The sequence below is a fragment of the Sylvia atricapilla genome, chromosome 8 (genome assembly GCF_009819655.1).
Source record: "Sylvia atricapilla isolate bSylAtr1 chromosome 8, bSylAtr1.pri, whole genome shotgun sequence".
In the NCBI taxonomy this organism is placed as follows: domain Eukaryota; kingdom Metazoa; phylum Chordata; class Aves; order Passeriformes; family Sylviidae; genus Sylvia; species Sylvia atricapilla.
The window spans coordinates 8001952-8060334 of NC_089147.1; the positions used below are offsets into that span (position 1 = coordinate 8001952).

Genomic DNA, 58383 nt, shown 5'->3' on the forward strand with positions numbered 1-58383 from the left:
ATTTTGGCCTTTATTTCAGGCTACCTCGACTTGCACTAAGTACTTCCCAGTTCTAGTATAATGAAAAATGAAAAATTCACACATTCACTTCCACCATCTCTTTCATGACTTGAAAGGTCTTAAATCATATCTTGTTCTTCCCCATCTGTTTCCTCTCAATGTGAAGAATCCTATTAATTCTTTCTGAAGCTTCCTATTTAGTTGCTCCTTGGACAGAGGCTATTTTTTGGCTTATAATCTTCATTAGGATTCTATCTTCTCCATCTATTTTTAGATTTTACAACATCCCTCTTGATATGGGGTGGCTGGTATTATACTAAGCAGTTAAAATCTGGCCATGCTCTGGTTTTATAGCATGACCTTCTGTTGTGATTTATGTCTCTTCCCAAAATTCTTAACACCCAATTTAAGTTTTGGAGCTTTTTATGAGGTGCAAATCTTGACCTCCTGGGCAAAGCTCTTGAGCCTCTTTCTGCACCTGGAGCATCATTAACAGAGCAGGGCACGGATGGTTGCAGTGTCCCTGGTCCACATCCTGACAGGTCCCTGTCCTGACTCCCTGACACTTCAGGAATTGCAAGGGAAGCTGCCTGATCTCTGATAGCTGTTCTCTTTCTCCCTGCATCCTCCATCTTCCATTGCATGGATGCTTTTAGGGGGACAAACACACAAATGACTGGGGAAAGAACAATTCTCTGCAGAAGTAGGATATCACATATCATTAGTTTTTTAATAAGTCCTTCTTCCCAGTCTGCCAAGTCTTCACACTCTTTCCAAGAGTGGCCTGCCCTAGGTGACTCCTAGCAAGGAAGTGAACAGCCAGGTGAAGACTTTTCTGCATGAGGCAGCCAGAGGAAGCACAGAGATGAAGGTTCACATGGAGTCCTGGAGTTACAGCCCAAAATGTAACAATTGCTTAAGAGCTCTGGTCTACCATATTCTCATAAGAAAGAAATCTCTCTCCTCACAGTGAAGAGGAAGGGCTGTCCAGAAACCCTGCACAGGGCAGTAGTTAGGCTTCTCAGGTTCCTCCTGCAAAAAGAGCAGTAGATGACCAACCTCCAGACAGGACCTCAATCAATAAATCTCTCCAGAGACATCCCCCACATCAGCCATCCCACACATGGGCACAAACTGGCCTTTCTCAGCCTGACTCTAAGCTGGCAGGTTTTTTCCAAGCCACCTCTTTGGTATTGTATTCCCTATAAGTATTCAATCCCTTTGGTCCTCTCTCACAGACAGACAGTTCCCGTATTCCTCTACCTGATCATTCATCCCTTACCAGCTCCTTCCTGCTCTCTGCCCATCTAAACATCTTTGCTGTGAGTGACTTGTAAACATCAGGACCTAGGATAACAAACTCAAAGCTGTGAATTTGCTATCCATTGTCCCAAGAATAGACTTGGAGCTGAGGAAGTGTCTGCTGTGTTGCCTGGCCAGAGCAGTCAGTGGTTATTCCAGCAGGTTTGGTCTGGAAGATTCCATCCTGGCATGAGGAAAGCACACTTCCTGCACCCCCTTTTATTGTGACAATCTCCCCTGAATAAGCAGAAGTAACCACGACTTAGTTACAATTAATTCAGAAGTTCAGAAGTAGCCATTGCCCAGGGGCGGGAGCAGCAAACGCATCACTAATGAGAACGCTGGGATCAATCATCGAGCAGCTCCAGGCGGTGAAGTATACTTCAAATGCATGCTACAATAGTGTGGACAGAAATTGTTCCATTTGCCATAAATTATTCAACTTCTAATTGTTTAGGCTTCAGAGTCTGTAAAGATGCTAATTGCCAACTGTAGGATTAAATTGATAATGCCTGCTTTTTATTTCCATAAAGTTACACTTTAAATTGCAGAGACAAGAAAGACTGATTTTACAGGTACCTTGTTAAAAACAAGGAGATCAAAAAGTTGATGAGTTCTGCTTTTCTATTCTGGGTTGCAATCATTAAAATTATGTTCCATATTTATCATGTCTCTGTGAACAAAGTAATAAATATTTTGACCAGAACACATACCTAAATCCATATTCCACTCACTCTAGGTTATCCCATCTCATATCTTGATCATGTACAAGGAGCACCCTGAGACTATAATTTTGCCTGTCATATCTGAGGACCAATACTTTTCTTTGAAATAGGAAAGCAAAATGGAGTCAAGTATTTCCCAGTTGTATTTCTGGCATCTCTTCCAGGTTTTCATATATTTTTATCATTCTTTTGGTGATGAAAATAGAAAATTCTTTTGATGAAAAAGAAAAATTCTTTTTCTATTTTAGCTTGCAGGATTTGTAAGGATATTGCCTAGACAGCTCACAAAGAGAAAGTTTGGGGTTTTTAGTAATCACTGTGGAGAAATGATAATGGGAGTTTATTCAGAAATAATTTTGTTTAGGAAAAACCCATTTGCTAGAATTGTAAATCTGGTAACAACTAGAAAGTCAGTCAATTTTAACTGCTTTTGTTTAATCTTAATCTCTGTTTAAACTGTTTGATGAAGGAAGGAATTGCTGTTCTGGTATCCTGATTCGCATTCCACTTCTGAAAGGAACATTAGTGCATCTAATCTCAAACATACAAAAATAAGCTAAGGAATCTTTTCCTCTGTTAGATGTTGAAAACCCCTTCCTGGAAAGCTGAAAAAAGGCCGGAGTATTTATTTTTCTTTTAGCTCAGAATTTCCCTTTGAAGCAGGATTCACTTACACAGCTGAAGAGCTCGATCCCAGGAGTGCTATCTGTTGAAGTCAGTGAGAGGTAAAGGATGCTCAAAATCATGCCCTAATTGCTAGCTTGGCTTGAAGCTACGTGCTCTGTCCTACTAAGGAGCAGCAATCACCCTGTGCAGGGTGAAATCGTGGCAGGCTGTGGTGGCTGAGCTTAACGGGGTATAAACGCAGCATTGAAAAGAGGCACTAAACAGGGCCACCATGTCAGGGCTGTTTTGACAAAAGATAATCAAGAGGGAAGTGCAAAAGATGATCTACTTGAGTTAGAGCTTCGATGAGGATACTCTGCTTGAGTATCCTTTTGCTTTAAGCCCCATCGTTCATAGGAAGGTCATTAAATTACTTTGTTTCTGGAGTATATTTATTACTTTTAAATCCAGTGCAGTCTATTTAGTCTTTCATGATGCTTCATTGTGAATCATTAATGAGAAGCTCCTGCACACAGTCATAGAATTTGTCTGATTACTCCATTCATATTTAATAAGCTTGCTGCTTACACTTCAGAGTAACAACAGAAATTAGATAGTGCAATACTTTAGTCCTGGAGTGCCCCTAAATTTGGCTCTAAATTATTCATTATACTGGCTGAAGGCAAGAGAACTGTTGTAACCCCAAATTTATCTAAATCCTACATGTCTAATCTGTGCCTCTTTGTTGTTATTCTCACTTTAAAAAATAACTAATTTTTATTGAAACTGAAAACATCTAGGTTTTGTCTGTTGCAGATTTATCATCATTCTCTGCAAAAGCACTGCAGTCAGCTAAAAGCAAAGATCATTTACTTGGACTTCAGCTATATAGATAAAATGTGTGCCCTGCAATCAAGCAGGACTGTGAAGATGTGTTTTGTTAAAGCAGGGATTGTATTTTCTAGCTAAGACAGTATTTTTTTTAAACTGTCAATTAGACAAGAGCACAGAGATCAACCAGCTGCACTCCCACATTTTTAGGGTTTTATTGTTTCATTCTATAAACTAAATGTCTCTTTTGTATGGCTTATATCTAGAAACACATTATCAATGTAATATTTTTAAGGTTTTTAAAATGAATAAACCTTCTAAGATAAAAGGTCTAATCTAAGCCTAGGTGTGCCCTCAAGCAGAGTCCAAAATCATAATGTAAATATTGATGGGCTCATAACTGATTTACCAAAACAGACAGAATCTGCCATGCTTTCAGATTTATCACTGGGAATATCCCAGCCTTTGAAGTCATATCTGAAAACTGGACCACAAAGTATGTACCCCAACTTTGTCAAAAGCAGAAATTTCAGAAGAACAGCTCACCTAAGGAGACTTGTGTCCTCTGCTCCCATCTTCTAGTAGGGATTTCCTGTTCTCATGGGAATCATTCATAAACCACTTCTAAGTTTAAACCTTTAATGGATTATGCTCAGATCAGGTACTAATGGATGGAACTGACTTTGAGGTTTGTCTCCCAGTGTTACTCAAGTCCAGCTGGCTGTCTAACACTGTGGCAAAAACAGGCCTGTGGGGAGTGGTACTGAGCATCAGAGAAATACCAGCTCCTCTCAAAACACCTCAGAGGAAAATAAGTATGAAAAATAAAGTGGGATTTAACAAAATTACGCACAACCAAGAAGCAGTGCAGCTACCCCCTACTTCTTCCTCAATGCCTGCACTGCTGAGTGAAATGGCTCCACTGTGGAAAGCCCCAGCCCTGATTAGTGGCAGAACAGAAACTAATCATTCATCTCACACCTCAGCTTGACCAAACAACCTGGTCTAATAAGCCAAAATTAGGAAATAGCATAGAAAATGTTGAAAACTATTCCTAAAATGCACTAAGTCTGCATTAAAAGGTTGGAACCTCTTTGTACTCACTGTCTGTAAAGTGACATGCATCGAAAATGTGCCATTATCATCACCTGGTCTTAAGAAATAAAGTAACACACGTAAGAATTGGAGGCATTTTATCACATCTCAAGTACTGTCTCAGTGGAACACTCACAGAGACAGATTGCATATCCTGACAGCAGTCCAAGGGGAAAAAAACAACTTTAGGAAGGCAGCACAATCTAAATTTCTTAGAGTTGAGCCAACAGACAGATGGCAGGAACTAAACGTCCTTAAAAAAATCCCACGGCCGTGGTTGTCCTGGCATCAGTCTGGTACTCTGCCAAAGTGAGAGCCCAATGAATGAACTGCAAAGAGTTTACAGTTGTTTCTGTCGAAACGAGCTTGAGGGGTGAGAGTTGGAATAGATGAACTGCTGCAAATGACAGCAGCTCAGAAAGTCAGTGTGGGAACCTGCCCATTCAATACTGCCAGTGGGAGAGAGAGACTCTAAAAGAAATCTGTGATTTGACAGTCTAATAAGTTGCTTTTCAGCAACAGTAGATCAGTTACTGTGACTGCTCCATGACCAGCAGCTCCAGCTGCTGAAAGCTTGCTTCTTGTGCAGAAAACAAGGACAAGGCTTTTCCCCACTTAAATCCTCAAAAATGAAGCTTAAATTAGATTTGTCTTGGATATAGCAGAGGTAGATTTATGGAATAACAGCCTCTCTGCTCTTTGCTCTGTCTGCACAGCACACGCTCCTGGGTGGGTACCAGCCATGCAGCTCCCCCAGCCGCCCCTGCTTCCAGTGCCATAACAGAGCTTAAAGATTTCTCTTTCAGAGAAATCCCATTAAATAATGCCTTAGCTTTCCCCTGTGTCTTGCAGAGCAGGAAATACCAGCTGGGGATGGAATGAAATCTAGAATAGCAGCTTGTATTAAACAAGGCTTTTGAGACCTTTCCCTCATTCTTTTAAGTACAGCTTAATGGTTCAGACACTAAAAGGATCTGCTTTCCTTCTCAGAAACATTCATCTGGATTTATCTTTGATGTCCAATGGTTTTACACTGAAAACTGTGAGTTTGTGAGATTCAGCAGCACAGTGCACTTGCTTTGTCCCCAGGGGTCTCTACATTGTCTGACCAGCATAAAACAAGAATGGAGCCATAGGAGATGCTCACAGGAAGATGTTTGTGTTGTCAGAGAAGCTCCATCATGTCTCCAAAATCAGCTGTGCTTTGTGCTTGGGGTTGGCAGCCAAAACAACAGCCTTGTATGAGGCGGGTAGGCCACGCTTCAGTTCATAGGCACACACTTCCAAATGTTTCTGAAAATCCTCTGAGCTCATTTCAGACACTTCATGGGGCAGGGAACAGATAGAAAAGATGACCTTCCCTTAGAAGTCCTTCCTTCAATGGGTAGACTTGGAAACATCTCCCACTCGTAATTCATATTTCCATCTGTCCTCTCACTGAAGGATGAGGGTGAAAACATGCCTGGGGGAAGGCTGGCCACAGAGCTGTCCAAGGTGAAGGAGACATCCTGGCCAGTGGCAGGCAGGCAGGCAGAAGGGGCTGCAAACACATACAAACCTCTGAGCTGATTAAACTTGCTTTGATCATCACAGTAATTCTGCATCAAAGATGCTGTGTGGCAAATCTCTGCATTGCACAGATCACTGTGCTGGAGCCATTCCTGGGTGAATGCTTTTCTCCCCAGTGCCTGAAAACGGGTTCTTTATTCCAAAGAAAAAGGGAAAGATTGAAGCAAACTATGGGCACAATGAGCGAGCTGCAGGGTCTTCTCATTTCCTCTGGGGCCAGCCTGTCCAGGATCAGGGAGCAAAGAGGACACTTAAAGTCACTTCTTCTTTCTGGTTTTGATTGCTGTGTGCTTCTTGCCTGCAGATCCAGTCCTTTGCTGTTCTGTTTACCCTTCCCAGAAGTGCACTTTGCCATTAATGGAGGATTCGAATTCAGGCATTCACTCTGGGGAAAACATAGCTTACAATAAATAATGGTCACAGGTTAAGCCATCCAGGTATTGTGTATGCTCTTAATGGGTATCTGAGAAAAAATATGACATAATGCTTGCAAATAAATTTCCCCCATCACACCACCATCCATTTTAAATTATATCTCTTGAGAGTTTTCAGCTATTTTCTTTGCTTTCAAACACAGCTTCCCTGTGTGTCTGACTCTGAGGAGAGAGCTGAATTCAAACTGCAGAGAAATCTGTTAGAAGATGCCTGGAGGTATATGTGGCACAAAGACACGGTAACTTTATCTTCTTTTCTGGCTGCTCTGAACTGATTGTGGGGATTAATGATTTATCTCTCTTTAAAGAACTCCTTGGAGCTACATAGTCTCAAATCAGATAAAGTATATACTATTCCTCAATCAGGCACCTGCCAGTTTAGGTTCAGCCTTTAATCTGGGCAGTTGTAGTTTTACAAAGATTTGACTTCAAGAAAAGTTTCCTGAGAGATATCATCAGTGTTCATCACTTTTTCAAAACCTGTATGATATTCCTTCTGTTAGGCTGGAATGATTATGAGAAGAAATAGCAGAAATCTATCTACCTTTCTGCTGAGAACAATGCACAGCTACACCTCTGTCCTGGGTAAACCCCTTGAACAGTGTGTAGGGTTTGAGCTGGCTCCTGACACAAGGACAGAAGTTGCCTTGGAGAGTGTCACAGGCACATTTCTTCCTGCCCTCAGGAGCAGGGCTGGTTACCAGCAGGGAGCTCCCTCATCCAACCAGTTCCAGTTTGCTGCACATTTACATATCTGTGCAAAAAGAGAGCAAGAGATTAGTCAGAAGCAGAAATACACAATATTGATCCATAGACAAGTGTTTAAGAGCTCAGTTTGGGTGTTTGTGGAAATGCACCCATGTGGCTCAGTGGCATTAAATCTGATTATTGACTCCCTTGTAACAGAGTCAATGGGAGTCATCTTGTTGAAAGCATGCTTGGACCAGTGAGTTGTCTGATTCATGTCCTTATTTATATGAATCCAAAGTGGGATTTGCTCTCTGTGGTAAAAAAGAAAACGAGCCGTTTATCCACATGTACAATAAAAGAGAATTCACACGCAGTCAGAGGTCTGCCAAATGCAAGACAGCACCAGAGAAAAATGGCATTGTAAACCACTTCATAGCTTAAAAGAAAATAAGCTGGGTGTACAACAAGGTAGGAACCATCTGCTTGGCTTCAGTGGGAATTTCCCCGGAGTAATCATTACAGGGGTGGATAGATCATGAAATAAAGGAATTTTTTTTCCTATCTCTCATAATTAAATTTACTGGGTTTCTGCAGAACAGTTCCTGGCGTGGAGTAAGGCATGTAGATCTCATACCTTATCGTTGTAAAGCTACATAATTACAGTGATAAACAAGCCCATTTAGTCTAGCAGTCTCACATCTTGTCTGACTGACAGACCTGAATTTTCTACACATCATAAGTCTATTTTTTGTAGTCCTGTCAGATTTCCCATTCAGCCAATGCTCCATGCCTTTCCTCCTCACAGCATCCAAGACCAATATCTGCGTGATGTAGTACCAGTTCTAGGAAGCTGAAATTTGAAGGGGTGACCCTTTTTGCTTCATTCTTCTTTATGACATTCAGACTAAGCAATTGACCTTTACACAGGTCTTCTGTAAAGTTAGGAGCAGAGAACATGAATCAAGAAGGTGGAGGTCTGCATGACCTTGTAATAAATTAATATTGTCCTTAGACTTGATGCTTTTGGACCTGCACTGTAAATTCTTGATCAGGATGTAAGTTCAGACCTACCCCTGGTTTGCTTCTGCTGTGGAATCTGGAATTAATATTGCAGGTAGTGATTCTGTTATAATGCAATTGGAATTAAATATTGCTGTCAATCCAAGTACATTTAATTAAGCAATATTTACAGAGCAGTTGTATGCTCTGAGGACTACAATATAGTGACCTGGAATTGTTCAGGTCTTCCTTTTCTTTCTTTTGTATTTCCATACTTCAGCATTTCAGCTTCTTTTGCCCTGGTAATTTAACACTGTGTCACATCCTCACAGCTGACCTTCAGAGGACAAGAAGCTGGGACCGTTGTGTTGGTTCTGTGCTTTTCCCCTAACAGTTTCATATAACACATTAGATTTGCTTTTATTTTCTATGTGGAATGAAACCTTGAAATCTTGAAAGTTATACTCTCAAGAGTCAGAAATAACATTTTGGTGAATCTTTTTAAATATGCTAAGGTTTCTTTTTCCAGCTTCTATGCTAAGTGGAAAAGGCCAAAAGAAGTAACAATTATTGTCCAGTCTTGTCTGTACTATTAATTAAAAATTAATAGATTACATGTTAAAAGAAAGATGAATAATTTATCTCCAAGCAGTGGGCCTGTCTAGAAAAATCCACATTCTGGCTGTATTTTCTCATAACACATCAAATATAGAAATTAATTAACTCCCACAAAAGAGTTTAAAATTATATTGATTATATATCTTGAATGTAGATATAGTCAGGTGAGTTTACAGAGACAGACAGGAAAAAAATAGAAATAAGGAAATATTTCTAGAATAGGTGCTTATTTTCTTGGATCTTTTGCAATGTTTATTTGACTATCTAATGTTCTGTTTAGCAATATTGCACTCTGCAATCAGAACCAGAGGAAAAATTACCAATGAGCAAGAAACCAGTTTTTCTAAAATGTTGCATACTCCATGAACAAAGTCTTTGAGCCTCAGGGCTCTGGCAGCATTTTTCCTTGCAGGAGGATTTTTTGCCTCGTGGGTTGCAGGGCTGAGAGTCACCGAGGCTGTCTGAGCTCTGAAGGGTGCAAGAGGAAGCCACAAGCCCTCAGATGAACCCAGAACTCAAGATTTTGCTCCACTTCTTTTTCTCTAGGCACAGTGATTGTTGCACATTTGGAAAACATAAATGTTAGATGAATTTGAGTTGGACCGTGAAAAACCTGCTCATTGACAGGGCAGCCCCACCACTTTGAATCCATCCACAGAGAATTCCCAAGCTGACATGTACCCTAACCCACACGGCTTGAGTGCTTTAAAGATGCTTCTGTGCACACAGTATTTGGGTCTGATGTGACTTTCAGGGTGACTTTCAGCCCACAGTCTTTAGTAATTTCCTGAGTTCTTTATCAGTCCTTTACAAACATGGTATTTTGCGCTAAGAGGCCGCTTAAGAGTCCCTCTGCCATTAGAATTCAGCAGAGCAAAGACGTTCCCACCTCCTCAGAGAGCTGGGAGCTGGGGCCGTGTGTCCTGCAGCGTGACACAGCTGTGCCGCACTGGGGCGGGATGTGGCAGCTGTACCGAGGACAGGAGCCGGCCTGGCAGCGCGGGGAGGGGAGCAGCAGATGCATCATCCCCTTCTGCCGCCTCTGCTGGGGACAGTCAGCGCGGGGGCTGCGGGGACAGAGCAGCAGGAGCCCCCAGGGAACGCTGAACCTGCGCTTTGCATCCTTAGGGCAGGGCGTCACAGATTTCTTTGGGGTTCATTCTTTTCTCTATTATGCGCCTTTTGAGATAAAATACCGGTTGCAGCGAGACGTTTTCTGTGAACCAGTGCGCTAGAAAAGGGTCGGATTCACGATGTGCCCGTGATAAGCCACGGCCGGGCAGCGGCGGCTCAGCCGTGTGGAACGCGAGCCGCCGCAATTAGCGGGGGACGCTCCGAGCGACATCGGGCCGCCTCTACCAGCACCAGAGCGGCCTGGCAGCGAGCGGGGCTGGCAGCCCCTGGCTGCTGATGAACTGGCTGGGCAAGCTTTAATTAGCCCAGCGACAAGGCAGAATTATAAGCGCTGTTTTACGAGCGCAAAGTAAATACTTGCTCTCCTGCTTTGCCCGTCCCTGGAATTTATTAGGCGCTTGGATGTGTCCGTGCCTCGGAGCCAGGGAGGCAGATGCTGGGGGAGTGAGGAAGAGGCTTTTGCAACCCGACCCCTCAGGAGCAAGAGCTGCGGCCAAGGCTTTTACGCTGGCACATTTTTCTGAAATATTTATGCCCGATCACCCGTTGTTGTTTATCTCAGCGACTCCTCTCCGTGCTCACCCCGGGCTGCCTTATCAGACAGTCTCTGCTATTTAGGGAGCGCAGGAAAAAAAAAAAAAAAAAAAAAAAAAAGTTAGGAGACCGAAATTAGAGAAAAACCTTTTTGGCACACACTGAAGCTTCCACTAAGAGAGCTGTGGGGTATTAATTGTCAGGCAGGAAAGGCTGGGAGAGGGGCTGGCTGGTGCCGCAGCAGTGTCAGGCAATCATGCGAAGGGCAGAATTCCCTCCTCTCGGCAGGCGTGACTGCTGTGGGTTTAGGCAGGAGCTGCTTTTCAGGAGCAGCTATTGTTGTTGCACCCAATCCATGCTGGATGCCTTCCCTTTGGCTGCTTGCAGAAAGGGCAGCTGCAGCCTCAGCAGCCACCCGCAGCAGGGACACGGGGAAAAGCCTCAGAGCAGGAGGCAGAAAGTAGGTTAACCTGAAAGATGAGAGTGGGAACACTACTCTATAGACATCTTTCTTACAGAATTTGATATATTCACTTTTTTAGCGTCTCGGAAGCAGAGGGCGTTGCTTTGCACCACTGTCAGTGAGGAGGGAGCTCAGCTCCCTCCCTTCGTGCTCCCCTCTGTGACCTGTCTGATTGCTGCAGGAGAAGAGAAGCCCAAAGAAAGTCAATATGGATAAAACCCTGTTGAATTCTGGTATCGGTCCGGCTGCTGGTGGAAGGGTACAGCCTCCCTCGGGTCACAGATTTAGCTGAGAATAGCAGATTTGTCCTTTTCAGCAGTTTTGCAAGACAAGGTGCTTTTGCTGTGGGATTTTGGGGTTGCTTTGATCAGTTTGGGGTTGTTTTTTCTTTGCTGTGTCTAGATCCAGGCTGCCTGAAGATAACCATGTGTTTGCCAGTGATTTTAGTGAAATAGGAATTTGACCTTGAAATATGCTGTGTTCACAGGCTATATAAACTAAAATATTTTGTATGTTTGCTCTAAATCTAGACAGCCAGAGAGCTAATGGTACATTTCCCCACTGCAAACAGATCTGCTGAAAGGTATGAACCTTGATTTAAAGGAAAGCCACCATTGCTGATTGTGTGATGTATCTTAGATGGAGAGTGGAAGGAGAATTCAGATCAAATACAGTTTATTGACTTTATTCCTTCCTTAACTTAGCAGGCGAACTTCTGAAAATGTGCACAGTAGCCTTTTTATGAATTATGAAAGTGAACACTAAATTGCAATCCTCAAATCACCAATTCAGAGCCCACAGATTTTTTTTTTTTTCCATTTCTTCATCTATAATTTCCGGGCTGGAGCTCTAGCCATTAATAGCAGCTACATCACTGCAGTGCCGACACTTCAGCAGCACCCTCATCCATTTCAGTCATTGATCCACTAATGTGCGCCGGATGAGAAAGGAAAAGGGCGGCTCATTCATCCTCCCCCTCCTTCCTCCTCCTCTCACCAGGTGGCAACCACTCACCCATTGCTTTAAATCCCTATCGCATTTCAGAGGCTCAGTGTTAATTGTCCCTGTACCAGGACTGACCCCAGACGGTGAAACTAAAATTAAAGTAATGGGGCCATGGAAGTGGGTGAAATGCTACAGGAGGGGATGGATCTGCACCTGCTTTCCTTGGCCCACAGACTGCAGATAGTGCTGGACATGATAAGAGCTGGAGCTGCTAAGCACACTTGTAGGCATTGGGTTTTTCCTGGATGACAAACAAGGAAAAGAGTAGGAGAAAGGGTAAAGAATTTAGGCAATAAGATTTAAGGTACAGCAAAGAAATGGTACTTTGAGTAGCATCAGCTGCACAAGTAATACTGTAATTCCAGTTGCATATGGAGAAAAAAAAATATTCTTCCCATGGACATCCATGGGTAATCCATATTGCAGCCCTGTTTGGGTGTTTTTCTGACTTACAGACATACTGAGCTGAAAGATACATGTCTCATACCTGTAGCTTGCTGGGATTTCCTGATCCAGAAACCTGATTTCTAATTTTTTTTTTTACTCTATCCAACTAACCTATAGGCACATTCTTGCTTTCCCTTTCCATTCTTTGCTTGGTGCATCTGCTCTTTTGTTCTCATATTCCTTATCTTTATATTGCTCATTTTGGGGATCAAAGGGCAAAGGAAATAAAAATCCTGTTAGTTTTCAAAGGACCACACAGCAATAGATAATTGGTTTCCAATCAAGCCCAGACTTCTTTGATCTCCAAAGTCCTTACAAAGAACGTTTTGCTAAGACACAAGCATGTGTTTGGTAACACTGCCAGGAGATCTAATTCTAAAAGTCTGCGATTACCTGAGCAGTGACATTTTTACAGATGAGAGGGACTGATAACAATGCTGTGTTCTCATACCACTTTCCATTACACTTGCATTAATGAGACATAGCTACACTCCTCTGAGGAAATACTTTCAGTAATATTTCTCTCATGCTGTAGTAACAGAGATGTTGGGTCATGCAGCAGGGTCAGGAACAGAAACCAGCTTCCTCCAGCTCCCCAGACATGGCTCAGCCACATAAGCACCCTTCCTTCTCAGAGACTGCTGCTCTTTCCAGCTCTGCTCCGTGGAGACAAATGGAAATGTGCTGCCCATTCCCACCCTGGTTCATGTTTCCACCTTTGCAGCAGTTTATAACCTTTGCCTGTGCTGGCTGAACTTTCTGGGCTGTCATGCAATGACCAGTGTAATGTTGTTTATATAACACAATGCCCAGCAGCTAAGGATATGAACTTTTGAAAACCAGCTTTGCCACCAGAAAAACCATGATGTGAAGCTACACCCCTGCTCATCTTTGCAAGGACTTAATCTCTTCTGTCACTGTGAATCTTCACCTCAATCTCTCTTGATCACTAAATGCCCTTCCCTCTCAGCCCACACTTAGACCCAACCAAACACGGCTGGGGTTGGTCTTTTCTCCAAGGTGACAAGAGGCAATGGAAACAAGTTGCATCCAAGGGAGGTTCAGATTGGATATCAGGAAAAAATTCTTCACTGAAAGGCTGCTCAGGCTTTGGAACAGGCTGCCAGGGAACTGCTGGAGTCGCCATCCCCTGGATGGTGGATTTAAAAGACGTGTAGATGTGGCACTGAGGGACATGGTTTAGTGGTGGCCTTGACAGTTGTCATATTCCTTATCTTTATATTAATGATTAATGGTTGGACTCAATGATCTTAGAAATCCTTTACAACCAAAATGATTCAATGATTCTGTATGAAAAAGCAAAATGTGTTAATGCTACAAAAACATGAGATATAGTTAAATGACTGATTTTGGGTTTGTAGGAATCTCTCTGATTTATTTTTTTTTCCCCTTTCTCTTTTCCTTTTTTTTCCTTTTGCTTTTTGCTTTTTCTTTCATAGTCTTCATGCCAGGGCTCCCCAGAAGCAAACATTTCTTTTTAATGTATCAAGGCAGCATTATTCTGTGCAATCTGGAGAGGCAGAGTGCACAAGATGCACAGGTGTATACTTGTGCATGCATAGCAAAATCTATAACTGACTCTGCTTCTTTAAATAAACAGAATACATTCATTTAGCTTAAAATAGGACTCCTGTCAAGCTCCTGCCCTAGAGCAACTACCAATTGCACTGTCAAAATCACTCTCTGTGGTTCTGAATAGGTTTCTTAATGAAAGAGCAACATTAGCTCTTTAGAACATTTTGTCCCTGAAGGATGCAGCAGCAACAGCCACAGAATGATTTCTGGCTCAGACATGCTTATAAACGGTGGAAAACATAATGGTTTAAATCGTGATTATCAGCTCCCTGGAAATGCTTCCCATCAGTGATTCAGGGAACCAAGAGACAAATGGGTACTAAGAATGGTACCCACTGATGAGGGCTTTGTTTCTCACGTGCACACTGACCCCCTTAAAATAAATGTGGTGTCACTGAAACAATGCAAAAATCAGGGAATGAAATTATTTGGGACCCAATCCAAAGAAAAATATGTTCTGGTGAAATGAAATTGTAATATTTTCTGGATTAAATAATGATGACCATGTGAATGAAATTCTGTGTTTCTATTTTAGCAGTCTGGTCATACTGACTGTCACAGCAGTAATTTTTTATTCTGGGTAAACCTGGAGGCAGTAGTAGAGTAGAATATGACTTGAGTAGATATGTTTATATTCAAACCAAAGAAAAAGCTTTTCTTATGAAATGCATGGTTGGAGACAGGACTTAGATGTTCTCTTGTTTCTTTAATAGGGATGGTGTAGCTGCACTCAGCTAAAGTCTTCCAGTTGGAGCTACAGCATAATTTAAATGTTGGTAAATACCAGCAGCCTCATGCATATCCCCAGTCTGGGCTCCAGACAGATATCAGATCAAATGTCACTGTTCTCAGGCAGGAAAAGCCCTCAAGCAGCTTTTCCACAGCACGGAGGGTATCAGGATCAAAACCAACAACAAAACAGATGACATTTTTCATCAGAAAATAGAAGTGTTTCTGTTTTGTCACAGTCTTCTCCCTGGCAGCAGGAAACTAAACTTTTCCTGGTGTGTTTGATCCTCTTACCTCCTATATTTGCAGTCTGTTCCAAGAGCCACTATCAGCCCAGATGTAATTATCACAGAAAGAAGCAGCTATGTCAAGGCTCAAAATTTCAATGCTAATAATAAAAGAGTTAAAAGTGCTCTTCCTATGTTCTACCCCATTTTCTGATGTTGTGGTCCCTTTCCCAGCTCCTCAGGGCTCTGTGGTCATGTTTTTGGTGGTGCTGAAGGGCACTGGTGTCTGGAGCCTTTCCCCAGGAGGACTGTGATGTTCATGGGGATGGTTTTGTCTCAGTTTAAGACACATTCTGGTTCATTTATATGTTTGCTAACCCATTTTATACCTTGCAAATTCAGCACTAAACCTGTGGCCTGTTACCAGTGATGGCAATACAATACAACAGGCATTCACAGCAGCATTATTATGCTGTTTTTAAGTTTCTCATTTGTCATCCAACTCAGACCCTGTTAACACGTTGCTCAAGGTAGGGGATCAGCAGAATACCAGGGGTTAATTTAATGAAAGCCAGCTCATTCCATACTGCACTCAGGGTTGGTGCCTCCTTGGCTGTTCATAAAATTCCATGGAGCATCTGGAATAAATGGTACTGAATTAATACAATGCTATAAATAGGTTAATCAGGTGGAATCTTCAGCTGCTGAAATAGTAGACTTACACAATTATACTGACCTTGGCTCATTACGGTGCGAGTTTTCATTATCAAATTTCAGTTCCAACCTGGAGAACTTCTCTATCAGGCATTTGGGTCAGCTTGCTCTTGGAGTCCACGCTTTTCCACTGAAGTCATAAACACTGAGGCCAATGTTGGAGCAATTTCTTAGGGGCTCCTGGTAATTGTTCACAGGCCACAGAAAGTCCCTGCAGAAAACTGAGTCAGGACTAAGAAGTCAAGCCCCTTCCACTAAACAGTTTAATAACTGAAGAGTTGGAACGATGAATTTCACCTATATAGCTTGCACTTCAAAAATGTAAATGAAGCCTATACATGTAATTCCTCTGTGGCAGTTTCCTCTATTAACAGAGTAAGTCATCCATCTGTCACAGGGAGAGAAAAACCTATTTGCCACTCAAAATCACAAACTCAACAAAATTGCTCAGAATACTCAGCATCACCTCAGTGCGTGGTTAGTAAGCAAAGTGCTTAAAAATAACTAAACAATTGGCAGCACAAGACAGTGATCAGGGCTAAAGAGTAAAATGTGCCTTGAAATGGCATCAACTGCTGCAGATGATGGCTGGGATTATTAGCATGGCATTATTTACAGTTCCCACACCTTTGCTTCTTCCTGGAATAGAATGAAATATAAAAATAATGGTTTCCAGTATATGTATATATGCCATAATCTCAAAGTATCCATCATAATGTACTTCTATTTTCCAACCCAGAAGTAAAAGGTAGAAACTTTTCATGTTGCAGCTTTCCCCTCTTAGGCAAGACCAGCCAGAACAGTCCTTGCCAGCATCTCAATTGAGAGACATAAATTGAAGAGAGAGGAAGCCGTGGGCCTGTCCCACTGGTTAATCAGATCACATTTAATCACATCAAGGCATCTATTTTTTCATTATTCTGTTTGGTTGATATTTAGAAACAAAAAGGCAACCCTATTTTAGAAATTTGGCAATTAGAATTGTATTAGTAGATCAAATTGACATTTGGAATTAATTATAAAAGGGGGAAATAGGGTTTGTGCTCACTCTTGATCTTTTAGAATGTAAAATTATGATCTGATAAGCATATTTGCCATCTTGGAAACATCAAGGCTTATTGTAATTTATGATTTATTGGCTGATATTAAACCAACTCCTTATTTAATGATCTAAGCTGAGATCATGGCTCCACAGAAGCAGACATTATACAAATATATATGTAAAATGAAACTTCTCACACAATTTTTATGCATGATTTAGCTAGTATTACTACTTTTACTAAATTTGGCAAAAAGTCAGGGAACAGCAGAGTTTTAAGCTGTTAATGAAAGTTCTTATTTACCAGAAGGCAAAGCAGCCTTCTGCTGGATGGCTCTGAGAGGGTAATACTTCAGTTATTACTGGCTGAAGTATGTATCTCATATGATCCTGCTAAGTTTTCACCAATGTAAGCAAGGGGTGACTGCACTCCTTAGTAATTTGTGTTTGGTTGTTTGAAAAAAAGAAGGAGCATAAAATAATAAAATTTTGAGCAATTAGAAACATTATAGGTCCAATACATATTTTACATCTATTATATATATTATATAAATACCCATGAAATATGTTTCTCCTCTCATTGGTTTATCTTTACTTCTGTGGAAACTCTTTAAAATGCCCTCTGAGGGTTACAAACTGTTGTATTTCCCCTGGTCCCAGACAAGTTTTCCCACACATGCCAGAGCTGATCCAGGTCCTGTCTCTGGAGCTGGCACCAACCACGGCTGTTGGGAAGCTCAGAACTGCTGCCTGCTCAGTAGAAGACATTCCTTTCGGTGTCTTTCTTTTAAACATGTCCAGGCTATCCGGTTTTCTTCAGTAACCACTGTTTTCTTAATTTTTATCTGTTTTTCCTTCTGAAAAAAACATTATCAGAAATGCCATGACAAGTTTGCAAAGCAGAGCGAAGACCGTGTGCATTCTTCCTGACAGCAAAATTTCCACAGATTTCAGCGTGTCCAGGTTTTCCCTCTGACCACTCCACGTTTTCTACGCAGATGGGATTCCCTCCTGTACAGATCCTGCAGCTGGACCTGGGTGGGCAGAAACAGCTCTGATTTTATCCATGCTGTCCATAACCCTCCTGCCTGCTGAGCTGCACAAACTGCTGACTACTGAATCCTCAAGGTGAAGGACAAGACAAAAAACGTTTTCAGGGATTTGAAAGGATGGAATTAACAAGGCAGGAGAATGCGAGTCTAAAAGCCAGGATAAACAAGACAAAGATTTTTTTTCCCTTTCAGGAAGCTGAAAAGAAATGTGCAGGGTTGATGGACAACCTGCTAACAGTAAAAATAGGAGTCTTGGAAAATGCTACGGAATTAAAATTCATGACCCAAATGAAGAAATATGAACTTGACAGGTGTTTCCTGTGGATGTGGAGATGAGGGAAGTAGACGTGGGTTTCTCAAGTAAAGGATAATGACGATGCAGAGAACAGGTAATTTGTTGCTTCTCTCCAAGGCAGCCCAGCATGGGGGGTCCTGCCCTGCTAATCAAGCCGTGCCTCGCTGTGTGCAGTGGGTGCTGCATCTGCAGAGGGGCTCTTGTGTGAGTCAGTGGGGTCAGGAAAGCTGAAAATTGCTTCCTTCAGGCTGCATCAGCTTCCCTCATTCACAGGAGATGCTCAGTTCACCTCCCTGCTTTCCAGCAGAACAAACCCAAGTCGTGCTGGAAAGGTCCATCAGCTGGGAGTCTGAGGATGTAACTGAGTGTTTGCCTCACCTCCTCACCGACACAGGCTGGTTCCTTCGTGAAACATTCCATGGGTTTTGCCCAGACTGGCTTCAAAAGTTTGAGGTTACAGGCTCCTTCCACTCCTCACCTAGTGACATTCAAGGTCAGGAAGTTTTCACTGACAAGGAGTTTCAGTTTGCCTCAACAATGTCACTTCATTCTTAATTGCATTCTCATAAATTAAGGTTTCAAACTTCTTTCAGTCTTGCTGCTTAAGTATTTCAAATCTTTTTATTGGGAACTAATGTTCCTCTAACCCTAAGCCATAATTTAACCATGCTAAACTTAGTTACCTCTGTTGCTTTCCTCTGTAAATTAAGATCTTTTGCTATTTTCTACAGAACTTCCTGTATCTTGTCTCTTGTTATATGTATTAAATATAACATTTTCACCTACTTCATCTCTCCAAACTGGAATTCGGATACTACACATCTTCAAACATACAAAACAAATAGCAGATTTCTTCCATGCTCAGGGAAAATGACTGAAGCAGGTTTATCCTCACTGTCTAGGGCTCCCTGGGGAGGATAGATACCCTCCCTCTTTTCAGAAGAGAACAATTCACTTTAGAAAATGAGTTTCAACTTCTTGAAAACTGAGGTGATAAGAGAATATGTCCCTACACCCTAGCACAGAAACGGGGTTCTCCCTTCCATGTGTTTCCTTATTTTGCAGCCTGTAAAATATTTCAGCAGAGGAAGGGGGCACCATACAAACCCCTGTTGAGTTATGATGCTGTAGAGCAGAAAGGCAAAGCTAGCAAGAAGTATCTACTTTTTTTTTTTTTTTTCGAAGTTCCAAGACACTGGCAAAGTTGTGAGTTCCACAGCACTGTCGTGGCAGATTTTCTACCAGCAGCAGCATTAATTGAAATAACCAGCAGGAATTCAATGAAGCATAGTTCAGAATGGATGTGCCATCCTAGCAAGGGCAACCAAGCAGCCCAGTGAGACACCACATTCCAAGATGCATAATTTTATCCTCACAGACCTGACTCCAAAGGCACAGATCTAATTCCAAAGGCAACCAGTCAAAAACATGTAAAATTTAAGATTTCACACTCTCTTTTTGGCATTTCCATGAAGCTTATGACACCTGAAAATTTTAATCCACCACATGCTTCACTTGATTCCTGAATTGCTCTTCAGTTCTTTCTCTCACCGTTTGAAGGGAGCCTCAGCTGATAAAGGATGCACAAGGAACACATGGTTTAGGCTGAAAGGGTTCACACAACCTGGGACAGATTCGCTTCACTGAGCATTAATCCACTTTAATCCAATTGGATCACATACCAAACCAGCAAAAGCCTTGAGGCTTTGACAGCACCAGTTCTGCTGGTATTTAAAGGTTAACAAAATCAGTAGATCTTGTGCTACATGTATCTACACTGAGAACTCGGGCTGATAATCTGACAATGAGTTAATGAATATGAAGTAGAGACCACACACTGATAGCACTCTTTTTTTTTCCCCCAATAGGATGTAGAGCCCCCAGATCTTAAATCAGAATGCAAGTGCCATAAGATAACCATGCTTCAATAACTCAGTCATTTCAAGAATATCAAAGTAAAATATAAGAAGATGCAAAACATTCCATTTTGATACAACTTCCTCACTGCTTGAGAAAGCAAAGTCTCCCTATATCTCTGGAATGCCTCATGCAGACACAGCAGATAAATGATCTGGGGTGGGAGATGACAATCTCTGAGACACAAGAGGATGGGAGAAAGATGCAGAGAGCTATAATGAAAGCTGTCAAGTGCATCATCTTGCTGTAGCACTGTTCTTATTAGAGATGTAAGAGCACTTGCAGATGTTAAATACTGAGAAGGAACAGCTTAACATACAAGTGCAGCCCTCAGAGGGGATCCTACAGAGCAACAAGGTTTTTAAAAGGCTGATGAAAACTAGAAGGAAACCAAAAATAGAAAACCCACACAACAAACACGATTTAAAAGTATAGAAAAACATATATAAAACCCTGTATATAAAAGTCTTCCTCGAAGGCCCTGAGGGAAGAAATGATGCTCACTCACCCCCATGACATTTATCTCCAACAAACCAATGTTGTGACTGACACACTCTGCACTCAAATGCAATAGAAAACCAAAGGCTTGAGCAGCTGCAGTCTTTCTGGAAGGATATCATTGCTCCCAGGAAAGAGCAGATGTTAATCTGTGCCCAGGATGGCTCCATCCTGCCCATTTCCTGATTGCCATTTTCCTGGGCAAGAGCACGCTGATTCAGTGTGAGCCCTGCACAGCACAGTACAGCAAACACGTTTGTCCCAGAAGATGCTGTAGTGACAGACTCAAAATAAATGAGGACTTCAGGATCAAAGGCATGATGTAAAATGTTAAAACATATTCTGTCTCAAGGTCACCCATACAGAAATTATTATGGATTCTGTAATAATAGAAGCAGTCGCTTCACTGAAATTAATTTATTTTGAGAATATCCCTTTTAATCCTCCATGCATTTTTTAGCACAAAAAAGTTGAGTTTTATCACAACCTCCTTCATAAAACTTAATATTGTATGTCTGGTAATGTGGCTGTTTCAACAATTCCTCATTGGAAATTCCCACATCTGTGAAACCTTGGCAACACTGTTAGTAAGTGACCTACACAAAGTTTAATAGAAAATTTTTACTGAATATCCTCTGTTTAATGTAAACAAGGCAGGAGGCAAAACAAGGAGTATATATTTTATATAATTACACTATTTTACAGGGCACAGAAAGCATTGAGGACATGGTTTGAAAACCCTGTATGATATGCAATATCAGATATGGATTTTCCATGTAGCCCCAAGTCTACTCCAGGACCCTTTAATCTTATCAAGTACTTCAGGTTAGTATTTCGTCTAGCAAGACAAAGAGCACTAATAAAATGTCACCTGTGAGATTGCACAGCAGGTAGAAATTACCATGCATTAACAAAGCCATTCCATGATTACTTGTGCCCTGTAAAATGAAGTGTGGCAATCTTTACACTAATCATAGTGTAAGCAAGCTTGGGATTCTGGTCCTTTTATATATATATATATATATGTATATATATACATAGGTGATGTATAACCAGACTTAAGCTGTGCATCAAGTCACAGCTTTTATATTGCACAGACAAATATAGAGTAAGAACATTACAGAGACAGAATCTGAATACCAGGAATATTATAGGAGAAACTAAGGACAAACTTGTTCTACCAGAGCTAGCACATGGCTTAATACAAAATGTTCTAAATCAGAGTCTAAATCAAATACATATTATAAACAAAAAAAAAAATGTAAAACAATGCTTCTATTTACACACATGTGCATCAGGATTAGAATGTGGTTTGGATCTGCTTTTTGAAATAAAAAATAATTCTACTATCCCATCTCAAGGATTTCAATCTAATACCAGTGGCCCCATTCTCATAGGTGATGAGCACTCGTCTTTCCCACTGACATCTGGAGGATCTGCACAAACCATGAACTCTTCAGGCCAAGTATTTTCTTGGGTGGCCCTCTCTGGATAATAAATAACCACATACAAACACATACAGAGAAACAAAATGGGCTCCTCAATGACATGCATAGATCAAAAAGGTGAAAAACATGGACCTGAACTAACTTCTAATCATTAAAAAAAAGTGCATGAAAAATATCACCACAAAAATAATTAAATGAGTTCCATCTCTTAAGAAAGATTAAATCACTTTTACAAAAATAAAGGTCATTGTCATCAGGTATGGTAATTAAGGGTTTGTAGGCAGCACTAACAAAAAGAGTTTAGGTTAAAGAAACTTCAAGGATTGCTTCACTTGTGTGAAGATGGAGCCATATCTTATAAATTTATTGACTAAATAACATTTGGTTTGCAAGAAAACATTACCAATGTCACTGGAGACTGAACAACTATAGCCTGAATTTAAGAGTTCTATCTACCTATTTTTCTCATGGACAATCTTAAGGAGCTGTGTGTGCAGCTCTGCTGTGTTTTGCATTACAACACCACAGAGGCTGCAGCCTTTCAGCGTAAGGAGTTCAGGTGCCAGTGAAAACAGCAAAACAAAGTGATGTTAAAGTGATGTTAATGCTTTCATTCGAAATCAGGCAACTCTTGAATGGCTTTATCAATTCTTGTATTACTCAGAATGCTCTTGCAAGTTTTGTTTGACATTTAGCTCACTTTCATTTATAGCAGTATTATCATTTCTAGTTTCCACTGAAATTGGGACATTAGAAGTATTCTGGAGCATAGGCTTTAAAAAAAAATAGATAATTTGAGGGAAAAGTAATTAAGTTCAAGCAAAACCAACGAAGACCCAAATTCAGTAAAGCATCAGCATTTCTGCTCAACTGCTTAACTTTGTTCATATAAAAGACTGTTATTTAAGCAAAAAATACTTGAAATTAAACTTATGTTTAACTGTTTTGCTGAATTGGGACCTTATAAATAACAAATGTATGTATTATGCATCACTCTGCATAGACATCAACATGTTCTAAACTATGTGTCACGTACTAAGGAAGCTCCTAATATGGACTGTCTACAATGCAGGTCACTAAAAATGATTTACTATATTTAAGGTATGTTCCTAAAGAAGAAAAACGAAGTAAGTGTAATTTGTTCAGGTTTTGTCCTACTATGCTACTTGAACCTGAAAACATTTGGAGCTAAATGCAGAAAAAAACCCCAAGAGGTGAAGAAGTAAAACATGCTTTTGTTTGCCAGAGAAATGCAACACTTTTTACAAAAAAGAAAAAAGTACAGGGAGTCACTGAATACAGGTTTTACATGCCAAAATGCTTCCCCAGTTCCAGAACTACTTTCTCCAGCTGAACCTGTACTGGAAGCTTTTACAGCAGGATGCTCTTCACTGGTGACAAGAATAAATTTAGCCCATTAACTGTGACACTGCTCTAATTAACCTGCTAACTCAAAAGGCCTCTTAACATCCAGCTTCCATAAATATTAAAAAACAAGACCTCAAAGGCATGGATAGAGAGCAGAATCTGATTCTAAGTACAGTCATGTAAATCCAGAAGAATTCTAGTGACTGAATAAATTAGTCCATGTTTGCATATGAGCCATGACATCTGAAATGGGCATTAGCTGAGCAAACAGGGGGGCAGCAAAGACAAACGAGGACAGACAATGTACACAGAAGGAGCTGAGCCCTACCTGGCCTTGTTCCAAGGAGGGGAAGGAGGTCCTACCCACGAGTGTGGAGAGCAGGACAGGTGTGACTGCAGGGTCCAGCACAGCCACCTGCCAGTGCACAGGGTGCTGGCAGTGAGGACCCTCTGGAGGGCAGAAGCAAAGCACCCTGTGGTGGCCTCTGCTGGCACTGCCAGTGCCTGCCCTGGCTGATGGCATTCACACAGAAAAGGAGTCACTGAGAGGCATTCCTGCATCCCAGCACTGTGAAAAGCAGGTGCAAGTTTTGGTCCTAAATAAGTTATCAATGCTTTAACTGAGTTGGCATCACTGTGATGGTAAGGTAAGCAATAAAAATGTCTCTCAAAATAACAGAATGTTTATGCTGCCGATTTTCAAGGCACAAAAGATTTTTAAACCAATTCAGACTAATACCAATTTAAAAGAAATTAAAAATACTGTTTCAGCAACAACTACTGATGACCTATAATTAACCTATAATGTAAAGGTGACATGAGTCAAACAACTAGAATTCCCATGTAAAAAGCTCCAGCAAATCTAGCTACATGGATGACCTGGAGATCAGTCACTTGGAACAACAGATACAAACATGCTACAAACATGTACACTTCAGATATATTTGCTATGCATATGATGCCGAATCAGGATTAATTTCTTTAGCATTGATTTTAGACTGATAGACTTCTTAGAGTAAACCACTGAGGAATCAAGCTCAGAGTTATACTTAAGATCTACCAAAAGCAAAATGATCCCTCATTAACATATCCTATTGTATATGGATTGGTGGATTTTTTGAATTTCTTCATTTTTAATAACATACATTGCAACTATAGGTGTGTTTTTCTTTCATCTATCTGACTGAAAAGAAAAAGAATAAAGACATAAAAATGTTATAAAATTAATTTGGTTTTTTTAAAACTAATATGGTCAGAAAGAGCAAATTGGTGCATGTGAGCCCCAGGACATACAAGAGCCCAAACAGTCTCAACATTGTCATCAAGGTCCGATGTCTGTAGTTCTTCACGCAGCTTTTGCAGCTCTTCACACAGTGGCTAGAAATGTTGTGTATTGGTTTGTCCCCAAACGCCTTCGCTCATGTTCCAAGTCCATCTGCAATCTCAACGTGTGGTGAAAGGAACTTGTCTTCCAAACGTGCCGTGGCACTTTTCCAGGAGGCACCACCTCGTCTCTGGGCGCTGCCGGTGGCTGCTCAGGGCGTGGCTGAGGTGTGGTACTTCACAAAGGCGATGGCCGCCAGCTCCTTGCAGAACTCCTCCAGCACAATCACGCCCTCTAGTAACGTCATGTGGTCAATGCTGGGACGGGAAGAAAAGCGCAGGGAATCAGGACCGGCACACACAAACCCAGCCACGCGTCCCGGAGAAGGTGCAATGTGTTTACTCACATGGGCCCTTCTGGCTCCAAGCCCAGCAGGCGTTTTCTGACCAGCAGAAGTTTGGGAGTGAAATCTGGGATGCGCTGGATTCTAACCATGAGGTCCCCGACGACCTGTAAAGGCCAGGCCATCAACACACAAAGTTACCACCTCTGTGGAGTGCCTGACAGCAAGGTTCAATGGCAGCTCCAGTGCCCACTTCAGCATCCTCACAGGCTCACAGAACAACCTGCAGAGAGGCTGCTCTGCCCAAAAAGAGAGTGAATGAGTGCAGAAAATAAAGAAATACAAAAGCCTTACTTGCTCTTGTCACAAATGGCATTACTTATTTTAATTATATCAATGATTAACTTCTCTTTTTAAATGTTGACACAGACAATCAACCAGTGAATTCCTGGGCCTAGGGAAAGCACAAGAGGAGAGAGTGAAGGCTGTATTTTGGAACAGGGAGGGCTGCTGGGAGAAAGGGAGCCAAGCCCTCTGTTACTATTGGGCAAGCATCATCAACAGGCTCCTGACCAGCTTAGCAACAGCTGGTGCGTGGGGTGAGCGGGGGATTCTGACTGAGGACACTGCAGCGTGACAGGCACCCAGCCAGCACTTCTAGGATGCAAGTCTGGCAGGAAGAGATGGAACTGGAGAAGAAGGGCACTTTTGATAAATCCAGGACTTAATTGTCAAAAACAGCCTTCATCCGAAAAAAAAAAATAAAAGAGTATGAGCAGAGATACCCATCTAGGTTCAATCTTGATTTGAAATCAGCTTTCAAAGACAAACATTTACCAACTCAAACTACTCAGCAACTACTACCAGTAATGACAAAGTTATTAAATATATTACTGCCATACAGCCATGTGTCATTATTGCTGTGTTTACTCACCCTGACAATCACAGAGAAGAGAGACTTGCAGCCAGAGGCGAGGTTGACGTAAGGATCCAAAAGGTATTCGTGTATATGAGGATGGGGAAACAGGGACAGTTTGGACAACACTGATGTAACTTGTAAATTTACATCATAGGGCTGCAAAAAGAGGGAAACACAGTGCTTAGTTATTTTCATGCTGGCTTCTTTTCATCCACCTCATGTTTATTTAACTACTAGAACTTTATACACAGGGTTATGAATAAATAAAGATAAAAAGTTAGATTAGAAGACAGGCCCAACCTCTGCTTTTCACAACAGCAGTGCTGTGAATATGACAGTTGGGCATTAGATTTATTATCTGTATTGCTGCTACAACCACTGGAAGCTTTTGCAGACTTGTTTATTGCATGGCAAGCCCTCTTCCTGTGAAACATTTCTTCAGCTAAAGAAATAGCATGGAATCAGCCTAGATTAAACATCTGCTTGCTTCTCCTGGGAAATTGTAAAGTATATGAGCTCAGGAAATTGCCAGAGAGAAATCCATGTTTACAGCTAATACGTTATTTCTCTTTATTTTTTTGCAGAAGGCCTGGCCATCTTGTGGCAGCAGCCTATGGGAGATGGGACCAGTCCTGGGCTGAGAAAGCAGCAGGAAATTCTGAGTTTCTTGTCTACCTCCCTTCCCCAAATCAATCAAATGGAAGAGGCAACACTGTCAGATGGTGGAAAATGCTTATCAGTCATAAGGAATACAATAATATCTAATTTTCCAGGGGAAAAAAAGTGCCTAGTTTAAAGGATTTGACCATTCTAGTAAGAAACTTATTTCCATAAAAGCAAGCATTTTCATCATGGCTTCTTTATGTTTTAAAATTTTAGTTTCATCTTTGTCATCCAGTGAAAACAAGGTGACATTTTAATTCAGCCCAGAACTTACAAACAAGTAATGGCAGAACACACTAGGTTGACAAGAGAGGGACAGACATTCCCTTGGTACACCTCTGTGTCAATCAACCTTGTTGATCTAAGTGGATTACAGAGCCCTCATTTAATCTTTGACTGCATATTGGCAGTAATACCTTCACTGGCATCATCACCCCTAGAAGAGGAGGATTTAATGACATCAATTTCCCACCTTTATGCTCTCAAGTTAGCATCCCACTGAATAGTAAAAGAACAGATTCTTCTCCTTTTCAGATCTGGGAGATTTGGATGAATTCAGCCTCAGATTAAGACAGATACATTTAGCCATGTCTACATGTCTAAGCTCTCATTAGCTGACTCAACAGAGATCTGACACTTCATATACCTCCCCACACACAAACATCTCCTGCCATCTCAGATGCTCCCAAGTACCTGCTGGTCTCTTGATGGTTCCACAGAGGGTGGAACCTGCAAGATCTGTGTTGCAACCACAAACTTCTGGGAATATCCTGGACACCACAAAAATGGCAACAGATACCTGAGCTCAGGCACCTGAGTGGAGCTTTCAGACTATAGAGTTGAGGAAGCTGAGCTGGTGATTCACTTTGCACTGAAAGAAACACCTACTTGTCTTTCAGCCTAAGAGCCCCAGGGACTACTGGGGCTGCTCTGACAAAATTTCCACTGACTACATGTGTCCACATAAGTAATATTTAGGTATCTTATTCTTGAATTTGTTACCACACACTGTTGCATTGCAAAGTTGCCTCATAAATCTTCTGAAATGAAAGCATTTATTTCTTCCAGTCAGTGGCAGTTATTTCTGTACTTGGCACTCCAGCAATAGATTCATCCCAATCTCCTAACAAATGAAGCTTTCAGCCCCTGGACCATAGATGTTACAGGTAAAAAGAGATCTCTACATTTTGAGTTATTATAGCAGAGTTACTCTGCAGAGAGACAAAAATTCCCTCCATAAATCCATTCACTGCCTACCTAGCTGAACTGTAGGAGAAGGTCTTTAGAGCTGTTTGAGTCAGCCAATTCATTAGGAAGCTTTGAAGGCATGAGCATTATCTGGTGCTCACAAGAGGAGAAGGAAACAAAGGAGTAACACGTGCTGCATTGTTCTGACAGATTGCTGTTGTGATTCCAACTAATTGAGAGCATTAAAGAAAGCTGCTTCTTCACACAGAGCTTTTATTTCTGTCCATATGTCAGCAGACTCAGTAAAATGGCCCCATATCAGATAAATCCAAAAAAAATTCCGTGTAGCTAAAAAGATTAAACCCAGCAAATTTCGAAGTTCAGAAAATTTAAAAAAAATTCTTAGGGTACAGTCAGTTCTACAGAAATTTGTAGTAGCAGCAGGAGGAAGAAGGCAGTGTCTAGTACATGAGGCATTTGAAACAAGTTACTTCACTTGTGTGCTTGAGCTCTCTTCTGTCAGAAAAGAGGTTAGTGAGAGCTACCACCTCTGCAATGCTTTCTGATATCTCAAATTTGTATCAGTGTTCCCATGAATACTCACAGAGCTGACCTAGAGGCTACTCCTGGCTTCCTGCACAGGTTCCCTGTCCATTTATATGTGCAAATGGCTCTGGTCCAGCTTATGACCAGGAAATGGCACATTACACAATGATATAACACTATAATAGAGTGATGGGAATCCACAGGACCTGATGGAGATCAGCTCTTTAAAGTGATGAAAGTATCAGAAATTGTATATTTAACTTGTTTTTTCTTACCTGATCAAGAATCCTGCCCATTCTTTCAAACAGGACTTTCAAGAAGTGTCCTTCAAAAAATGACGCTTCTAAATTGCACTTTTCCAAAGATCTGGGAGATCCAGGCCACTCCCATCGTAAGCAAATAACACAATAATCCCGGAACTACAAACAAAGCAGTGCGGAAAACAGACTTAAATCTCCATGGAAACGATTTCATTTCTTTTGATGGTCCATACACCTTAAAACCATAATTTGTAGCTAAATGATAAACCTAAGCTCAAAAAGATCAGTAATTATAAAGTAAACACTATCTGTAAAACCACTATCAGCAGGCACCTCATTTTCCTGGGGATATTCCTGCTGCCAGGGTAGTTTGAGAAGCAGTGAGTGGAGAACAGAGCTCCCAAAAGGCAGCTGCGGTCAAAACACAAAGCAACACCAACAATACACAACCTAATCAGGGTTCTTCTGAAGCAGGAATTGCATTCTTAACCATCTTCTTAAAACATTATCACATTATCACTGCATTATGTGTAGCTGATCTTGCTACACAAACCAATCTGCTCCCTCATTCCCAGGAAAGGAAAGACACGTGTACAGGCAGAACATACAAACTAAAAGTATTTCAGGGCTTCCCCTTCCCCCTCTTTGTTTCCTAACACCCCTGGCAGTCTTTCTCTACCTTGCCCCATATTTGCTGTGTGTTGCCTGATGCCTCACTTGCAAGGAATTACACCTTGAAAGCAGCACAAGCTGAAGTAGAGAAAATAAGGAACACAGGAAGAAACAGAAGCAAAGGAGTCAGAAAACACACTCAAAAATTCTGCACTGATTGTAGCTTACCTACTTGTGCAGGCTTCCAGAAATAGCAGTAAGGAAGCAGAACAGCTATTTGGATGTAATAACAGCAACAGGCAGGGCTACTCTTAGGGGGGAAATATTTTACCAGTAGCCATATCATTGTCAGGAAGTGACAGAAACCAATTCTGCTCCCTAATAACTCCCAGTACACTCTTTTTCCCAAGGCACAAAAGAAAGACGAAGATGATAAGTGGTTTCTAGCATTCCAGAATAGAACATAGGGGAATTTTACATCAACCTTTGTTTCCTTATTCTCTATTTTCTATTCCCTTTCTTTTCAGGAGGGACTACAGATGAAGCAATATAAATAGAGAAATCCAAACTTCCCATCTTTAGCAGCTGATAACGCAATTCCAAGGTTGTGGAATTTCTGAATTACCTACTAAATATAGCTCTCAGTTACTCTGTTCCTTTGCATAAACTTTTCTATTCTAGAAGATTCACAGGGTTCCAGTAAGAAAGCTGCAAACAAACAGTGGCTGTCCTCTGACCAAGGAAACTTTATGTTTGTAAAAGCAAAACTTGCCTTTATTTCTAAACAGTATATCATAAAGCTTTCCCTGCCTACCCAACCTCCCAACTTCAAACCTGAATGCCTTAGGCTGTGCATTCCCTGTGATGAGCCTTTATTTGCAAAGTCCCAGATTGCATAACTCCTATGCAGCATTTTAATTTCTCTTTAGTTCTTTCAAACAGCTTGGCAGGCAATTCTCCAAGAGAATGCAGATAAATGCAGAAGCAAATTAAGAATCTATCTGCGGTTCAGGTTTTCTCTCACTGTATTTGTTACATGAATATTAATGCATTTAATGTCATCCATTATTCCCACTAGTGCAATACAAGGTGAATTCATCATCGACAGATCTCCAAAGGTAAGTTTTCATTAAAAATGAAAATTGAATTTTCTCATCTTCCATTACCAAAAGATGCATTTAATAGGACTATTTACAGAAGCATTTGTATATTCTCACCAGCATTTCAAGTTCTCAAGGACTAAGGAAGAGTTCACTGACTTACTTGTCTGTGGGCATCTCTGAGGTAAGTATCATAACCTGTACCCTCCACATGGTATGATGACTTTGCTTCATCAGGTACAAGACAGAGAAAACTGAAGAGAAAAAAAAGTACATTAATGACTATATTTCACAGAGCACCAGATCAATACTTTCTCATCATCTGTAGCAGTGTACACACAATGCTGAACTGTCTGGCCAATTAATCCACAGACTCTACCATAATTTTATGTGAAGAACAGAGAACACAAAATCTATTTAAGCCTATCTATTCCAACTACTGTTTGTAATAACAAGGTTTATACTTGAGAACTTTTGTATCTGGCACTAGAGGTAAAGTCATCAGTAGAAGCATTTTCTGAGAATCAGCAGACAGAATGGAGATTAGAGGGAATACTCATAAATAGGTCAAGTATTTGCTAAAGGTCAGACTCCATCTTACTAGAGGCTAAAACAAAATAGACTTGGGAATAAATGAGCCAAAAGAGAAGAAGAATTACAGTTAAAATTCTTCTTAACCTACTTCATAGATAGTTTTATTTACCAGTTTGTTGTGGCAAAAAATGAATATCTAAGACACACAGGACTATTTGCATACAAATGTCCTTGTTACAACTGTACTTGCTTTTGCCAGGTGTGTAGTCAAACACTCTGTCCTTATTACTTTGCCAGTATCTGACCCAACATGCATCAGAAAATTCTGAAATAACATTAGTAACCTTAAAAAAGTAAATTATACCCATTGAAATTTCTGGTCTGCAAAATAAAACCCAGTCTTTGGACCCTGATTCCAAATTTCAGCCTTCAACATACCCCAATTCTACACGAGTGCTGGACATTGTTGTAGAATTTATATGCAGAAATATGTAGTAGCTGACTTTTCAAGTGGAGCTCATCTTATCTCAAAAAAACACAAATTTTCAGAACACTGCAAATCAGAAAGCATTTCTATTCCCTTGTGGAGGTTACATGAGGTGAATTTAGGAGAGTGTTCTTTGCGTCTTTGCTCCAAACCATGTCCACCATGGACTATAAAAAGCGATACTGAGGGAAAGAGGGCAAGAAGTGATGATGTCACCCTGTCCTGTCTGTCCCTGGGCTGTTTGCTTCCTTTGGCTAACACCTTTGATTATTTCTGGGCAGGCAGACAGGTCAGCACTGACACACCAGTGCTGCTCTGCTACCAAGTATTGACAGAGCAAACAGCCCTCATCCCAATATTAGCTCCTAAGAGAATTACCATCACTAAGTTGCTTAGAGCAGAGCTTGTACTCTTTGTGATATCCAATTTGCAGTGAGTCTAACAGGCACTGAGGTATGTCACAGGTGACACAGGTGCCTCTGACTTTCAGGGAACAGAAGGTTATCTCTAGCATGGCAATTATTTCCTTTTATGTATGTGCCTTAAGGAACTTCTAAGTTCTAAAGTTTGAGGTTTTTTTTTTTTCTCCTGAAAGGTTCATGGCAAGACTCCCCAGACTTGTCCAGGAAGGTCAAGTCCAATAACAGCATTTGAAGTACAGCAAATATTTCTGCAAAAAGCAACTTTTATAATCAATGAGGCTTTCAGCATGAATTCTGAGTATTCAACCATTAGCTGCAAAGTTCTTCTACTTTCTCATTTATGTTAAATTAATGCAAGCTCTAATCTTTCAGAAGTAGCTTTCTGATAAAATGCCACATAATTTTGTTCTGTGGAGTCATTTTCCCAGCTGGCACAGAATAACATCCATTACAGAGTACACATTTAATTTGCACAGTGTGTGCAGACACCCACACATTCAGACATTTCCTCAAGTCTTTGTTTCAACTCACCTATTTACAATTTTATGAACTTCAGTCTTCCCATCATTTTTTGGATGCTCTGGACTGACAGGTGGAGAAGCACTGAGCCACTCCTGTGCTGACAATGTGTTATCTGGAGACAGATCAGTAAATAATGGATCTTCCTCCAGATCTCTGTGAAATTACATTAGACAAAAACTTAATCATCCACAGAATGTTATGAAAGGCAGGACAATCTCTGGGTCACAAGGCAGGCTGCTTTTCCTCTCTGAACAACATGGATGTTTTCCAGAACATAACAATATCCTTTGTATTACCTAATTAATATGCAGAAACACCAACCTTTGCAAATACCCAAAAATCTGAACAACAGATGAGACGTCTTTGACTTGTACAAAATTACTGCATCAAGTCACTTAAAACTTCTTAGCCCCATTTTTCACATGAGAGGATTCTACTCCAGGACATATTTAAATTATTCTAGATTACTAAAATAGTTTGTGTAGCCAGTCCTCACCTGTCCTCCACTAAAACATTGAGTTACTACCATATGCTAGATAACATATACATTTTATGTAGTATTTAATTTATTTATTCTATGTAAGGCCTCAGAAGTGTTCTTTCATCAAAAATTATTAGGAACATAAATGTAAGCAAGACACTGAAGTTACTGACTGCAAGAATATTCTTCTCCCTGATTGCAATAAATATGCATAGATTTAAGCTTGGGAGATGCATAAATAAATTGAGACCTCTGAATGTGTATTGTTCTGCAAAGAGGCTTGTGGTAATTTTAGATTTTCTGTTCCTGTTCTAAGAGTTTCCATGAGTTGCTGATGTAGGAATTTCTCTATCACTGTACAGATATGGATTAATACGTACAGCACTCAAGTGCTCTCCAGGCTCACTTTTCTTTCAATTACTGGAAAAAAAAAAACCATTTTGTTCTAAAAATAGGGGTCCAAGTTACTTGTTGTGAACACTTTTCTTAATGAAACTTACACTGCTCCAGCAATCTGTCCATTCTCTACCACATCTTTATCTTCTTGAGAGGGAGGCTTGTATTCCATGTAGTTTCTTTCCTCCAAATTTCTCAGAACCAAATTATAAAGAATGTGCTCGTTGGGTTTTTGCAAAAGGTGCTCAAACATTCGTAATGTCATTATGCTGATCTGCAACAGAAAGAGTAAAAACTCAATAAACTGATGCACTGCTGCCCTGTGCTTTTTGCCTTTTATCTGCTTTGTCCATCCTAAAACATTGCAAACACTAATTGACATTATGGAAGGAAACCAAAATCATAAGAAAAAATAGGAAAATATGATGCTACATGTGGTATAAACATGGAGGAAGAGTTCACATATATCTGAAAATCAATATGAGAATGCATTTTTTCTGAAAAAAAAAACAAACAAAAAAAAAACCAAACAAAAAAAAACCTGCTCTGAAATTTTGTGAAAATAACTAAACAAAGAACATATAGAGAACTCAGAATTCAGCTTTATGTTCTACAGTCATATCCATGCTGAAGATGGTTATCATTGTGCAAATGAGACCCACAACAGGACTTAAAGTTAGTAATAAATACCCAGAAAAAAAAGAAAGTAATACAGGGATATTGTGATTAGACCTATAGGCTAAGATTTTTACATGCAGATGCTATGTAGGCTTTTTAAAGGAACACTGACTTTAAGCAATACAAAGACACTTTTTCAAGACTGCTTGAGAGTGCTTAGCTTTGCAAAGATAGCTAATTTACAGAGATAACTCATTCTGACAGGGTGAGCAGGTAGGCATATTGAAAAAATGGATATGAGAAAACACAGATTTATATTTCAGCAAGCTTGGTTTTTATTTAAAAAAGTAGAGAGCTGAGGTTGTTTCATGGAAAAAATGAAACAAACAGCTTCTGAGGAGGGATTTTACTGAAGTAAATTATTTCAGTGATGCTTACTGTATGTAAAGAGCTTAAAGTTATCACATCCTCTTTTAATTGGCATTACATATATTCTCCAACCACACTTCACATGTTTTTATCTGGATCTTATATGATAACAAGAAAAAATTGACACAACATGGAAAATAACAGCAACAAATTAAAATGCAATTACAAAAACTCAGTTTATCTTACAGACAAGCAAGTCTAATTGGATATGCATAGTGGGCAGGCAAAGTCATGAAAATTTTTTTTAGGAAAAAAAGAGAAACATGCTAGGTGGAGAAAACAGCTTAACTTCATTTTCTAAAGGGAATTTGTAGGGCTGAGAGCCAGAATCCTTTTTTGGCAAAAACCATTACTTGACACAAATATGAAAAGTGCTCCCAGCAGTGTCTTTACAGACTCCCCACAGTCCCAAAGCAGCCAGCAGACACCCCTGTGTCAGATCACCCTCACCTCATCAGAAATGTGATCACAGTGCTCGATCAGCCTGTGTCGCAATGGATGCCTGTTGATGTCTGTCAGTGTTTCTGGCTCCCTGTGCTCTCCAAGTATAAAATACACCAGCTCCTGCAGCAGCACATCTGAAGTCACCTGACGGACAATGCGGTGCAATAGTGCAGTTGATGTGAGGATTCCAATCTCTGAACTGAATGAAACATTTTCATATCAGATATGGAGTGGATTTCCAGCCCCCAAAAATCAGCTTGATTCAGATTTTGTTCTGCTGTGTCTTGTAGGAGCTACTCACGTTTGCATCAGCTGAGGTTCCATAACATCAATGAAGAATCGTTCCCGCACAGCTTTTGCCATAGCAACAGCAGTCGTCTGAAACAAAAGCAGAAAATGGTGTGTCTCAAACTCAGAAGCTAGGAAACAACTGGAACTAGTTATTTGCTGAATACATTTGTATCATCTGAACACATTTCAAACCTTTTGTGCTTCTTTGATGAGTTGATCACAGTAGTCAAACCAAGAAAGAAATGAAATCAACGCTCTTTTCCCTGGAAAAGCAGATGCATCTTCTTTGTGGCTATAAGAATCTAAGCTAGAGAACACAGAGAAAAAATATTTATTTAGTCTACAAGTAATTGAAAAATCTTGGACTCTATTCTTATTGAACCTAACAGAATAATTAATGACCTACTTCTAATGAAGGGAATATTAAAAAAGCTTTTCTGTCTCTGTGGATCTGGCAGTGCCATCACAACACAGGTATTCAGTGCATGCTAAAGGGTACATAGAATGTACAGCACAGGAACTCTGGTTAAGTGTTTCTGGAGTCAGAAGGGAAAACTGATCACCAAGCCTGTTCTCCCAGGAAACACAGACCACAGAAAATGAATCAGTAACTCCTGTAGTCATAGAACCATAAAATGAAGGCAATTGTTCTTCTCTACTCTGTAAGCGACCTCAGGCAAGCCAACCAAAACCACACAGTGTATACCTGAACCTGAGTGTATCTTTCAGAAAGAAACATCTATCTTAGTTTAAGGGCTCTAAGGAATAACAAATACACCACGTTCTTTGGTAAAAGACTCCACTGTTTATATAGCCCACAATTTTAAGTTGTAGGTTTTCCCCTTCTAATTTCAAACTCCAACCACCAGAAATTTTGCTAGGCATCTTGCAAGTACCTACTTTTGTCTCAGTACTAACACATCAGGAGAAATTCATAGTAATGAGGGCAGAGTGGGGAAGAGACACGTTTTAAGAATCTAAATTAGAAGCAGTTAAGATAACAGGTATTTATCTTTTGCTTGATGGTGGTGACGTATGCAGTAACTCTTTCCTTCTTCTTTTTTTGCTGCAAAATTTTTGCAACAACAGCCTGTTAACAAATAGACTCTTCCTGCCCCTTGCAGCAGCTTGTAATGCACACTGTGTACAGTGAGAAGTTAATGCTCCCTAAATCCTTGACATCTGCGTGAGAATATAATCCATTCCTGATACTACAGTGACACCACTATAAACTGTTGATGTAATCCAGTGAAAAAACTTGCCCCCTGAGGCATCTCTGCCAGGGACTGGCAGGCAGACCTGGCCCCATGTCAGAAATCACAGGTACACTGGACACCCAAAGAGCACCACTGTGTTGCAGTTCTATTTCAGCTCTGCCCCTGAGGCTTTAGCCTGTGTGTGTGTGTAGGAATATTTTATACATATTATCTACCTATCAAATTAGTTTCAGGGAGGGGTGTAAAGTCACTTTGAGTATTAAATACAAAAATAAAATTCTTACCCCCAGTTAATTGCCTCCACTGTTTCAATGTCTAAGGGATCCAGTGACTGAGGCAAGGCTTTGTAGAGGGTGGCCAGCCTGTCTGTCAACAATTCACATAAACAAGTGCTTTGAGTCAGGCACTTGGCAGCTGCTGGTTCTGGCAAACTCACCAAAAGCATGAGACCTTCACAGGCCTTCACTGCTATCCGGCCGTCCTGGCAGAAGGGCATGGAAGAATTAATCAGATGGTGAATAAAGGTCACTGGAAATTAAGAAGAAAACACCTCCCACATAAAACCTCTCCATTCCCACACAGTGACTGAATGCATCTATTTTTGTTGCCTTTTCAGTCATTAACTCTAGTGAATTTGGATGCTACAAAAAAAAGAATCTCACCTGATTTTGTGTGAAATACAAGAATGCCAGCTGCAACCTTCCAGCTAACAGAAGTAGAGCTGTAGGTCAGCTTGAGACCGGGATACTAAATCCTGTAAACTACTCATGTAACAATAATGAGGCGAAGTGGTAGACTTGGTTTTCTGCTCTCAGCACTGCTGCAGCAGTTACAGGCTTACCCAAACTCTTTCAAAAATTTCTGAAAGAATCTAAGTCTGAATTTGAGGATTGACATGGGTAAGACATACAGCAAGCTTTTTAAAAAGAAAAATCTCCTAGAGATAGCTCAGTGCCATTACAAAGAGAGTGGGTTTGGTTAAGTCAGAACAATTGAAAGTAGTTTTTAAAATATTCTCTTGTAATATATTTAACCTGATTATCCTATGTAGCTTCTCTGTGAAACATTCAGCATCCTATACAAGTTTCTTAAAAACCCCACTTAATATTACTATCAACAAGCTTAGTATTAATTTTCTTAAACAGTATTTCTACTTCAATCTGAATTTGCAAAGAAAATTGCCAATTTACAAAAAGTGCCTGCAAAACCCCTCATTTCACCTTTTATAGCTAAAATACAGTGTGTTTATTCACTCCCTCTGCCCACTTCACACAACATCCAACTATTGAATTTTATCACACAGAGTGGGAAAAACACCCCAAAACAAACAAATAAACAAAAACCAACTCACAGGACTTTTAGTGAGGTTTAGTAGAGAATTCACTAAGTTATAGTCTTGATTTGTAGAGGCAGTGGAGGACTCAGGTGATGCTGTGACATTGAGTTCATCCAGACTGAAAGAGAGCTCATCTGCCTGTTGTGGGAGCTCATCTTCCCTCTCCATGCGCTCGGCTCCGGCAGCACCGGGCGTCTCCTCGGGCTGCCCCGTGTCTGTTGTCACAGACTCTTGGTCTTTTATCATGTCTTCTGTGATTACACTTGCTGATCCTTGGAGAGCCATTGCTTTTAACTTGTTCTGCAAAGCATTTTTTTTAACATCAACATTTGAAGTAGTCAAGGCTGGATACAGTAACCATGTAAAATGTAAAAGGGCTATGGGAGCGTGGGTGTTTTATAAACCTAGGACACTTTTAAATCTGCTTAAATTTCTCTTAAGCCCTACACACTTTGCTTCAAGGCTGAATATGCCATTTACAAAAGGATGGCAGCTTTTTCTTTTGCTACTGAAGGCACATAGTCACTTGATTTGCCCACAGTTTGATAGAGGTTTTAATTTACCTTATGTGTGGCACCTTTAGAACTTAGCACTTACTACAAAATATTCCTTTCTGTATCAAGGCCTCACATTCATCTAATGTTGGAAACACAATCTCCAGTTGAAATGACACAAGTAAAATGATTCTAAATTTCTTGAGATTTTACCTTCAACGGGAAAGGGAAAGAAACACCTTCAGCAGAGTACTCTCAAATTGTTTCTCAGGAAGAAAAAAATTGAGAAGATTGAATGGACAGAAGGTATTAGAAGTTAGCACTGGACACTGGATACTCTAAAAAGGTCGCAGAGAACTGTCTTGGAAGCTCCAAGCCATCTCTGCTTTGCCTGAAAAAAGGGGACCTATCTGTCTTCCCATAAATCTGTCTCCACCACATAAAAAGACATTTAAATTTGTGCTCTGTGATACCATGAAGAAACTCACAGAAAGGCAAGAATTCAGTGTTCTTCTGGCATTAGTGCAGGTGAAGAATCCTTTATTGAAATCATAAATTAGAATGCAGCACAAGACATTTCTTTCAAGTGAGAACTGTAGTGAGATTATAAATCCAAACGGTTCCCTTCTCTATGATAACACCAAAATTATTACAAAGATACCTCAAGCATTAATAATTTAAAAGACTAACCATTTGGGGTTAATGGATTTTAGTACAGACAAACCAGCAGGGACTGAGGACATGACAGTCAGGCAGCAAACTGGAGAGTAGCTGTGAGCACTTGCTCGAGTGCCGTGCATTCATTGCGGGGAATTTGCACCGAGCATTGTGATGCACTCACAGAACCAACTCCCTGGAGAAGCAAACCAGTGGTAAAACCAGCAGACTGCATGCTACAAAATAAGGATGATCTTTGAATGCAGTAGAAAAATTACTGCTTCAATATAGTTTGGGTTTTTTTGACAGTGTGAAAAGTGCAAGGCTGGCAAGGCAACAAAAAAGTGAATGTCTGAGCCGAGTTTGTCTATCACCAGAGCTTCTGCAGGCCTTCAGTATTGTCCCATCTTCCTCATCAATACACAGAAATATCTGAATCACAACACTGACCCTTGCACATAAAGGTTGCAACAGCATTTCAACCCTGGACTTTACACTGTTGTGGGCACCACTCAAACCACAGGCAGGGTCGTTAAAGGGAGAAGCTTTTTTTTTTTTTTTTTTTTTTTTCAAAAACTGGGTAATATTCTGTAAAATACTTCATCTTACAGTGGGTTATTACTTCATGTCTGGATTCTTCTGCCATTTGAAAGGCCATTGTTCATTTAGCTAAGGCAGTGATGAGAGAACTAACATATATAAATGTATGAATGCCCCTAGAAATGTGTCCATTATTTCTCTTACATTGGCAGGTGACACAAACCAGTTTGCACATTGAGCAACACACAGGCAGAATCTTTGTGTGTATTTAAGCTTCCTATTTTTTAATCATGCAATTCTGCAGCTCAGCTGCTCACCTGCCTCCTGCAAAGGTGCAAAACAGGATCCTGAATGACCTAATAGAAAAGGTTACATAAAACACATATTCAATGCTTTCTAAACAAAGTACTTGAGAATTCAGCATTAACAAAGAGCAGATAATATAAAACCACACTTCTGTATTTTAGTGATCTGTAAACATCAGTTTTAAAATCTGTGGTGGATGATGCCATGTCTAAATTCTGACAGATTTAGAAAGAGTTCTATGAAAACATCAAGTGATATCACAGCTGATGGGAATCTCTACTTAATTTGTGGTGAGAAATATGAAGGTGATAATTCACAGTACTGAAAGTAGAAGTGAATAGTGAAACTACTGTTGATTTCATAAAATGAAGGTACAAATACTTGGCAACTATATTAGAACTTTTTTAAGGTCTCAAGAGAGGAAATTGAAGCACAGAGAGTTAAGGGTCCCTTTGCCACAAACAATCAGTTGCAAGGAGTATCTCAGCTAAGATGGGATGAGATGAGGGAAGTTTACCCTAAAATATAACTGAGGTAGAGGTGATAAATAAACATTACAAAGTATATTCTTTCTCTCTGCACAAGAACTAGGAAAACTCAATTTAAACAAAAAGGAATAGATTAAAACCAAAATAAAACTAGTATATGGATCCTAAAGTTTTAAAAAGTAAAATGAAGTTCTTCAAGTTAGGTCCACGAGAGATTTAACTTGCCCAAGCAATACAGTTATGCCATGCAGGCTTATTGGTTAAGCAATATAGGTGAAAGATTTCACTTATATTGATTAACCAATATAATTATATATGTATAGATATAAAATTTAAAATATAAACTAGCATTCTATCAACAAACTATTTGGTATGGAATCCTACAAAGGAAGTGAATTTGTACACACTCAGGTTTTTGTGTTCATAAAATCCTGTAAAAACCGATTGGAAACAGTCAAAGAAGGAAGCAAAACTAACAGATACAAACACTCTCTGGAGAGATCCATCTGCATTTCATCTTATAAGTGCTGGACACTGAAGACAGAAATGCCACAAAGAATTCTGTAAATTTACCCTTTCATGCATTTTAAGATGAGTCACAACAAGTCACAACAGCACCTCTAAGAGGCCGACTGTGAACAACCAGAATATCCTATTCTAATGAAGCACAATTCTGCACCCCACATAACTGATCGGGAGACAACCACCACAAGTTGTGAAGACAAATGCTTTAGGCTACACCACCTAGAATAATACTGTGAAGTAACAGGAGCCACAAGAAATGTTTGCCAGCTGCCTGAACTCCACAGCCAGCATTTTGTGAAACTACAGACCCCTTTGAAACTTGGAATAATCTGTTTCTCAATGTCTGTTTTTTAATATTGGAATCTTGCTATTTTGGGGAAGAACACTAATAAAGTGGGACAAAACACTTGTGCTTCTTATGACTGGGCTTCTCAGGTTTGATTTAGGCTTCTAATGTTTAAACATTAACTTTTCAATCCTTACACCATTTCTGTTGCTTGTACAACTACAGTGGATACAATGGCAATCAGGATAATACTTAATTAAGGTAAAAATAAACTCAAGATGGATTCTTTACTACTGTCATGCAAATGATAATCACATACTTAATAGAAAATAACATCCTCTTGCAGCTTAGCAGCCTCTGCTGTCACAGATCTTGTTTGTGGAAAGCTTGTAAAATAGTCCTGAAGGAATATTTTTCAGCAAAGTCTTATGTAATTAATAGAGACTGTGTCACCATAGGAAACAGCAAAGTGGGAGCAAAAGGCATTTTTAAATGAACTTTTATAAACTGATTTTTTTATGGTCCTTCTAAATAGGAAGGGAAAAGTCAGTCTAGAAACAGTTTATCCTCCCACTCTGATTTCATAATGCCACATGTTAAAGGAGGCAGTAAAGATACTTACAGCCTGTCTTACAGATAGAAGATGGTGTTGTGTTGTAGACTGTGAGCTGGCATTGCAGCTCCAACATATGTGCCACTACCAAATAAGGACCCACTCCTGCAGAACACTCAGCAATTTGCAAGGTTTCAGTGCCCCCTGCAATCTGTCCCTTGGTCTTCACTGGGATGCAAAAAACCACAAGAAGGCCAAGGTGTCCCTCACACAGTGTTCTACACTGCAATTCGGCACTGGCACTTTCATTGCAAAGGAAAAAGACCTTGGGCAGGTGTATTTGTGAGGCCTGAACGAAATTCTTGTGAAAATCACAGGTATAAAGTCTCTGGAGAAAAAAAAAATCCCAACAGCAAAACTTCTAATATCACAGGATAAAAAACAGCAGATGGAATGAAAACTAAGCTGTGAAGCACAATGTGACACCACCAGTTCTCCACTAGATTTTGTACATGACACAGTAAATACAACTGTAAAATTTTGAATTCATTTACTCACCTCAAGGAAGAAGTTGACCAGGTATGGATCCTGTTTCAGTTTTGCACATACTATGCAGAGAAACTGAATTTCTTCATTTTCTGTTGGTGTTGCCAGAACCTCACCACACAACCTGATTAATTTCTGTCAGATAAAGTGAACAATTAAGACAGAAAGTTATTGCTTTTTCTAGGAATAACAGACTGAATTATTTTTCTGTATACACACTACAATTATGTATAAGTATTGACTGGAACATTTGCTCTGGACTTAGAGTGCTATGAACAAGTTTTCTTCATTATTTATGACTTGTATTGCAGCAGCAGCCCAAGGCTCTAATCATCAGCACATTAAAAAAACCCTCAACTGATATGGCACCCAAGCAATTTCCTCACAAATTCACTTGACAGTGGAAGAATTAAAGATAACTTTAGCTACAGCAAAACAAAAGAAACTTGTCATGCAAAAATATATTTTACTTAAAATCTGACCAGTACCTGCACTGGCCTATGCACATTTATGTGGGGAAGAAGAGGTTGCCGTATTCTTCCAAGAAGTTTTGTAAAAAAAGCCAGAACTTGCTGTTTCATTCCTGGAGGACACTGAAACAAAAACAGATGAACAACAACAAAAATACAATAAATGTGGAGAAAAACACAGATGTAAATTTTTCACTCTGAATGGCTAATTAAACAGCAATAATTTAACCAAAACGATTTTTTACAAAGTCATCATCTGTTAACATATTACTTTTATCAATATTAACAGAGATCAATAAAAAATGTTGCATCTCATTACTGTTTTTTCTTTCAAATTATTCATACTTTCAGTTAATTGCTTTAGGGCAAACTTCCACAAATCTTTGCAGAAAATATTCCGTATCATTACAGTGATAAGGGGAAATTAACTTGGAATTAATTTGCTACAGGTCAGATGTCTTCTAAGGTACTGTGCCACAAAATCCAGCCATTCAGTGAGTCAGTACATACAAATACAGAATGATAAACTATAAAAATCTTAATACCTACAGAAGGTTTCTTAAAGTCATGAGCAATTAACCTTAGCCAGCTAAAGTGTTTATAAATGCACAGATGGTCCAGGACAAGAGAAAGCTGTTGCTTTCCATGAGCAGAATATAAATCACAAATATCTGTGGAACATGCAGACCCTTGTTCTACTGCCCCTAATGCACCACATCACATGAAAAGACTTTCCTATCTCCAGCAGATCTGATGGCTTGTGGGCCTTTATGTACCTTTGTTTCCAGCTAAACTCCCCCAAACGAATGTGTTCTACCATGTTAATAAATGCTGTTAATTTTAACCCACATAATTTCCCTCGTCTGGTTCAGTGCATGTCTGAATCCAGCTGAGGTGGCAACAGCCTAACCTGGCTCTCCTTTCTAAGTAATTATCTCTCTATTTTTAATCCCTAATCATTGCTGAGTTGTCAAGCAATCCCTTAAACAGAATGGCAGGATATGTACCATCAGGGCACATCCTCAGCAATGTAGTAAGTCTGACTGCTGTGAAAGGGAACTATTCATTTTGCACCAGATCTTTGCAACATCTTGCAAGCACTGAACTGTGTGTTTACTTCAGATGCACCAACTCACAAGTGGCAAAGTGTAAAGACAGGCTGTACAAGAATTGCCTGTACAGACATGAGTACAGAATGACTTCTCTCAACTCTTAGAAACACACTACTAATTACCCGCTTCACATATGTCACCATTTCATCTTGGTTTCTTGACAAAATTTAGAGATTACTGAACGAGCTGTATTTCTGAGCAAGTATCTTTAATACAGCAGTGTTGTGGTTTTAAATCCAGCTGGAGCAGGTATATTAGCCTGACTCTAGGACAGCTGGTACAGTAACAGGTACTACAGATCTCGGGCCCTTACAGAGCAAGGAATGTCTCAGGCTCAAACAGCCACTGTCCTGTGTTGCTTATTTATGTAAAATCGACTAAAAACTCATGAAAATGTGTAAAAGATTGACTGAGAAGGAACCCCTGGAGAGCTCCATTTATCCTTGGAACAGGATAAATGCCTCCCTAACTGCATCTGCACTGTGATACAAAATGTGCTACCACAAGGGCTCCCAAGCTAATTCACCCCATGATCCACCCAACCACACACATTTTCGCTCAGAAGTCTGCCAAGAAAGACAGCAACAAGGATGGACCAAGACCATGAACGCAACTTCATGTGTGCCACAAAGCAGACATGAAGAACCAGACAATACTGCCAAAGTATGAAGTCTCTCTGGAGATCAGCTCAAATTAATACTTTCTGATACCAAAGTCTTTCTGAGCAATAGCTCAACACACTCAGGAAAGTTAATTGAAAATTTCTATTTAACACAGCGCTTTTCACCCAAGAATCCCCCAACATTTCACAGAGGACACAGAGGGAAAATACTGTCTTGTAGTAGGCAGAAAAACTCCAAACTGAAGAAAAATGTTTCTCCTACTTCTAGTTTCACAATCAGCATTATCATAGTGGTGAGTCTCAGGGTTCTGTCTCAGCCAGCACCTCAGGGGTTGTCTCACCCTGACCACACCTGTAAAAGGCTGTTATTTGTAATTTGCTGGTAATATACATTGGTATATTTGTAATATAAGCAAGCAGCTCTTTGCTACAGTTCAGTGTCCCACACTACCACCTACTGTAGAACTTCAGTCTCTATCACAACTAGGAGCTCACACAAGACATAATCTGTTCTCCTGAGAGATACGTACATCAGCTTTTCCTAGAGTGTAGAGTGTCTCCAAAATCTTGTGATGTAGCAAATACTCCATACATGGTCCTGTTTCGCCTGATTCCCTCTCATTTTCTTCTTGAACTAGAATATCCAACATCTGTTCCAGGTGGGAGGGAATGTTGGTATCAGTCACAGGAGCTTTGTCATCTAAATAAAAGAAACAGGCAATTAAGAGTGATTTAAAAATTGCCCTCATATTTAAGTTTGGTTCCACGTTTATGACTTATAAACACGACATCCATTTAAAGAACCTTATATAAAGCGCAAGTTTTTAACACGTCTTAAAACTTTCAGAACTGTATTTGAACATGTTCACTGGAATATGCATTGGGCAGATATCTGACCTTGCAATGGAGAAAAAGGGAAGTGCCAAAATTCAAAACATGCATTAATTACACGGTCAAAAAAAAAATTTCTACTGGAGATTTCTAGTAGAAAATCTAGTAGAATTTTCTTTTCTACTAGAATCTTTTCTAGTAGAAAAGAAATCTACTAGAGATTTCTAGTAGAAAATCTCTACTAGAGAACAAGCCAAGGGAGAGAAAGGTACAACTCTCAATCTTCTATTTAGTATGCACTAGGTCTTGATAACTTCCTCTTTGACCCTTCATGTAGTATTCTCGAATCTGTGAATGGCCTCTGACATCAGCTTAATTTGCAGCTGATCTATTCTTTTATAAACTAGATAACTAAATAAATGGCTTTTCTGCTGATAACAACAAAGAAAATTCAAACTCTATGCTGCTTGTTCTCCAAAGGCTACTAAATTTCTCTTTTGTACTTTATGCATTGAAACAGAATTCTGTCAAACTTTATGGAGGAAAGGGTAAAATGTTGATTTTATTACATTAAAGTAATGAAACTGCAGTGGATTTATGCCACTGGCATTCACATATTGTAGAATATATCCACACATGAAGATTTTCCTCTTTTATATCTTTCAGCCGAATTCTACCGGAACAACTATCCTAGGGAAATGGTTACGACTGTTTATGCAATAATCTAAAAATAACTTGTCACATGCATGCAACTGGCAACAACATCACACTCTGCCATGTCAGAGTGATCTTGCTCTCTGCCACAACCTCCAGTTAGCCTGGAGTGTTTTGCTTGAATTTCCTACATATAATTCTGCTCCTACTGCAGAAGACAGAAATATATCCACCAAGTGAAAATTTGTTTTTCAAAAGAGTTCTGAAAGTCTGGGAGAGAGGTCAGCTTTTACTCTGCACCACGTCACTGCAGGTGTCAGTTTTCCCTGCCACCCTGTCATTTCCACCTTTGGAAACATCACACGGTGTTCCAAAAGATGGGTATTTGGAACCAAGGGTCATGTTGCAGTTTTATGAGTAAATATTGATATAAACAAGATCATCAGACACAAACACAGATTCAACAGCTCTTGCAGCAGAAGGTCAGAATTAATATGCTTGAGGAAAGCACAGCAACACTCACTTTTAAAATATAATTGTTTCATAACTACGTCCAAAATTAAAAATTTACATGCTGCGTAATTGTTGAAAAAAAAACCCAAACCAGGGAAGAATTAAAAAAAAAGCAACTACAGTCATATTTCATCATAATATCCATTTTTAAGAAGAGCAGTGTAACATCTGAGTAAGGTTTAACAATACTGAGCACACGGAATCCATCTGTGTCTGGTAAAATCTATGACCACAAAATTACTTTTGTTCAAATCTTGCAAAGAAAAAGAAAATCCCTGATGCAAAGCAATGAAAATGTTAACAGCAGGGACTGCATTTCTGCAGCTGTCTGTTTAGATTAAAGACAGTATGTGAAGGCAGAAACTGGGTCAGATGTAAAAAGGTGCAGTTCTCTACACGGTACTCAGGAAACAAGATTTCAGCCATTTTTCATGCTGACTTTTACAGCTGGAAGTACATGATATTTTAAATTACTAATTATTGTTGGTATTTTAACTAAAGACATAACTCATTTTAGCATTTCTTAATCTTTACTTTTTAAAAACATTGAAATTGTGAACTCTAGTTTTCACAATAAAAAGACAAACGCAGAGTGCCTTCTTCTTTTACCTGAGGTCTCTATGTAGTAATGGGTGATTGCTTTCCAGTGGTAAACAAAATCTTCTTGTAATGGAAGGGAAGGTGCGAGCTATGGGAAAAAAACCCAAAACAAACAAAAACCAGTTAGAAATGGAATGATCATACTTGCTCAGAGATTAAATTCTGTTTTACTTTATACTTGGAAGTGCTGCAGATAGTGCTACAATTGTTACTCTCTGCTCTTTTACCTTTAACAAGGACTACATTTATTATTCATGGCTGAGCCCTATGCCACACTGCCTGCCTTGTAAACATCAGTAATAATCTCTGTGATGTCTCTATTACCAGACAATCTATTTGAAGAACAAAAGCAACTGCTCCCACAGCAAAGCAACACTAGAAACGTATGTTTGTATTGTTTAGACCACTGTTTTGTCCTGTTGGGAAAAAAAAAATCACGTTCTTTTACATCTGCTCTTGATGCCTTCTTCCTTTTCTGTACACTCTGTTCTCTCTGTCCCCTCCCTTAAAAATACCAGTTAGTTGCTTCATCCAGTTTTTGCCATGCCTTTTTTCCTGTTAGACACACTTCTTTTAAAACATTTTTGTTCAGTTTTTAGGTTGGGTTTGGTGGGGTTTTTTTGGGATTTTTTTTTGCACATTTTTGGTTTGGTTTATTCTTTTAGTCCCCCGCCCAGAACTTGGAAGGTTGTTCTTTTTTAACAAATATGTTTCTTATTTCATTTCTGCAAGAAAAGAAAGTTCCTTTTTTCCTGGAGGAGTTTGGGATGGCTGGCTGGGCGTGAGCACTATCCCGGAATAACACGGAGCAAGAAGGAAATGCAGTCCCCACGCAGCCGCCATCAGCACTGCTCCTTCCCCACTGAGACACAGGCGGTCTGCGGCCCATGGCACCACAGGCAGACTGAGAAAAAAAGACCACAATCACTTCTCCACTCTGCTCTCCGAAGTGAGAGCTGAGACAAGCACTGAATTTGTGCCCATTAATGTTTGGAGTTGGTAAAATCAGGAATCTATAGGGGAAAACCCCAACCATTCAATAGGTCACATGACAATCTGTTGCTATCAAGGCCTAATCCTACTTGCTTGAGGCTTTTTTTAAATTTTTTGACCATCAAGTCATTCTTTTAGGAGCCATCCTGAAACAGGGGATTATCACTTGACAGGATGGCAGCAAGGAGCCCTGTGGACAAACAGAAAGAATCCCAAGTATAAGCTGGTGTGTCTGTTTTGGAAGGGTAAGGAGTTGAACCATCCTGACAGGATTTGGAGCCCAGTTCTTCATCCTTCACAGTATCTCAGAGGGGCTGAAGTTGGAAAGGGCCTCTGGAGATTACTCAATTTAGCCCCCTGCTACAGCACAGTCACCTAGAGCTGGCTGCTCAGGAGCATGTCCAGATGGCTTTTGAATATATCAAAGCACGGAGACTCCACAGCCACTCCAGGAACCCGTGCCAGGGGTCAGTTTATCTCACAGAGGAAGGTTAACTGAAGGAAGTTTTCTCTCCAGGAGCTACAGATACCATATTTGAGACCAATAACTCTGAACTCCCCTACTGTCTCTCTGTAGGGTCTAAAATGTGCTGTGCTGTCTCAGTTCTTGGGCAAACAAGGGCTCAGGGCTCATATATACTCCAGTACAGTATAGGCTCATATGGTCTTTACTGGCTGGTGTTGGTGTCTTTGAAAAAGCCCTGGATGTTTTCCACACCAGTCTTTTCTTTGCCTTGAATTTAATGACACTTAAATTTATCTTGGTAAAGTTGTAAAGCCCAGTATAGACGGGCATGCTATGCCAAGATAAGTGCAATGCTAATTGTGAATGGCCTTTTGCACACAGGACTTTGAAATGCAAGACTCTGGAAAAGTAGTGGTGCTTGGCAACTATCTGTGTCTGCATCCCGGGTGGAAATGCGTCCTTGGAAATGGCAACCAGGAAATCAAACTGACAGTGCCTCTCCTTTCCCTGACAGCCTGTGCACTCACTGAGTCTTCTACAACTGAGCACTCAGAGCAGCACATTAGCACAGCAGCTACCACAGAGTGTCTGAACACCCCACACTACACAAAACCAGTTTATTTTACTGTGACATTTACTAGGTTATTGAAATTCAGAAGAATAACCAAACAAACTGAAGATTGAGGTATGATATTGTGTATCATACTCTGTATGTCACACTAGCTGCTCTAGATGTGAATTTCAAGCAATGTAACGATCATTTCTGTTAAAAAAAAAGCTGTAACAAAATCTCAACACCAGCTGATGAATAATCCAGAGACAACTTTTGAGGAATTCAGGCCTCTCAGACCACTCTATTTCCAAAGTAACACATGATAGATAACATTAAAGATTTATCCTTGGCTGATGTGATTTTCCTCTCCACTTCCTCTCGTCTCATCTGCCTCAAGATGAATTTAGTGCCTCTGAGCAGTGCCAGGAAAAGGATTTCACTTCTCAGCACTGTCAATAATTTATCCACCATGGGAGAGAACTGTGGATATAGACTCTCCCTCCCAACAAACGCCTCTAGAGACTCTTCTCAGAGGTGAAAAAAATAATTCAGGGACAGGTCCTGCCCTTTCAAATTAAAATACCCAGTGATTTCAGAGTCTTTTCTGACCAGGACTGCAAGCCAGACATAGCAGAGAGAACATCAGCCTGTGTTTACACCTGGGCAGTGCAGCCTATTCAAAACACACCATCAACATTGCCACCAACTGGAGATGTAACTCCAGCAAGATTATTTTGAGGTAAGTGTTTACTGATCAAAAAGCCTAACAAAAACACACAAGAAAACAAGCAAACAAACAATAATAAAGCAAAAAAACACCACCAAGTAATCCTCTTAACTTAGTTATTCAGACATAAATTCAAGGTAAAGACCAAGATACCAGTTTGTATGTATACAAAGCCAAGCATTGGAAAGAATTAGGAAATTGTAATACTTGACTGACATGCTTTAACCCTACTAGGACAGGTAGTACTAATACAAGGCTATAGTTTCTATTTTAGGATGAATTATTAGCTATCAGCTGAGATAAAATACATGTTACAGCTGCCAGCCTCAATAACCACTCTATTGTGTAAGTATTCATACTTAGATACCGAAGCAAACCAGAATTCCTTGTGAAGGCTGTTAATTCCTGCTACTTGTCTAATTTGAAGGAGTTATCTTAAAAATGCAGTTATTTCTCACAATTACATCAGATGTTAATAACACCAGGGTTGTGGGTTTGATCCCTGTATGGGCCATTCATTTTAGAACTGGACTTGGTGGTCCCTGTAGGTCCTTGCCAACACAGAATATTCTGTGACTCTATAATTAACCCTGATGTAATTAAATATGTTCTTAGTGATTCCTAATCTCAAAGTGAGGTTCTCCTCCTCTGGGGAGAAAAACCCCATGATCTTCAAGCCTGCAGTGTAGGTATTGGTATAAAATAGCTGAAATTCACTAAGCACCACTGAACTGCAGCCCACTGGAGCAGCCATTGATCAGCAAGATCTTCCATCTGGTGCCCAGCTCCAGCAGTTTGGGCTTCCTGGGAGTGAGCTGAATTTACCACATGCTGCCTCATCCTTCTGTGACAATATCGAACAAATAATCAAAGGCCACTCCTTTTAGGGAGTGCTGTTCTCAGGAGAGCAACAGATCTTTGACCTGAACTACAGGTCAAAACTTGTGACAAAACCCATCCAAAATACAATTCCATGTCATTTTCCAAAGCATATAGAATTTGTGTTTAGGCAGGGGAAAAAAAAAAAAAAGAAAAAAGTAACATAAAGAGCAAAGAAACTTATACATATGCAGTATTTAACAGCAATCCTTTTGTGCATGTAAAATTCATTGCCGTATTTTTCATGTATGCTTTTCAGAAGTGCAACTCACTACTGGAAAGGATGGAAACATCAGAGGGTGGTGATATGTCTCAATATCTTTAGGGTAAATTCACAAAGGAAAGAGAACACTGTATAAAAAAATAACAGGTAGTGTCTGGTCAGATGCCAGAGTAAAAAAAGAGAGCAGAAACTGGGTCAAAGAGAAAGGAAGGGGAAGTGCATGCACACTGCCCTGACTGACACAGTCACTGGATGTTTTTCTTCAGTCTTACTACTGTACCAGGGTGAATCGTCTGAGAGAAAATGTGAAAAAGGATTAATGCTTGAAGGTTTACTTGAGCTTCAGTTGATGAATGCACAGAGTTTATAATGGCCACTGCTCTCACATATAAAATTAAGACTGCACATGTTTCAAATCATGCATTAAATTTTGTCATCTAATTTGTTAATACCAGCACAACATTAAAACAACAAATAATGTAAGGTCATTACATCAAATAAAGTGGGTTCAAGAGGAACAAATTCCCTTCTAATCAGTTATGCAGTTCATGATTTTGGAGCTCTGCCTGTACCAAGTGACTTGGTTTCTTTCAGAGCTGAGTTTTGCTTCATAACACAAACAGAAGCTACTTGAAAGCACAGTATAACTGTACCTCTGACACAGTTGAACAATAGGCTGGCAGAGAGGGGGCCTCAAGAATGTGCAGCAGGCACCAAAATCCTCATTTCATTCAATTGTCTGGTACAAATATTCCTGTTTGACAGCAAATTGCAAAATTCAAGCCAACCAAAATTTTATTTTTCCTGCAAGGAATACAATTAAAAAACATCCCTTTGAACTGACTAGTAAGGTGAAACATCCAAAATCCCAAATCAAACACAAACTAAGGTCCTTTGAACACTGAGTGGCCACTTCACAGACAAGCTATTTTGTCTAGGGAAACATGAGTGAAAAGCACAAGATAAGAGAAAAATAAGTCTAACTTGCCGCTTTGTTATTGTACACTACATTTTGTTGTTGCTGACAATGTAGTGCTCATGGATAGCCCTTTGGGATGAAAGTATATCAGAAATGCATAGCGAAGAGAAAATATCTTAAGGACAAGCCATATATAAACTGTCACAGATTTAATAATATGAACCCCATGAAGCAACAGCATTTCTATTCTGCCCTGAAGTAACAGAACAAAGACAGCAGTCCTATCCACCACTCTCACTAACACATCCAACACATCCAACACAATTTAAGGATGCTCTGTTGGCAGGGTAACACAGTGGTGCTTGCTCATTTGGATGCTGCAGAGAAATCCAAAAAGCAAAAAGCATCTAAAATACTGGCAGGATTGACATAAGATAAAAGGTGGCAAGAAACTAGAATTTAATGGTAATGAAAATCAGGAATATGGTTTCAAACACTCAAGAAATTTAGTCAGAAAAGACTGAAAGTTTGGTGTTTTTCAAGCAGAATCACAGGATCACAGACAGATTTGGGTTGGAAGGGTCCTTAAAATACCACCTAGTTCCAACCCCACTGCCATGGGCAGGACATCTTCTACAAGGCCACGTTGTTTTAAGCCCCATCCAGGCTAGTCTTGTGTCCCACCACAACCTCTCTGGGGAAAAACCTTGGTAAGAAAAAACCTTAGTAAAAAGCAACTGTTCCCTTACGTTTGCCTCAAGCACAGTCCTGTCACAAGGGCAGACAGTTCAAGAGTGATACACTGACAACAAGTAAAAGGCAAATACTGCCATGTCTATCAGGCTGTCAACCTTTGGAACTCCTCGTCAGAGTTCAGAGGGATGGCGTATTGAGGGTAAGATAACAACGATTATCTAACAGCATGGGAACCTTTACTGTTTAAATGCATCTCTAAAGTCTGCAGGCCTGCGGGCCCTGAGGCAGGGCAGGAGCATTATATAAGTGATGTGCAGGAGAAAAGACAGGGCAGAAGGGCTACCCAAACCATTCCGGTTTAAGAAATGCCACCCGTGAAAGCTAAATCCAAGCTCTTCAAGTGGATTTAAGTGTCCAGCTCAGCAGAAAGCTGTACAGTTGCAACACTACTTACTCTGGGGTAGGCATCCAAAACTTTTGAGAACTGATACTTTAATTACTAGTTCTACTGCTGATATTCAGAGTAAAGAATCCAATTGAGTCTGTCCACGTTATACTTGCTCCCCAGCAAAAACAGCAAGCAAAAATGATGTTCCAAATTCTCTTGGTTCTGAAAACAGCAAGCAGCATCACAGTGGACTAAGCTAATATTTAATATTTACAACAGTTTTCATTTCCCCATAGCAAAGCTAAGCAGACCACATCTTTTTACTACAGGGAGAATGAAACAACTTAAAGCCACATACAGCCCCCAAACTGGTTAAAAATTTATATCTCTCAGTTCTGTCTTTGTATTAATGGGTCAAACTTATAAAGCAAGAGAAATTCTTAGTATCTTCCTGCTTTTGCAAATATCGTGTTTCATTCTTAGTATGTGGTGCTTGGTATTTGTCACAATCCTGTAAATGCAATAGTGCAGTGTTTATCAAGAGATCTACCACAGTGATGGTAGCAGGATGAGGCAATTCTAAAAGGGACACCAGAGTTGAGCAAGGACAAACAGTATGGTGTTGGACAGCACTCACTTGCAAAATGATGGTATCAGCATGTTTCTGTATTTTCATTTGGATTTTTTTAATCAGAAAAGAGTGTCTAGTCCCTAATATCTCTACTTTTCTCCTATTCCATTCAGCTTACTCGTTTTTTGCTATTTTTCACTTGATCTCAAATAAATGCAGTTCTTTTTGTTTATTTTTTTGCACACATCAGTAACGTAAACACTCTCCTAATAATAACTTCTATTTGATCTCTCTAATTGGTAGGCCTGAAAGAATACCTTCTCCTCCACTCCTGCATCTCTCAGTCTTCCACTCTTATTTCTGTTATTAAAAATGTGGCACAGCTCATTGCAACAAACTTTCTTTAGTCAGGCAGGCACTAATTTCTGTTTCCTCTCCAGTGAAAGCACTGTCTATTGACGGCATTCACATGTGGTCAGAATGTTTTCAAACAAAACATTTCATTATTTAAAACATTTATTTCCAAATGCCACTACACCACTAAAAAAAGCAAACGAGGAACCCACAATTAATGAACACATGCTTAGCTTTTAAACCTGAATACTCCTGCAGAACTACAGGCTCATATAAAGACAGGCATACGCTCAAGTGCAGCATCAAAGCACACATTAATGCACAAAGGCTGCCCCTCAGATGAGGCAGGATTTGGCATGCAGGCTCTTTTTTCAACCATTTGAACATTTTTTTCTTCAACACCTCCCACCTTCATTTCAGTATTTCACTGTCAATTTTTACCACCTCTTCACCCTCAAGTCTCCTGGATGTGCTGGCTTACTGGGAGAGGTGCTGAAAGGCAGGGAATTACTACCAAGACCCCGCCTCACTGAAAAGCAAAAACTAAATGGTGCCGAAGGCGGCCTGCAGCAATGGCAGCAGGAGAACAGGGCCCGTTTCCTCTGCCCAGCGCGGCTGTGCCAGCCCCCGCCAGGGAACCGCTCTGCACACACGTCCCCGCGCACCATCGCTAAATAAACCAGCGATGGAAAGCGCCGCTTCGAAACTGACAACAGCCCGCAGAATCATCGCTGACGGCGACTATTGTCCGGTGGTCACAACGAGATGGAAATCCCGGGGAGTTTCCTGATTCCTCTCTTTTATTGTTTGTCTCGCTACAACAGCCGGGAAACGGCGGGGTGAGGGCCGCGCCGGGGCTGTCCTCAGGCCCGGCAGCGCTCGGCGGTGACAGCCGCAGGCTGTGCAGTACCGCCCGGGCTGAGCCCGCTCCCTCCCCCCGCGGCAGCCCCGGCTCCCCAGGGCCGCGCTGGGGCGATTCGTTCCCTTCCCGTGCCCCCTCCGGGGCCCGCCCGGGCAGCCCGGCCTCCGCCGCCCGCGGCAGGGCCGAGCCGGGAGCGGAGGCGCGCCCTGCGGGGCCCGGCCGGCAGCAGCGCCGGGGGCGGCGGGGAAGGGCCCGAGCCCCCGCCCCGCGCTCGGCGCTAGGCCCGGATCGCATCCCCGGCGCGGCGTGGCCGGGCCCGCCGGCGGCCTTACCGCCTCCACGGCGTGCTGCAGGATGGAGGTGAACTTGGAGAACATCCTGTCCCGCGACTGCAGCAGCCGCTGCCGGGAGGACCTCGAGAGCTCCTCGATCCGCCGCCGCCGCCGCTCCAGGGTGAGGGCTGCATACGGGGGCCTGGCCGCGGAGATCGGGCGGGCGGGCGGGCGCCGGCGCTGCCTCTCGCTCCCCGGCGGACACCGTGGCACTGACACCGCCGGCTGCGCGGCGGCGGCTGCCGAGGCTCCGGGTGTCCTGCAGGGGCCGCCACCCCCCGCACGCAGCTCGGCCCGGCTCTGCCCGCCCCGCTCCGCCCGGCCCCGGCCGCTGCCAACCGGGAGCGCCGCGATCCCGCCCGGCCGCGCCGCTTGTGCCGGCCCCGGGGCGCGGGCGGGGCGGACACGGGAGTGCGCCACAGGGCCGGCTGCGAGCCCTGTGCCCCGAGCCCCGTGCCCCGAGCCCTGTGCCCCGAGCCCTGTGCCCCGAGCCAGCCCCCGGCCCCGCAGGCGACTCCCGGGCAGGGGAGGGAATCACAGTCACAGAATCACTTCGACTGGAGAGAGCTCTGAGATCATCGAGTCCAACGGCCGTACACCACCTTGGGAACCAGACCACGACGCTGAGTGCCATGTCGTTTTTCCTTTAACACCTCCAGGATACTGACTTCCACCACCTCCCTGGGCAGTCCATTCCAATGTCTAATCACCCTCTGTGTGAAGAAATTCTTCCTAAGGGCTGACCCAAACCTCCCCTGCCACAGCTTAAAATTGTGTCCTCTTCTGCCGCTGGTTGCCTGGGAGCAGAGTCTGACCCCGACCTGGCTACAACCTTCTGCCAGGGGGTTACAGAGAATGGTAAGGTCCTCTATGAGCCTCCTTTTCTGCAGGCTAAACAGCTCCTCCTGACAGAAAATGTGCTCCAGACCCTTCCCCACGTTCTTTGCCCTTCTCTGGACTTAGTCCAGCACCTCAATGTCCTTCCTGAATTGAGGAGCCCAGAACTGGACATGGCACTGAGGTGCGGCCTCACTAGTGCTCAGTGCAGAGGGACACCGTGCTCCTGCTGGCCACACTATTCCTGAGACAGGCCAGGATGCCACTGGCCTTCTTGCCCACCTGGGCACACACTGTCCGGGGTGAGGGGAAGGGGTGTCCATCTGCACAGTCCCTGTGCCCAGGGGCTGCCGTCAGACTTCCACAAAGGTCTCTGGGGTCCCTCAGAATTGTGAGGGTGGGGAGATGGCTGCCTCCATCCTCCTGCCAGCATGGCATGGATATGGGAAAACCCTGGCATGTATGGCAAAAGGCCCAGCTTGCTGTCTGCTGGGGTCTGTCATCATCCACAGGGATCATGAGATCCTCAAGGAAATAGCTCTTCACAAAGCAGTGTAAGGGTGATGAGCTCAGAAAGTCAGTGACAAGTTGTGCAATCATCATCCCTGAAAGTGATCAAAAAATGAGTGGATGTGGCACTTTGCAATATGGTTTAGTAGGCATGGTGGCATTAGGTCAGAGCTTGGATTTGACAAGCTGGGAGTTCTTTTCCAAACATAAATGATCCTGTCTTGTTGCTGCTGGGTGAGAGCCTGCTGGTGTGGGTGGCATGGTCCTTGCAGGGTACCACAGATGAGAAGACTTGGGGTAATGTGCATATTGCCCATTTCACTGTTTATTTGTTGGGTTTTTTTCCACACAGAGAGAAGGAGACAAAGAGGGCTTTATTTCACCTCCAAATCAAGTACTTCAGAGAAAATGATCATCCCTCTCATTTTGCAGTGCCACAGGAAAAGCAGAGGTAAAGTGGGGTGAGCAGAAGTTATAGATGTAGCTGGAAAGCTGTATAATGTTTTGGGAAAATGTTTGGACACTGTCAAATTTACATGGGAGAACAAGATTGCTTTGGCACTGGGTAGCAGAATGAAATGCTGGGAAGGTGATAGACCAGTATGGGAAACGGGAGATCCTGTAGTACCAAATGAAGGAAAGCTTCCTCGTTAATTTTGGGAGAGGAATGAACACCAGCTTCCTCATATGCTAGGAGCATGCAGAGAGATGAATCAAAAGATGGGACAAAACTACTATTTAACTGCTGTTCTTTAGATTGTATCATCTGAGAAGTCTATGACGATGCTGTGATGAAGTCTTACTAATGATTCTGGTGTACTGATTGCTATTACTACCCCTATGCTTTTCAGGCATGGAGAGCTACAGCCCAAATACTCTGTGGATGTAAACAGTAGTTGTACCTGGACACCTTTGTTGCAGTTGTTAATGAGCAGAGCTATTTCCTTCTCAAAATCCAGAAGTCCCGATGTGTCAATATCAATTTAAAAGATAATTATGTTGTTTTTTTTTTAAATCCACTTATTCTCTATTTGTCAACTTATATTCTATAGATTTTCATAGGAAATGTAAAATTTTTATGGGGGTAGCCATATGATGAAACATCTCTGTGTTTAGGTGATTATTAACTGGACAGGTGCTGCGTTTGGATGGTGCCTGCATATCTGTGTCTAAGAGAACATGATCATTTAAGATGCTTTTGCAATCTGTTTTTTCCTGCAAAAATGTGCTCGGGCTTTCCCATCTCCAAGCAGCAGAATGAATAAAGAGACAGTAAGATATCATGAAGATATAAAAGGAGACAGTTTTATAACTGTGAGAATATTCCTAATCGTACTTAACAATTTATGAAATCATAAATCACAGAATCACAGATGGTGAGGTAAAGCTTTTGTAATGCTTAAGGGCCCTATATTATTCCAAGAGTGACTGATGTATATAAATGCATTATTATTTAAACAGAACTGTTCATTGTGGTTGAAATTAAGATTTTCATTGTAAAAGTGACTTCTTATTAAGACTTCTCAATATGAAATGCCTTGCAGTAAAGTAAAAAAAAAAAGAAAAAAAAGAAAATATTACATGTAAATTGTTTTTCCTAAGCCTATTAAACAATTTGAATTTCTGCATATAACTCTGCATTTACCAACCAATAGATTGGGCTTGAATTTGTAGCCATAGTGCAGAATTCAGTCTTTGGTGCTAATATGTCTTGCAAACTGTAAATATATTTTTTTAAACAATCTTTTAAAGTAGTCTCTAATTTCTCAACCATATGTATGTATGTCTCACTGCTGGGAATATTGGATAAATACTGGCAAGCCAGTAGTAAAGCAAATCACTGGAGACTAATGGAAAAATTATTTCAGCAGTGTCAGTGCAGAAGAACTCAGCTGAGGTTACATTTTGTTTGGATTCTTCTTGTTCTCATTAGGGATGATTCAACTGAAGATGATGCAGTTATGGATGGGCTACCAATGTCATGTCATGTGCAACAATACATCTTCACCTGCTCATGCTTGATTTTTTTTTCACTGAAATAAACACAAGATTACTACCTGTTGCAGTACCCTTGAGAGCACAGTTCTGCTGGCTTGGAGGGGGTTTTTTTGGCATAGTAGTTCTTTTTATTTTGGAAAAGTACATGCAGTGAGTTAGTGTTTTGCTTGAGTATGGGAAGTGAAAATGTGAAAGTGAGGCTGTTCTAATTGATAGAGCTTTTGAGAACTTTCTTCTTTCTTACAAATTAATGAAATTGTCTAGATTAAATTAATTTAGATGGTGTGTGACCATGAGATAATGTGCTGGCATTTCTATCTGAAAATCTCTCTGCTATTTGGATTGATGGCACCAGGCCAGTGTCTAATGGATGCATTTGTCTATATTACAGAAGAAGTTCCTGCAGTCTGG

General features: G+C 40.9%; 1 protein-coding gene and 1 long non-coding RNA gene across 3 annotated transcripts; one reads left to right on the top strand and one right to left on the bottom strand.

The window, feature by feature from the left end:
• Window positions 1-20921: 20921 nt before the first annotated feature.
• FHIP2A (FHF complex subunit HOOK interacting protein 2A) lies at window positions 20922-54758 on the bottom strand. Of its 2 annotated transcripts, XM_066323532.1 has the most exons (18): window positions 54628-54758; window positions 46674-46752; window positions 44597-44766; window positions 42351-42455; window positions 41875-41997; window positions 39476-39514; window positions 37483-37767; window positions 36416-36612; window positions 35107-35221; window positions 34925-35001; window positions 34630-34822; window positions 33237-33406; window positions 32265-32408; window positions 30454-30544; window positions 28594-28737; window positions 25937-26077; window positions 25066-25169; window positions 20922-24976 (listed from the first exon to the last, which is right to left on the bottom strand). In XM_066323532.1, the coding sequence occupies exons 1-18, from the start codon at window positions 54670-54672 to the stop codon at window positions 24871-24873; spliced, it is 2328 nt and encodes a 775-aa protein (XP_066179629.1). In that variant the 5' UTR covers window positions 54673-54758; the 3' UTR covers window positions 20922-24870. The 2 variants fall into 2 exon arrangements, with proteins under 2 accessions (XP_066179629.1, XP_066179630.1); XM_066323533.1 differs by lacking the exon at window positions 39476-39514.
• Window positions 54670-58085, top strand: LOC136364013 (uncharacterized). The gene is made up of 3 exons (XR_010744095.1): window positions 54670-54748; window positions 56327-56425; window positions 56826-58085. It is a non-coding gene; the product is annotated as an uncharacterized lncRNA (long non-coding RNA).
• The last annotated feature ends 298 nt before the right edge of the window (window positions 58086-58383 follow it).

Bases quoted from the DNA above. Each gene is read 5' to 3' on its own strand.
- FHIP2A (XM_066323532.1), bottom strand. From the start codon at position 54,672: ATGTTCTCCAAGTTCACCTCCATCCTGCAGCACGCCGTGGAGGCG. The intron at 46,753-54,627 runs GTAAGGCCGCCG...TTTTTCCCATAG, and splicing joins TGCAGCACGCCGTGGAGGCG to CTCGCACCTTCCCTTCCATT. The intron at 25,170-25,936 runs GTGAGTAAACAC...TGGCCTTTACAG, and splicing joins TCTTCTCTGTGATTGTCAGG to GTCGTCGGGGACCTCATGGT.